At 35.4% G+C, this 70,830-nt stretch overlaps 9 protein-coding genes across 12 annotated transcripts in view; 6 read left to right on the top strand and 3 right to left on the bottom strand.

Annotated features, from left to right (window-relative positions):
- Window positions 1–816: 816 nt before the first annotated feature.
- Window positions 817–2,983, bottom strand: LOC125202686 (UDP-glycosyltransferase 83A1-like). The gene is made up of 2 exons (XM_048101136.1): window positions 2,497–2,983; window positions 817–1,788 (listed from the first exon to the last, which is right to left on the bottom strand). Exons 1-2 carry the CDS (start codon window positions 2,981–2,983, stop codon window positions 911–913), a joined length of 1,365 nt encoding a protein of 454 aa, XP_047957093.1. The 3' UTR covers window positions 817–910.
- A 2,847-nt stretch (window positions 2,984–5,830) lies between these two features.
- On the top strand, window positions 5,831–8,196 carry LOC125193525 (UDP-glycosyltransferase 83A1-like). Its single transcript, XM_048091346.1, has 2 exons — window positions 5,831–6,308; window positions 7,289–8,196. The coding sequence occupies exons 1-2, from the start codon at window positions 5,831–5,833 to the stop codon at window positions 8,194–8,196; spliced, it is 1,386 nt and encodes a 461-aa protein (XP_047947303.1).
- A 23,486-nt stretch (window positions 8,197–31,682) lies between these two features.
- LOC125193510 (expansin-A22-like) lies at window positions 31,683–32,979 on the top strand. Its single transcript, XM_048091323.1, has 2 exons — window positions 31,683–31,700; window positions 32,217–32,979. The coding sequence occupies exons 1-2, from the start codon at window positions 31,683–31,685 to the stop codon at window positions 32,865–32,867; spliced, it is 669 nt and encodes a 222-aa protein (XP_047947280.1). The 3' UTR covers window positions 32,868–32,979.
- A 430-nt stretch (window positions 32,980–33,409) lies between these two features.
- Window positions 33,410–36,597, bottom strand: LOC125207345 (biotin carboxyl carrier protein of acetyl-CoA carboxylase 2, chloroplastic-like). Its single transcript, XM_048106680.1, has 7 exons — window positions 36,283–36,597; window positions 35,274–35,327; window positions 35,045–35,178; window positions 34,653–34,959; window positions 34,209–34,280; window positions 33,886–33,951; window positions 33,410–33,626 (listed from the first exon to the last, which is right to left on the bottom strand). Exons 1-7 carry the CDS (start codon window positions 36,427–36,429, stop codon window positions 33,603–33,605), a joined length of 804 nt encoding a protein of 267 aa, XP_047962637.1. The 5' UTR covers window positions 36,430–36,597; the 3' UTR covers window positions 33,410–33,602.
- Window positions 36,598–37,296: 699 nt separating this feature from the next.
- Window positions 37,297–42,051, bottom strand: LOC125201834 (cell division control protein 6 homolog B-like). 2 transcript variants are annotated; one of them, XM_048100098.1, is made up of 17 exons: window positions 41,809–42,051; window positions 41,558–41,657; window positions 41,217–41,440; window positions 40,812–40,886; window positions 40,640–40,743; window positions 40,359–40,465; window positions 40,214–40,273; window positions 39,528–39,601; window positions 39,101–39,151; window positions 38,916–38,965; window positions 38,630–38,729; window positions 38,390–38,479; window positions 38,135–38,200; window positions 37,959–38,054; window positions 37,766–37,855; window positions 37,595–37,680; window positions 37,297–37,513 (listed from the first exon to the last, which is right to left on the bottom strand). In XM_048100098.1, the coding sequence occupies exons 1-16, from the start codon at window positions 41,989–41,991 to the stop codon at window positions 37,648–37,650; spliced, it is 1,503 nt and encodes a 500-aa protein (XP_047956055.1). In that variant the 5' UTR covers window positions 41,992–42,051; the 3' UTR covers window positions 37,297–37,513; window positions 37,595–37,647. The 2 variants fall into 2 exon arrangements, with proteins under 2 accessions (XP_047956055.1, XP_047956056.1); XM_048100099.1 differs by having other exon boundaries at window positions 41,217–41,437.
- Window positions 42,052–43,380: 1,329 nt separating this feature from the next.
- LOC125202219 (diacylglycerol kinase 1-like) lies at window positions 43,381–49,553 on the top strand. The gene is made up of 8 exons (XM_048100583.1): window positions 43,381–43,601; window positions 44,101–45,548; window positions 46,208–46,574; window positions 46,711–46,787; window positions 47,930–48,049; window positions 48,179–48,343; window positions 48,787–48,924; window positions 49,210–49,553. The coding sequence occupies exons 2-8, from the start codon at window positions 44,385–44,387 to the stop codon at window positions 49,357–49,359; spliced, it is 2,181 nt and encodes a 726-aa protein (XP_047956540.1). The 5' UTR covers window positions 43,381–43,601; window positions 44,101–44,384; the 3' UTR covers window positions 49,360–49,553.
- Window positions 49,554–52,722: 3,169 nt separating this feature from the next.
- On the top strand, window positions 52,723–55,007 carry LOC125203244 (UDP-glucose 6-dehydrogenase 3-like). Its single transcript, XM_048101589.1, has 2 exons — window positions 52,723–52,867; window positions 53,407–55,007. Exon 2 carries the CDS (start codon window positions 53,427–53,429, stop codon window positions 54,867–54,869), a length of 1,443 nt encoding a protein of 480 aa, XP_047957546.1. The 5' UTR covers window positions 52,723–52,867; window positions 53,407–53,426; the 3' UTR covers window positions 54,870–55,007.
- Window positions 55,008–64,929: 9,922 nt separating this feature from the next.
- LOC125201996 (zinc finger protein ZAT1-like) lies at window positions 64,930–65,934 on the top strand. Its single transcript, XM_048100306.1, has one exon. The coding sequence runs from the start codon at window positions 65,105–65,107 to the stop codon at window positions 65,759–65,761; it is 657 nt and encodes a 218-aa protein (XP_047956263.1). The 5' UTR covers window positions 64,930–65,104; the 3' UTR covers window positions 65,762–65,934.
- Window positions 65,935–69,207: 3,273 nt separating this feature from the next.
- The window catches only part of LOC125204960 (myosin-10-like), a 3,608-nt gene continuing 1,985 nt past the window's right edge, over window positions 69,208–70,830 (top strand). The window contains exons 1-5 of one of the 3 annotated variants that reach the window (XM_048103752.1): window positions 69,208–69,374; window positions 69,812–69,892; window positions 70,060–70,169; window positions 70,258–70,317; window positions 70,712–70,817. In XM_048103752.1, coding sequence (XP_047959709.1) covers window positions 70,276–70,317; window positions 70,712–70,817 — 148 coding nt within the window. In that variant the 5' untranslated portion in view covers window positions 69,208–69,374; window positions 69,812–69,892; window positions 70,060–70,169; window positions 70,258–70,275. The remainder of the gene's footprint in view (window positions 69,375–69,811; window positions 69,893–70,059; window positions 70,170–70,257; window positions 70,318–70,711; window positions 70,818–70,830) is intronic. The other 2 variants (XM_048103744.1, XM_048103735.1) reach the window with 2 other exon arrangements.

The following is a 70,830-nucleotide window of genomic DNA, read 5'->3' as shown; positions in this document are numbered from 1 at the left end:
AAGCTCAAATATTGCATCCTGCCCTTCTGAGGTTCCATCAATTATTCGATTGCCAGTATCATTAGAAGCAAGTATTGCTTCTTGGTCTTTTGCATACTGCCCTTTTAAGGTTCGGTTCCATCATTTATGCAAACCACATCGGTCACTATCATTAGTTTAAGTATAGACATTCCTTCAGCAATGCCAATTGAGTAGCTGTGAGTGTTGTAGTTTGTGGTTTTGGACTTTGTATATGATACGATGAGCAGAGTATAATTAATTTTCAGACATCAACGGTAGTAACTTTTGAGAGGGCGGTTTGTGGAATTACGGTAGTAATGTGACTTTCATCCTTTCTTTCTAACTTCTGATAGCAAAAAAGTCCTCCATTTGAACATGTGTGAGGACTCTTATTGAGTTTACCATCTCTCAAAAGTCCTTCCCTGCTCATACATCTTTGAGGGAAAAAGCAATTGCAGTAGCAGGGAGAGTCACTGTAGTGAAGGATAGAGAAAGCTCAAAGGTTTCATGTCCGGCATTTTTGGATGTGATGAAGGCATCAGACAGAGTCGATCTAAGTATGATGCTGGCGTTACACATGAGTCTATGGTGTTGGTGTGGCTGTCGGATTTCGAGCTGTTTCAGCCAAAAACCGGACCCAAAAAGTGCATATTAAAGTAGGAAGGTAATCTTTTGAATGAAGTTTATATAGTGAAGCTTGAAATCAACTTAAATGATTCAGTGCTGAGATTTGGTGTTCTTAGAAATCACTGGAATCATGAAATCAACTGCGGGTGGTTTTTTTAAACTTGGCAGGCACATATACTCAATTATATCTCCTTATAACAAACATACCCCACATTTTATTTATTTGATAGTACATGATTAGAAACCACCCAAATGAAGTTTATTGATAAAACAATATGATAAGTTAATCAATATACTTCATTTGTTTGGCAAGAAAGTCTATGTTATTAGAAGAAGGGTTGCCACTGAGCAGATTCTCCCTCCCCATAACCATAAACCTCTCCGCATTCTCCTTCACAACCCTATCCTCCATCACCTCCTCCACCCTCTGCCGTATCTCCTCCCTCCTCACAATCCCGTCCCCATCCGCCTCCAGCCTCAGCCCCACCTTCCACCCCTCACAAGCACACCTCTGCGTATACATCTGATCCCCGAAATACGGCCAGCACACCACCGGCACACCGTTCATCAAACTCTCCGTGAACGAGTTCCACCCACAGTGCGTCACAAAACATGCCGTCGCGGGATGCCCCAGCACGGCCTCCTGCGGCGCCCACTCCACCATCCTCCCGCGGCCCGCCACCCGCGCCACAAACCGGTCCCCGTACACGGCCTCGCCCCCCTCCGTCAATCCCGGCCACGCCACCCACAGGAAGCGGTGCCTGGTGGCCTCCAGAGCCGCCTCCAGCTCGTCGATCTGGAGGCGGCTGAACCGCGCCGTGCTGCCAAAGGCCACGTAGACGACGGACCGCGGCGGCTGGGCGTCGAGCCAGGTGAGACAGGTGGTGTCCTCGTCGTGGAGGGTGGAGGAGGCGGCGGAGCCGAGGAGAGGGCCGATGGGGAGGACGGTTGGGGTGATAGTGGTGGCGGCGGGGTCGAGGGTGTGGAACCAGTTGCCGAGGATCCAATCGGCTTCTGCCATGTGGTGGAGGATGCCTTTGATGGCGTGGAACATGGACTTCTGCATCTCCTTATCGGAGGGGAAGTACCACAACAGGTCGCTCCCTCCCATCTCCGGCATGTCTGGTAGTAGTTTTATGGTTTCCTCCTTCAATGGAGTTCCTGTGCCGAACTCATTAAAATTACGAATTGGGTCAAAATCTGTGTAAAAGACGGACTCTTTTGGTGATATTCAAAACGACGTAGTTTCAAAAAATAATGTACTGCCTCTGTTTGGGATTAAATGTCCCATTTCTGACTGGTTTAGGGTTTAAGAAGTTAGTGGATTGTGTATGTGAATTCTACTTTTATACTATATTATTATTTTTTTAATAAAATATTAGTAGAATGAATTAGTGGGATGTGAGGGTCATGGCCAAAAATAGTACTACCTCCGTCCCCCAAAATTTGTCTCACTTTGACACGGCACGAGTTTTAAGAGATGTATGGAAAGTGAATTGAAAAAGTTAGTGGAATGTGAGTCCTACTTTTATATAGTTTTATAGTAAAATGTGAGTAGGAATGAGTTAGTGGATTATGGGTCCACTACCAAAAATGGTAAAAAGTGAAAAGAGACAAATTTTGGAGGACGGAGGAAATGCAAAAATGGGACATATTTTTAGGGACTGAGGTAGTATTAAAAAGTAGGAAAACTGATACATTTAATGGCAGAGTGTTGTTTTTGCTTGAGAATCACCAAAAGATGTCCTTTTTGCATGAAGATGATACTATTGGGAATAGTTAAAAATTGTGATTTATGGGACGGACTAAAATTAGACCAAATTTTGTGATTTAAATAACTTGTATCCCTTTTGAATAACTAAAGCTTACCATCTTGATCGATGAATTCGGACTGCAAAAGGTACGGGATCTTAAACCCTAGTGCCAAGCATCCGGCGTTGGAGCACCAAAATACGGCGGTCTTGAGGTTGAGCCCCATCTTCTTAGGTATTCCGAGCATCCACGACCATGCTGAGTCAACAATGAGGCCGCTTATCTCGGTTTTGGTGAGGAGTTCCTTCATGTAAGAGGGTACAACTCTGTGGATTCTCTCCTGCAGCTTCCTCTGATCTTCCCAGCTGTTTCGATTTCCCAGCCCGAGGCCGGTGGGAAGTGAGATAATGCGCAACCCTTGCTTCCATTCGGGTGCTTCTGCGTTCGCCTCTGCCAGACCCATTGTGAGGAAGGTCACCTTCATGCCTAGTTTGGTCATTTTGCGTGACAGTTTTAGGAGGGGTGATGCATGCCCTTGCATAGCGGATGAAACAACAAGAATGTGCCCTACTTCCTTGCCCCTATTTTCCATATTTTGATTCATTTTCTTTGTTTGTCTATGTTGATATTAAAGGAGTGCATGTATATTTATTATGTTTGAGATCACGCATTTGGTTGATCCAGTTTTTAATCCTCTTATGTTTGTCATGCGTTCTAGATTAAGCCTAACAAACTCATTATTTTCAGGGTAGTTTAGTTCCCCTTTCTTTTATGTGGAGTATTTTGTCATGCTTTCTTGTCAATCCTTGAAAATCCATTATTTTGGGGGCAGCATCTTTCCCTTCTTCTGCCAAACATATGTGATATCCAAACTCGTAACTTTGCAATGTAATGTTCATTTCGTGATCACATGGTATGCCTACTTTAGTTTTACATGCAGACAACTTTCGGAATACTGAATAATACTACTACTACCTTTGTGCCTTAAAAATAGAAACTACTTCTAATTTGATCCATCCCTTAAAATTAGAAATTTTCTATTTTATGAATCTTTTTTTCTCTCTAATGTGGGGAGACATATTCTTCCCTAACAATATTTCCATTATTTTTTCTTTCTATCATTTTCATATTTTACCAATTATGCATTAAAATTTGTATTGTTTCAAAAGTTTTTTTTTTTATAAGATGTATGGAGTATGTAGTACAATAATACCCCCCCTACAATGCCTTGTTTGACTTATTATTTAGTTTATTAAGACGAGAATTGAATACGAATTCAATGGAACTGTGGTGTTTTCAACCAATCATAATCGCAGAAATCATTTTTCTCCTTTTTTTTGTTCTCTCTCTCTTTATGCAATTGTATATGGTTGGACACATTATGTGATAATATGTTCAAATTCAGATAGTGTTGAGCAATTTATTCAAAGAACTTTGAGCGAATTTTGGAAAATTTTATAAACTTGGAATGCAGTTTTATTAACATATATGATGAATTCAAGGATATTGTCATTTTCTTTCCGGCAGCTTAACTATACATGTGTGGTTGATGATGCAATCTACACATACGACATTTTACGGATTGTTTAATTAATTGAAATTATATGTGCAAAACGATATTCATATACGTCACGCTTCTGTAGCTTGAATTCACACCTTATATTAGCAAACATGAAAAGTTATTAATTGGGTTTAATATACGATAATACGAAAGTTGAAGTGGCTATATAAATTGGAGCTAATTGAAATTTGATGACTTGATATATAGAGCAAAATGTAATTGTTTGGGGCCAGGGACAGAAATTATATATATCTTTGTTTATAAACTTATACGGTGGGGTAACTCAATTGTGATTAAAGGTTATAATTAATCTTATTTCTTATTTGATTGCATTTCTCTCAAAAGCTCAACATGTGGTCTACTTCCATAATGTCAAGATTAGATTGTAGTACATCTCATTAATAACAAGCTCACATTCACATTCACCCCTTCGACCACTGGGTTCCATTTTCTGAATCCGTCATAGTCTATAACTAATTTAATCTTAGACATATTTTATTGTGATATATCCCATATTATATCTTACTATTATCTTATCGAAGAACCGAACGGAACCTACAACTATTGCAAACTAGAAAAACAATGACTAAACAACAAGTAAAGTAGGCTTTAGGGCAGTTTAGTGAGTGGATATAATTCGAAGGATAAATATTGGATGTTGAGTTAGGGTTTTGCATTAAGTTTGGTCTTAAAGTAGAACGTGGGACTGATTTAAGTAAAATTAGTATGTGACGAAGTAATTAATGAAACATGCAGGCTTGCTTGGATTCCATTTGCACCTTGCATAGTTGCAGATATCTTTGTCTCACACAAACACATAATAAAAATAATGTATGCAGTCCATTCGATGAAATTCATGAATAGAGTAGAGAATAGAAGCAATATATACCTTTGGAATTGATGTGCTGTCCAAACAAAATATGCTAAAACGAGAGATCCCTTTTTATTTTGGGCACACCTTAGGGGAATCTTACGACCAAATCTAATTTCATTTTTCTACCAATTATAATAGAACTATATTTCAAACTAAGCTAGTTAAGTTTCAGGTAAGCAAATCAATCCAAAATCGAATCGAACCAACTTGAAATTTAAAAATTCAATTTGGATTGGTTTACTTTAAAATTCTGGCTAATTTTTGCTTATCGGTTCGATTTAGATGAAAAACCGATAAACCAAAAAAATGAATTTCTTTTTTATATTATATAAATAATAGCATATTATTATTATTATTATTATTATTATTATTATTATTATTATTATTATTATTATTATTATTATTATTATTATTATCATCATCATCAAATACTCACTCCGTCCCACTTTAGGAGTCCCGGCTTATCATTTTTGGGTATCCCACTTTAAGAGTTCGGTTGGAATATTTCATAAATGATAATAGGTGCTACATTCCACTAACTTTTTTCCGCTCACATTTTATTATAAAACTAATATATAAAATTAGGATTCACATTCCACTATCTTTTTTCACCAACTTTCCATTACATTTCTTAAAATCAATGCCAAACTCAAATGGAACTCCTATAGTAGGACGGAGGCACAATTTTAGAAATTTAATTTTAGGATTTTTGGCTTTTTCAGTTTTTTAGATATATTGTGCAATTTTGGTTCTTCGGGTTCGGTTTTTGTATTTGTATTATATTTTTTTGATATATTTATGAATTTTGGTTTTATAGTTCGGATATCAGTTTTTTGGATAACTCGGTTTGGTTTTTGGTTTTCAATTTTTCACAAAATTTTGGTTCTGTTCACAGTTCGATTTAGCAAAAAAAATCAAACTGAAAACCGAATATTCAACCCTACGCTCAAACACCCTGTATATATACTAGTAGTATATAATGTGATGGAAGAAGGGCTTTGAAATTAGGAGGAAAAATGGGGAAGAGAGGCCATGTATTAGCAATCCCATTCCCAGCACAAGGCCACGTCACGCCCCTTCTCAAACTCTCCCGCCTCATCGCCTCTCACGGCCATTTCAAGGTCACATTCGTCAACACACATTTCATTCACAACAAATTAGCAGCATCCACTGATCCACTCGACGACGTCGTTCTCGCTTCCATCTCCGACGGCCTGCCCGACGACAGCGATCGGACCGACGCTTTCGAGCTGTGGGAGAGCCTCAACAGCACCATGTCCGCCCACCTGACCGAGCTGATCGAGAGCATCAATGCCTCAAATTGCGATGAGAAGATTAGCTGCATCATCGCTGACGTCACGCTCGGATGGGTTTTGGAGATTGCTCCTCGTTTTGGAGCGGAGTCCGTTGGTTTTAATCCTACCTCTGCTGCTTCATTTGCTATAATTCTTCAAATCCCCAATCTCATTCACCAAGGGAAGCTTGATTGCGATGGTATGCATGCAACAACATTTTCTCTTTTTTGGCTTTGAAGATTGTTTTTTATAAATAAAGAGAGATTGATTTTTTTAATTATAAATTTTAGAAAAATTTTGGTATTTCTCACTAGTAGTCTTTAAAATTACAAACTTTAATATTTGTCAATTTCCCTCATCATGTCATCTTTCAAATCTAATATACTTCCTTCGTCCCACAAAGATTGTTTCACTTTGACCGGGCACGGGGTTTAAGAAATGTAATGAAAAGTGAGTTGAAAAAGTTAGTGGAATGTGGGTTCTACTTTTATATATTAGTTTTATAATAAAATGCATGTGAGTAGAAATGAGTTAGTAGAATATGAATCCACTACAAAAAAATGATAAAAAGTGAAATTAGACAAATTTTGTGAGACAGACAGAAATAGGAGAATCTTTATGAGACAGAGGAAGTATCTAGAAAGCATATTTTATCCTACTACGCACGTGCTCAGCTCCCTTCATCCCCTAAAATAGTCTCATTTCATAAGTCAGTCAATTTTCTAATTTAGAAAACATTTTGACCATATGTTAACTACAGTAAGGTGAGTGTCACTATTTTACATCCATTACTTCAATATATTTTTTTCTTTTTCTCTCTGTACTTTATTAATTTCAAATTCAAATTCAAATTGTCGTTAAAGCCGCTATTTTTAGGAGACGAAGTGAATAGTATTCAACGTTTAATTAAATAAGAATTAGGGCGTCGAAATGAAATAGTTTTATCACTTTTATGTTTGATTCAGACTAAACCATATTATTGATTTCACGGAAAGCCACATTAGATCAAAAAATTTCGATTTGGATCTAGTTGGAGAAATTGCACAAATTCAAAACTTTGTGATTTTAAACCACTTTCAAAGTCAAAGTAGAGAAAAAACAGAATTTGTCCAAAATTTATGGTAATTCCCTAAAATAATTTTTTTTAAGATATAAGTATTTTCCCATTTTAATCTGTAGGAAATCTGAAAGGGAGCGAGAATTATGTGAGGCTGGCAGATGAAATACCAGCGTGGAGAAAAGATGAATTTGGTTGGAGCTTTCCTCTTGACTTGAAAACACAGAAACTCTTGTTAGAGTGCTGTCTTTCTGGGGAGAAAGCAGCCAGATCTCGTTCTAATTGGCTGCTATGCAATACATTCTACGAGCTCGAGCCCTCGGCTTGCGATTTGAACCCTAAACTATTGCCTATAGGGCCATTGCTCGCCTCGAAAACTAGGGCAAGTTGTAGCAGTTTATGTGTTGAGGATATGTCTTGTATAAGATGGTTAGATGAGAGAGCAATCGCCTCGGTGATCTATGTTTCTTTCGGAAGCTTGGCCGTTTTATCCGGCCGCCAGCTTCAGGAGCTGGCGTTAGGGCTTGAGCTATCCGGCCAGCCCTTTTTGTGGGTCGTGAGGTCGAATTTTACCATTGACGGGTCCAAAGTTGAGTATCCAGAGGGTTTCTTGGAGAGGGTATGTGGTGGCCGCGGGCTAGGGAAAGTAGTCGAATGGGCGCCTCAGGAGAGGGTTTTGTCTCATCCTAGTGTGGGGTGCTTTCTGTCGCACTGTGGGTGGAACTCGACTCTTGAGGGGCTGGCTGAGGCCGTGCCCTTCTTGTGCTGGCCGTATTTTGCGGACCAGTACCACAATCAGAGCTATATTTGTGACAAGTGGAAGGTTGGATTGAGAATTGAACAAGATGGAGATGGGATTAGGAGTAGGGATGAGGTCAAGAAGAAAATTGAGATATTGGTGGGTGATGATGGGATGAGAGTTAATGCATTGAGATTGAAGGAGATTGCTAAAAAGAGTGTTGGTCAAGAGGGATCTTCTTTTGTGAATTTTCATAGATTCATTGATCATCTCATGGTGTATAAGGGATGAATTCAAACTACCTACCAACATATGTATATGTGGATGGTGAAATAATATTTCATTGGATTTTAGTAACATTATGTAAAATAAAAATTGTGTGTTTATACTCATTGCGTTAATATATTCATATTTCTATTTTGGAACGTTGCATGAAAATAGGTCATTTTCACATTTGGAATAAATTAACATATTTTCTTTCTACAACTTTATTCTCTCATCAATTATCTATTTAATCTTCGCGACTAAATAAAATATATCTATTATCTTGGAACTAGGGGCGAGCAATGGTTTTCGGTTTCAATTTTCGCTAAACCGAAATTGAGTGAAAATGAAAATCGAAGCGAATCGAATTATTTAAAAACCGAACCCAAAAAAAAAACGAAATCTAAACTATGAAATCAATTTGAACAAAATAAATAAAAAATTCATAAATATATTAAAAAAAATGAAATCCAAACTACCAAAACCAAACCAAAAAAATAAAATTGCACAATAAATTAATTTAATAATTAACATACAAATTATATCGTTATCAACTAATTAACATATCCAAACAATTACTGCAATCTTTGCAAAATCTAAACATTATTATTAAATATATTTATACTAAAAAGATATTTAGTTTTCAATTTTTTTTATCCAAACCGAAAAATCTAAAAAAATGCAAATCGAAATTTATATTTCAGTTTGATTCGGATCAGATATTCGATTTTCTGTTGTTTTTGCTCACCGCTACTTGGAACGGAGGGAGTATAATTTATCATACTCACAATTAGATACTAATTCGAGGCAAAATGATTCCATCGATTCAAACCATCCCTCCAAAGCCGTAAATTTATGGAATAGTGACTGACAAAAATAAATCTCGAAAATGTGCAAATGTAAACAAAACATTATTTATTGATTTATTCATTGTGTCTACAAGTATATTTTTCTAATTCTGCAGTACATCATTAGCTACCATAGTAGTAGAACCATCCTTATGAAGGCACACACACAGTCTCCCAAGTCCACTTGGTAAATCTTGACAAAATGATCCAGTTAACCTATCTCCGTAGGCTTGTTGGCATATACCTTTACATTCAGCTTCATCGCAATGTATATCGACTGTCACACATTCTCCAAATGCTGAACCATACACAAAAATCACCATCAATATTGCAGCCATTTTCAAAGAAAAACTCTCCATTGAAAACGAGATCGTGAATTTGCAGTGGAGAAATGGACTTTCAGTCTGATGATTTGTGTGTGATGAAGATAGATGTCTTTTGTTTCGAGCAAAACGTTCCCTATTTATATTAAAAAATTTGGAGACCAATGACCAATATTTTTCTCTTTTTTACACTACTAATTTATTACATGTAACATTGTTAATTAATTAGAAAATTATACTAAAGGCAGATGTACATTTTACAATAAGGTAGGGTCAAAAGGTTTTTGTAGATAAAAAGTCATTTTCACAAAAGATGATTTTATTTTAATCTGTCAATCTAACACTCTGTAATTCAAACTAATAAAAATTTTGGAGAATTAAGATTTTTTTCTTGATTGAAATATTGGAATCAAGTAGAACAAGGACTGAAACTGGTCCTAAACATATAACGATTTTACGATTTTGGTCATGAATATTATCTTATGAATTATTACACTATGAACAAATAAATTAGTCTGAATTTGGTCCATTTTGGACAGAGCTGTCAAAATTAATTTTATGTTTTATGTCAACATAATATATAGATTTGGTCCTAAGGACCCGTTTGGTTCAAGAAATGAGATATCACGAGATAGAGTTTTCGGGCCGGAGTAAAGATAACGTAAGATAGTGTAAAAAGTTGGATATTTATTGTAACGCCCCATTTTTTTCAAACCCTAATTTTCGGGTTATAAAATTTTTGCATTAAATGCCTTAAATGCTATGATATGTGGATTAATTGATGAGTGATTAATTACATGATGTCTTTGTGACCTAATTGCGTATGAGAGTTGAGATTGAGTTGAATAGTCAACTTGTTGAAAATATGACGTGGCGTTGAAAAGTCAAAGATGTGGAAAACATGACATGGCCGTGGAATGGTCAAAGTCGTTGGAAAATGTGAAGTGGAAGTGAAATTCGAATATGTGAATATTTGATGCGGAGTAATATAATTGTGGTGAATTATTTTCCTAAGGGATGAGTGAGAATTAAATAGGAGCATTATTTAATCATGTGGAATTATTCGATCCCTCCTATTATTATTTGGAGAAGAAATCCTATTTTTCTTGGATTTAATTATTTGTTTGGGATGATTATCCAAATTAAATCCAAAGTCCGATTATACTTTAATTCCACCTTGGAATTTTTGAAAACTCCACTTTGATTTTCCATGAGATTTTCGAAAATCTCATATATTATGGGAGAAGGGATTATTTATATTATTTGATCTCTTATTTATTCTATTCCATGAATAAATAAAAATATGCTAGAATATCTTACCATATTTTGCCATATCTAAGAAGATATTGCCATATCCTAATTAAATTAGGATTTGAAATTAAATCCCTTGTGAGATAGGCATAAAAATCGCCTACTACTATTATTTGGAGAGGGTTTAATTATTTATTCTACTCCGTGAAATATTTGAATTTAATTATAGGCTAATTAAATAGCCTATAATTTTCAAAATTCCCCTTTCTTCTCAACCAAAATAACGCCAACTACTATCAAATCTTTCCATATCTTCTCAAATCTTTAATTTATTTAATTAAAGATATTATTTTGGCACTCTATAAATACATGGGAGATCCTAAACCCTAGCAACATAAATCACGCCTCCCACTCCCCCATATTTTCGAAAATCTCTCCCCCACACTCTCCAAAAATTTCTTCTACATTCTTCAAGATTTCTTCATCAATTGAGAAGAATCCAAGTTGAAATTCAAGAGTTTATTAAAGAATCAAGGCTATAACTTGTTTCTACCGTTCGTTCTTTTGGAAAAGGTACTTTAATTTTGATCTCCTCTTCTTCTACCGATTAATCGGTGTTCTTGAGTCCACATGCATTTAGATTGAGTGAAGGGGAATTAAATTGATGATTTTGGGATACATGTGTGAGTGTGTGTGTGCGTGACCGTGTGTGTGTGTGTGCACGCCTCGGTCGGCGTGCACATGTGTGGTGTTCGTGTGCGTGTGTTGTGTGTGTAGAGCACTCATGCGTGACACGATTTAATGGTGAATTTGGAGTTGTTTTTCGAATAAAAATGATATGCTAATCATACCTTGATTTTGGATGATGATATTAAAGATTTATCAATGGGAAAAAGGGAAACATGGGAACATGCATGATTTGAAATCAATGATTGAAACTGATTTGTGATACGCCTAAATTAAAGGTGATACTTCGCGCTCTCAGCGTGATAAACGAGGAGAAGAGAATACTATCGAGCTAAGCCGACGAGGTGGGCTTTCTTTTAAAATAAGGACATTGTCCTAAACTGATATTGATGAGAATGAGATATGTGTTATCATGCCTTGATTTGTTTTGTTGTGCCTATCCCTCGTGGCTATGCCACTATTGATTTAATCGAATTCGGATCCTTGTAGAGCCGCAAACTCTACTTGGGTTAGTGTACACCAATGTTAGACCGAGTGCTGGCGTACGGGTCGGCCGGTCTAGTGACCTGGATTGCGGCCGCATTCCTTGTCATGTAGAATGAGGATATGGTAAACGTCGATGTGAAAAATGGTTGCGCGACCGTGATATTTGATAAAGAATATATTGTGGTGCCTCGGGCCTTTCTAAAGATAAAACCCCGATGGACACTTGAAAATGGCATGATAACTATTTTTTTGTGATAAAACTGTTTTCGGCAATGAGTCCACTGAGTATGATTATAGTACTCAGCCCTGTATGTGTTTTCTCTATGTGCAGGTTGAGCAGTGACGAGCGGGCGGCGGTGTTGAGTAGGAAATAATAACATGATCTGTTGGAACTTTAAATGTCGTTGTGTCTCCATACATAGCTTCACTTCTCTCTTGGTCGCTTCCGCTATATTATGAAAACTTGTGATCTTTTGGTTGGGTTGAATACTTTTATTTCGTGGGAATATTTTGGATATGGAACAGTTAAGAATATTTTGGAAACGTTGATAAGCATTTATTGCGATAGCCTTTTGTTGGATTTCATTGCTAGCATTATTCTTCTCCCATTTAATTGTTCATTAAATGCTCTGGTAAATTACCTTTAAATGAGACCCTAGCCTATGATCTTTGTTGCATTTAAGTCTTCCTAGATAGCGATCGCCATTATTATTGTACCCTAGAATGGCGGGTCGTTACAGTTGGTATCAGAGCCTCAGTTCTTTCCGCTCTGGACCCAAGAGTCTTGTTGAATTAAAAATCTGAAATTTGTGTAAATTGATTAATTGATAATCATCGAAGGCTCAACACCGCAACTCGTCTCCGCTCAACCACGATGAATGATGTTGATGTTACATTTGATTCTATTATTATGTTGTTTACTAAAACTTTTTCAGTAATTAAAGTATTTTTGAATTTTGCTATTTGATTTAAAGTACTTTAATCTATTTTTTCAAATTAAATATTGATTTATTCCAATAATTTGTTGTTGGTGCTTATACTTTGATGAGACTGATCGTCTACTGTTTGTTAGAACCCAGAAGAAAAAATTACGTGCTAAAATGTATAGTGGTTTGGCGGAGGCTGTATTGCGAGGTGAGACAGATGGTTCATTGCATAGTAAACAAATCATTCTATCTTCCAGTTCTGTTGGTGGTGCAAGATATATGATCCAGAATTACCAAGATGCGATGACTATTTATAGATCGATTGGTTATCCAAATTTGTTTATTACATTTATGTGTAATCCGAAGTCAACAAAAAGAAACACAAAAATTAAAACTATATACACCAAATCTCTAAACATATATAAAAAAAAAACTACGCCATCCATCCCCGGCAACGGCGCCATTTGAAGCGTGCAGTGTGTTTTGTGATTGCTTTGTCTCTTCCTAGTGCTTGTAAAATTATCAAGCCTCCTAGATCCAGCGAATCGACTAGATCGCAGGGTCTAGGAACTCGCGGAACTGGAGAATCTCGGTCGTTGGATACACAGAACACTCCTTCAAAACCCTCAACCACGAATACTAAAATTTAGCACAGGGAAGTAGGGATCGATCCCACAGAGATGGATGCGTAATGAATATGCATAGAGATCTGGAAACTATTTTTGGTTTGGCTGCTGCCACGCATTTTTTTGGATTGAGGAAATTAAACTAGGTTTGGAAATGAACTCTGCTATGCTAACAGCTAGATCTAGGCAGAAATGAATATTGCATGAAAACTACGACTAGACAATCACTAGATCTAAAGACTCGTAACTAATTTACCTAGACCAGGGAATTTAAAATGCAAGTGGGACCCAAAGCTGAAAAGGTAGATACGGACGAAAAGAAAAGCTGCAGAATAACTAACTAAAGCATCAACTGAAAAATGACTTCATCTTCTCCGACGGACTCGCAAGAACACTCGGTAAACTTAATAGGACGCGATTCAGAAGCAAACAATCAGATTTAAAACAAGTAGGTGACATACGAAAAGATAACAGAAAAATCTACGCTACTAGACGAAGCCAAACAGAAACAGAACATAACACTTGAAATTCATGCACAAATCTATCTCCCCTGCTCAGATCCAAAACTCGGATGCTAAATCCACTCCGGATCCAAGCATCCGACACAAAACTCCAACCAAAAACAGCTCCATAACAACAGATTTGGATTCTCCACAGATCAACAACAATTACAGATCAACAATCAAACTCCCAGATCAAACACCATGTCGACAGAGAAAATAGCTCAACATAAATCAACTCCAAAACAGAGGAAATGAAACCAACAGAAATGCATAGGAAATTAAGCAACATCAACAGCAGATTCGACTCCCGAAAGTGAAGTTCGAAACAAGAAACAACAAACTGGAACTAAAACGATTGTATCTTCGCCCTCACGCGGACGGTGTTACGTCGGAACTACTGAACTCAAAAACGACCCCCTTAACCAACCCGAATTTCCATTTCCAAGTGTGTGTGTGTGAGCTAAGAGCGAGAAAAAAGTTCTTTTTTTTCATGCTGCATACTCCTCCATTTATAGGCGTTGAGGTGGGGCCCAGCGAGGTATAGATAGACCTTGTTGCCCTCAGCTATTAACTCCCTTCCTCTAGCCTTCTTTTCCTTCAGTTTTGATCAATTTCTGCTCTGTTCCTCGCTAGACTGTTTCCTCCAGTATCTCCTGGATCTAGCGCTTTATCACACACCTGGCTTAATCAAACATGTTAGACCCAGCAGAAATGTGATGTTTTTCACTATATACCCAATGCATGAAATTAGCCTTATCAATGACCTTAATTTTTTTTTTTTTTTGTCTATCTATTGTAAAAACCCGGCGTAGGGTGAATATTTTGTACCCATTCCATCACGGCCATCGGGTGGGCCGTAGAAGGTTGCACGAGCGAGACCCCATCCGCTCCCTACTAAGCTGGCTTCGTCACTACTATTGCCATCAACAACACCCAAAGCTACTGCACAAATAACTACTAAACCAATCAACATCACTCCATGAAAACCCATCTTAACTCAAATCTCTATTTATATATCAGCTATAATTAGTACTTCAATCGAACTAGAAAGTTAATTCTATGTTTCTTGTTAAGTTGATGTACTCTATTTATAATCGTCATCAAAGGTTGTTGTGCAGATAATCATGTTGACTACTCACTTAATTGTGTTACCAAAATAAATCTGATACCGAATATATATATTAATTACTTGATCTTATTATTCCACAAATTTTAGATTATAATAAATTATGAGGCATGCTATACCATATTGTATCGCTATTGAAAATGAAATTTTACATACTGTCAGGTTTAAAAGGGCAACTGCATAAGTGCATAGTGAGTCTTTATAAGTTTAAGAAAAGTATCTGTATACTAAGTAAAATGTTGACAAAATAGCTATAGACGCTTCAACTATAATTTCTACTTTAGTTAATATTAGTAATGTAATTAAATATGTAGGAACAATCTTTGCCATTAAACATAAATAACTCAAAGCTAAAGTTAGCTAGCTTCTCTATACATAAATCATAAATTATAATCATATGTGTAGGCTTGATGACTTTCACATTTTACTTAACTGAATTGTTTGGTGGCCCAACACTAAAATTTTTTTATTCACATAAGTCCAATAGTTCAATCGCTTAAGGAGTCGTTTGGTTAATAGGTTTTCTCGAGTTAAAAACAAATTATATTGCTTAAACGGTGTAATACTGATGTTTGGTTGGCAAAATAAGAAAAAGTGAGGCCCTTGTTAATTTTTGTCGGCCCGTCTCGAACCACGATATTTTCACTGTATAGCCTAGTTATTAATCTCTGCCTCCCCCTCCGATAAAGCAAGTTAAGCTGAATTAAAATTTCACTCTCCATTATATCCTCCTCTCTCTCTTCCACTTCTCTCTCATCCTCAATTTGGTGTGCCCTTCTCTCCCTCTCTCAAGTGTTTGCCTTCCATTCTCCTCTCTCCCCTCCCAACTTCACCGGACTTTCCCTCTCTACTTTGTCAACCCTCTCATCTCGCAACATATTTTTCCGATGCTGCCATCGACTGATGACAATAGTCATTTTCTCCGTCGTGCAGCGGCAGTGGATGCCGCTGGTGGTAGTGGCTCCATGGCTGCCATAGGCTAATTCGATTGTTGGATATTCTGATTCGAGTGGGTGTTGGTTGTGGGCCGTGACGATTCCCAATGAATCTGAGCCAAAGTTTTTCCTATGTTCTTGTGTAATTGTTCTTGACTTTTTGGATTGGGGTAATTTTGTGAGGTTTTAATTAGGATCAATGTAGAATAGGCCTTAATTTTGTATAAATTGCAATAATGAAAGATAACTGAATTTTATATGAGCCTCCTTCTTTCATCACCATTCTTCAATTCATATGTTTTTTTGAGAAAAAAAAAATGTTCTTTGTGTTTCAGTGTTCGATTAATTTGTTAGACTTTTGCTCTATCAATTTCTTGTTTAATTTGTTTGAGCTAATATCCGTTGAGTTCTTGAGCTTGCATTTTTTTCAAGACAAATATCATAGTTTTTAATGAATGAACTAAGCTAAATTAACGAAAACATTTAAATCGTGTATTAACGTAGCTAATTAAAATATATAAATAGAATTGTATATTAACCAGTACTGCTAAATTACTAATCTGTCACTAATGATGAATTTTAATAAATCAATCTTAAATTTACAAAAATTAAGTAAAGCATTGGTAATGAAATGAATTAAAACATAAATTAATAATGATAATAATATTAATGTGTAAGGGTAATTTTGTCTTTTCAACTTTTATCTAGACACAAAACCAAAAATGTTTTGTAAACCAAACAACCCTATAAATGTAACGACCCGCCATTCTAGGGTACAATAATAATGGCGATCGCTATCTAGGAAGACTTAAATGCAACAAAGATCATAGGCTAGGGTCTCATTTAAAGGTAATGGGAGAAGAATAATACCTTAGCAATGAAATCCAACAAAAGGCTATCGCAATAAATGCTTATCAACGTTTCCAAAATATTCTTAACTGTTCCATATCCAAAATATTCCCACGAAATAAAAGTATTCAACCCAACCAAAAGATCACAAGTTTTCATAATATAGCGGAAGCGACCAAGAGAGAAGTGAAGCTATGTATGGAGACACAACGACACTTAAAGTTCCAACAGATCATGTTATTATTTCCTACTCAACACCGCCGCCCGCTCGTCACCGCTCAACCTGCACATAGGGAAAACACATGCAGGGCTGAGTACTATAATCATACTCAGTGGACTCATTGCCGAAAACAGTTTTATCACAAAAAAATAGTTATCATGCCATTTTCAAGTGTCCATCGGAGTTTTATCTTTAGAAAGGCCCGAGGCACCACAATATATTCTTTATCAAATATCACGGTCACGCAACCATTTTTCACATCGACGTTTACCATATCCTCATTCTACATGACAAGGAATGCGGCCGCAATCCAGGTCACTAGACCGGCCGACCCGTACGCCAGCACTCGGTCTAACATTGGTGTACACTAACCCAAGTAGAGTTTGCGGCTCTACAAGGATCCGAATTCGATTAAATCAATAGTGGCATAGCCACGAGGGATAGGCACGACAAAACAAATCAAGGCATGATAACACATATCTCATTCTCATCAATATCAGTTTAGGACAATGTCCTTATTTTAAAAGAAAGCCCACCTCGTCGGCTTAGCTCGATAGTATTCTCTTCTCCTCGTTTATCACGCTGAGAGCGCGAAGTATCACCTTTAATTTAGGCGTATCACAAATCAGTTTCAATCATTGATTTCAAATCATGCATGTTCCCATGTTTTCCTTTTTCCCATTGATAAATCTTTAATATCATCATCCAAAATCAAGGTATGATTAACATATCATTTTTATTCGAAAAACAACTCCAAATTCACCATTAAATCGTGTCACGCATGATTGCTCTACACACACAATACACGCACACGAACACCACACATGTGCACGCCGACCGAGGCGTGCACACACACACACACAGTCACGCACACACATACTCACACATGTATCCCAAAATCATCAATTTAATTCTCCTTCACTCAATCTAAATGCATGTGGACTCAAGAACACCGATTAATCGGTAGAAGAAGAGGAGATCAAAATTAAAGTACCTTTTCCAAAAGAACGAACGGTAGAAACAAGTTATAGCCTTGATTCTTCAATAAACTCTTGAATTTCAACTTGGATTCTTCTCAATTGATGAAGAAATCTTGAAGAATGTAGAAGAAATTTTTGGAGAGAGTGGGGGAGAGATTTTCGAAAATATGGGGGAGTGGGAGGCGTGATTGATGTTGCTAGGGTTTAGGATCTCCCATGTATTTATAGAGTGCCAAAATAATATCTTTAATTATTTAATTTATGAAGATATGGAGAGATTTGATAGTAGTTGGCGTTATTTTGGTTGAGAAGAAAGGGGAATTTCGAAAATTATAGGCTATTTAATTAGCCTATAATTAAATTCAAATATTTCACGGAGTAGAATAAATAATTAAATCCTCTCCAAATAATAGTAGTGATGGGGTTTGGAGCCCCTTGCACAGTGGAAGACTTGTACAAAACAAATAAATCAGACATGGATCTATTTGACCGATTATGCGATTAATCAATTCACATGTTAAACAGATAATTGCATGCTAGAACGCAAATAATTCATGCTTAGAAAATATAAATCCTAAACATGATTTCTATGGTTTAGAGTTACCGATTTGATTCTCCAAAGAATCGTCGATTGCTCGCGCCTTCTCCACGATGATCTTCAACACTAGACCACAGATCTTCTTACTGGTTCCCGAACTGTATCTCGATATCAGGGTGGGCTGATCTTATCAAAATACTAGGACTTAAATAAAGAAGACAGAATAAATCCTTTTGGGAAAAGGAGTGGAATTCGAAAATTCCTACAGCTGGGGAAGCTGAAATTTTCGAAAATTACAAATAATGAAATTGTGATCATTCTGTCTCCTTTATTCTCCTATTTATATTTAGTTCCTTTTGGGCCCAGACAGGGATCTATGGAAGGTTTTGGATATGGGCTCGCCCAATTAGCTTTTTACTAATTAAATTGAACCCACAATTTAATACAAGCTTATATTGGAATATTACGAGCAGCCACTACAGAAGTAATTTTGCACTCCCCATCCAAATCCGAAATTACAAGTAATCCGGGTTTCCATTATTTATATTATTTATTTCTCGCGCTTAAGATATAAATGTCCATTAATTAATTAATGTCTGCTATGAACTTAATTAATTAACATCTTATTAATTCCAAGAGTGGACTTAGCAAGAAACACTTATTTATTATTCATAGAGTAATAAAACTCCAACTGGCCAGTTTTCCAAATAATAAAACCTTGTTCAAGCTCCTCTTGAGGACATTATCAAACGAGACTCACCTCGTGCACGATTCAACATAATAGCAATCCTAGCACCGCTAGATATTAATCACCACTACCCAATATATCAGGATTATTGGGTTGCGAAAATCCCGCACCATTTGATAAGTTAAAGTAGTGCATAATCAATACCGTATGCTCAATGCTAACGTATGTAGATTAAGAAATAGTAGTATTTTATCAAGACCTAGTCTTTCAGTAGATAGCATAAAGACACGTCTTGCTGTTAGATCCATTCAAGTGCTATACCACACCAACGTCATCTTATTTCAGAAAGGCTTAGAAATAATCGGACTGACATTGCAACCTTTCACGATAGGTAGTCTAAGCCTATCTGGGTTGTGAAATTCTTCTTTTTCTTTTGCAAAGCATTGCATAGAACCGATTGTGTTACCTTAAAGTGGACGACGCCCACAACCAGTCTACTAAGCAAAAGACTTAGACTTTGTTTGCTTCTTATACATTTAAATCTTTATAAAACATCTTATAAATGCACAAGCAAACACAATGTAATAATATACTGATTCTATTCGTGCGAAACTGCTCGAATAATACTGAATCGGGTTAAAAGTGGATTATAGAGTTTTACGTATACAAGCAAGATTCTATTCGAGCAAAACTTGCTCGAAATATGCTTTTCAGTATACCAAACCTAACAAGTAGTAGGCGATTTTTATGCCTATCTCACAAGGGATTTTATTTCAAATCCTAATTTAATTAGGATATGGCAATATCTTCTTAGATATGGCAAGATATGGTAAGATATTCTAGCATATTTTTATTTATTCATGGAATAGAATAAATAAGAGATCAAATAATATAAATAATCCCTTCTCCCATAATATATGAGATTTTCGAAAATCTCATGGAAAATCAAAGTGGAGTTTTCGAAAATTCCAAGGTGGAATTAAAGTATAATCGGACTTTGGATTTAATTTGGATAATCATCCCAAACAAATAATTAAATCCAAGAAAAATAGGATTTCTTCTCCAAATAATAATAGGAGGGATCGAATAATTCCACATGACTAAATAATGCTTCTATTTAATTCTCACTCATCCCTTAGGAAAATAATTCACCACAATTATATTACTCCGCATCAAATATTCACATATTCGAATTTCACTTCCACTTCACATTTTCCAACGACTTTGACCATTCCACGGCCATGTCATGTTTTCCACATCTTTGACTTTTCAACGCCACGTCATATTTTCAACAAGTTGACTATTCAACTCAATCTCAACTCTCATACGCAATTAGGTCACAAAGACATCATGTAATTAATCACTCATCAATTAATCCACATATCATAGCATTTAAGGCATTTAATGCAAAAACTTTATAACCCGAAAATTAGGGTTTGAAAAAAGTGGGGCGTTACATTCCACCACCCTTAAAAGAAATTTCATCCTGAAATTTGGTACCTCATGGAAAAAGTTCCGGGTACAGTTCCATCATCTTTTCTTCAAGCTCCCACGTGGCTTCTTCATATCCATGGTTCCTCCATAACACTTTCACGCTAGCAATGGATTTATTTCTCAAATTCTGAACCTTTCGGTCCAAGATCATTTGGGGTCTCTCTTCGTAGCTCAAGTCGGAATTCAACGCGACTTCTTCGTAGTGAATCACGTGCTTCGGATCGAACACATATTTTCGCAACTGCGATACGTGAAAGACGTTGTGCACGTTTCCAAGACTTGGCGGTAGTGCCAATCGATAGGCTACGGGTCCTATTTCTTCTAGAATTTCGTAAGGCCCGATAAAACGCGGTTTCAATTTTCCTTTAACACTAAAACGTGTTATCCCTTTTGACGGGGACACTTTCAAAAAAACCTTATCACCGGCTTGAAATTGTAAGTCGATTCGTCGGACGTCAGCATATGACTTTTGTTTGTCCTGGGCTTCCTTTATTCTCACACGAATTTGTCGAACGACTTCAACCATCTCTTCGACCGCATCGGGTCCTAGCACCCGTCGCTCTCCAACTTCATCCCAGTAGAGCGGCGATCTACATTTTCTTACGTATAACGCTTCATATGGCGCCATGTTGATTGTTGCTTGGAAGCTATTGTTGTAAGCAAATTCAATTAGCGGTAGTACGGTCTCCCAACTTCCACCGCGGTCGAGTATCACGGCTCTCAACATATCCTCGAGGGTTTGGATCGTCCTCTCGGATTGCCCATCGGATTGCGGGTGAAACGCCGTGCTAAAATTCAATCGTGTTCCAAGCTCGCGCTGTAGACTAATCCAAAACTTCGATGTGAACTTCGGGTCACGATCGGACGTAATTGTCACTGGGACTCCGTGCAATCGCACGATCTCCTTTATGTAGATCCGAGCCAGCTTGCTCGATCCATGGGTTACCGGAATCGGTATGAAATGCGCACTCTTGGTAAGTCGATCTATAATCACCCAGATTGCGGTGTTCCCGTTTAGGGTCTTCGGCAAGGCCGTCACAAAATCCATGGCCATGTGCTCCCATTTCCACTCGGGTATCTCCAATGGTTGTAATTTTCCATGTGGTCGTTGATGTAATGCCTTCACCTGTTGGCAGGCTAAGCAACGTTCCACAAATGCAGCGATATCCCTCTTCATGCCATTCCACCAAAAGGACTTTTTCAAGTCTTGGTACATCTTCGTGCTTCCAGGGTGGGCAGTGTATGGAGTTTCATGAGCTTCGCCCATGATCTCGTTCTTAAGTTCCTCGTTGTTTGGCACGCACAACCTTCCTTCAAAGGTGAGAGCATTGTCGGACTCCTCACTAAATTTTCCGGATTCACCGGTTCTTACTTCAATTCGGACTTCCTCTAGTGGATAAGATAGATGATTTTTGTTTCGTGAAAAACGTTCCCCTATTTATATTAAAAAATTTGGAGATCAATGACCAAGATTTTCCTCTTTCACTATTTATAACAAGTGACGTTATTAATTAAATTGAAAATTATACTAAAGGCATATATACATTTTACAATTTGGTACTTCCTCCGTCCCATAGTAGTGAAGTCGTTTTATCATTTTGATAACGTTCCACATATTAGTAGTAGAGTCATTTTCCTTTTTATTAAAAGTCCATATATTATTTCTCACTTACTTTACTCCCCCTTACTTTATTCTCTCTTCATTTCTCAACCTTTTTCATTTCCTACTCACTTAACATAATTTTTCTTAAATCGCGTGCCAAAAGAAATGCCTCCCCTACTATGGAACGTAAGGAGAATAGTCTAAGTTTTTATAGACAAAAAGTCATTTTCGCAAAAGATTATTTTAATTTAATATGTCCATCTAACACTCTTTAAAATCGAAAATTCAAACTAATAAAAATATAAGAAAATTAAGATTTTTCTTTCTTGATTGAAATATTGGAATTAAAGTACTGTAATAGTAGTTTAGACTGAAGCGCGAATTATTTTAGAATTTGTTTTTGTTTTTGAATTATTATAGTAGGAATTATTAAAGTTTTTTTTGTTACTTTATAAATCAGAAGTCACGATTTTGAAGTTACTAGTGTTTGGACAAAAGAAATTTAAAAAATAAATACAGAATAAAATGAAAAAATAAAAAAATATGTTTAAATAAAGACCAAAAAGTAAAATCAGATAATTTGAAAATCCTACATACAATATCTGAACGATCATCTGATTTTAGTCCCTTAACCCCAAGAAATCTACTCTCCGTATTCAAAAAATATAAACATTTAAAACGGCACGGATTTTAATGCATAATTGGTAAAGTAAGTGGGAAAAACTGGTAAAGTAAGAGAGAAGAAAAAGAAAATTGAGAAAGTAAAAAAGAGAAAGAGAAAAGTAGTGAAAGTAGAGTTAGTGGATAGTAAGGCTCATGTCCTAAAATAGAAAGATTCTAAAGTTTCATTTTTAAGGAACGACCCAAAATGAAAATAGTTGTTATTTTTAAAAAACGGAGGGAGTAACAATCTCTGGCCACTTCGGATTACACATAAATGTAATAAACAAATTTGGATAACCAATCGATCTATAAATAGTCATCGCATCTTGGTAATTCTGGATCATATATCTTGCACCACCAACAGAACTGGAAGATAGAATGATTCGTTTACTATGCAATAAACCATCTGTCTCACCTCGCAATACAGCCTCCGCCAAACCACTATACATTTTAGCACGTAATTTTTTCTTCTGGGTTCTAACAAACAGTAGACGATCAGTCTCATCAAAGTATAAGCACCAACAACAAATTATTGGAATAAATCAATATTTAATTTGAAAAAATAGATTAAAGTACTTTAAATCAAATAGCAAAATTCAAAAATACTTTAATTACTGAAAAAGTTTTAGTAAACAACATAATAATAGAATCAAATGTAACATCAACATCATCACTATAGAATATACTCCCTCCGTCCCATAGTAAATATCATACTTTTCTTTTTAGTTTGTTCCACAAAAGATGTCACATTTCCTCTTTTAGAAAAAGTTCTATCTCACATTAATTATAAAATTATATTCTCTTTCACCACTTAACACACAAAATAACATCTCCAAAAATCTCACATCTCCCAAATGTGACATCTACTATGGGACGGATGGAGCATAATTTTGTCTCTTGAAAATACAACATACATTTGCCCATGATTAAAAACATGCCTTTTAGAAATAGACCAAGAATACTAAAATAACTAATTTTCACAATTAATATACTTACTTTAGTATAATTTAAGTTAAGTACTCCAGATAATAAATGGTAACTATGGGTATATATTTTGAATAAAATATAATAACTAATTTAATTATTATATTAATTATATCTACAAATATTTAATATAATAATTTAGTTATACCACAATAAATTTAATTTACCAATCAATAAAATACAAACTCTTAAAATTAAATTTGTGCTAAGTATTTATTATAATGACTCAACGACTTTGGCATAACCCGAATGGAAAAAAAAACTGTTGATTAGTTTGGTTTGGTTGGTTTATTAATAAATTATATAAGTATATTAGAAAGATTGATGAAAGCATAATCAAATATAACTTTAAAAACATAAATCATAAATATTTATTATAATAATTTTTTAACAAACTAATTTTCTTCTGTTAATCTAATATTTTATAAATTAATAAATTATATAAGTATATTAGAAAGATTGATGAAAGTATAATCAAATATACCTTTAAAAATATAAATATAAGCATTTATTATAATAATTTTTTAACACACTAATTTTTTTCAGTTAAGATTAACCGGAGTACTATAATTATTTTATAATTAAATATAATTAGTGTCATAGACCTTACTATAAAATAGTTCTCGAATAATTGGAAATTAACTACATATATGCATTGAAATAAATATTCAAAATTTACAATTTACAATAATTCAAAACGTATTACTTTTGAAATTTTAGGTTTGGTATTTGTATATATTTAGAGTTGTAACTTCTCTAACAAAATATAATTAGTAATATAAAACTTACTATAATTAACTTCTAAAATCAAATGGGAACTAACTCCATGTATCACTATCACTATAATTATAAACCGATCACTTTTTAAATTTTAGGTTTGGTATTTTGTTTTTGTCAATATTAATATATTATTCTTTATTTACTTATAATCAGTTAAGTTTTTTTTATATATATAATTACAGTTTTACAAAAATGTATTAGTAATAAATTAGAATAAATTCTTAAATATCAACAACCTTTAAATCTTATTCTAAAAAATTATTATTTTATAGTTATATTTAATTTTTGTTACGATTCATAATTTTTCATAATTAATTTATGTACTTTAGTTTAATATTACATTTTATATCACAAAAATAATATTAATGTGTGATATTAATTGAGAAATTGACTAAGTTTATTACTCCCTCCGTCCCCGAATAAGAGTTACTAATTTCCATTTTGGTCCGTCCCCAATTAAGAATAGCACTTCATTTTTACCATAAATAGTAAGTAGGTCTTATATTCCATAACTCATTTCACACACATTTTATCATAAAACTAATTTAAAAAAGTTGATCTCACCTTCCACTAACTTTTTCAACCAACTTTTCTTTATATTTCTTAAAACTCGTACTCGGTCAAAGTATTACTTCTAATAGAGGACGGAGAGAGTATTATTCAATACTCCGTACAAAACAAATTATATTATTTTATTAACAATTATTTTTGGCAATGGAACTTGACAGATGTACAATAAATTAATAGTCCCAAGTCCCAACATCCAAATTAAATCTCCTTTACTAAAAAAGAGATCATTAATTAGTCCAAATTAACTTCATTTAATTCTGTAATTTATTCTATAAACTTAATAGTATTATTTAATTAATTGGAGACATTAATTTGATTGTGATCTTCATCATCAATATTATGTAAATACATGATAATATATATACATATTCCGATATTTTGAGAGCCTAAAAGAATGAGTAAAAGTCTTAATCAACAATATATTACCTAATAGAATAAATCAAAGTTAATTCAATTCTAACTATGTATATATAAATTTAATTAGTTAATAAGAGATAATTTAATTTTAAAAATATACATTATACAAAACCTAATACCCCAAATAAGAAATTCAAAATTAAAACCTAGCTTAGGATATAATAATAGAGCCCAGCGAATAAAAAAATAAAAAAAAATTACAATTAAGCGGACATGAGCAAACAATAAAAAAATCAATTATAGAATTATGTAGTATTATTAAAAGCCCATATTCCAAAATTTAATACACTAAGCCCAAACTAATACCTATACATACAAATATACAATGCAATTTTCGTCTACACCTAATACACTAACCCTAAAGTAGCGCCTCCACATCTCTACTCACTCACCTCGCCTGCCCAACGCCAACGCCTTCCTCCATTCCTCATTTAATTTCCTTCACTCTCCCCTCCAATCGTGGAACCCGCTTAACACCAGCTTTTCGCCGCCGCCGGGCACCTCCTCTTGTCCGCCGGCCACTGAACACCAATCTCCACGCCGCCGCAAGCCACAGTACCTCCAGCTTGTGCCCCTTCAACACCCACATGCTCGCTGTCGTGCTGAACACACCAGCTTCTTGCCGCCTCACCCGCCAACCCCCTCATATCCCGACTTCGGCTCTTTCCCTCTCCTTTGAATGAATCCGCTGCCGCCCTACTTCTCTCTCTGTCCTCTTCTTTTTCGTCTTCTCAACTTTCCTCCCTATCTCCTTCGCTCCGGATCCCTCATTTTCTCTCAGCCAGCCGCCGCCTTGCCACCACAGCCTCGTCTCCAGCAGCCTTGCCGCCCTCTCATCGGAGCTGTCGCTGGATTTCAAGCACCCTGTATGCTGCAATCAAAAATCAAAGTATCAGAAAATCAGTCCAAAAAATATGCAGATTCAATTAATTGTGTTTCTATATAAGTATCTTAAACTTCTTGGAGAAGCTATTTTTTCTGTATTTGATTGGACTAATTTTTAACCAATGATATTTGCTTTTTATTTGCCCAGTAGATAGTTTTTCTGCCCTGCCAAAAAAATGCCACATGGCACTTCATATACACATCTCATTTTCCCTCCAAAAAGAATATAATAGTAATTTCAACAAACTGTCACTTTTAAGTAGTATAGATGTTAAGACGTGGAACTGTATATTAATTAATTCTATCAGATTATAATAACTTAATAGTATCTGTATATATAGAGAGAGAGAGAGTTTTAGAATTAATTAACTATGAATGAGCAGTTTAAAAAATCAAAGAATTTTTCATGTATATAAATTTTTAATTTTTATACATATAAAAATTTAAATTTAAAATTACCAAATTTACTCCACTTTATTATCTATCTATTTAACACTCTAATTGCTCGTTTGGTAGCTATGTCATGTTTCGACTAGACATGATACCATAATGTGATAGTAATTATAGTTTCGATTAGTTAATTTACATATATTGGGTGTTTGGTAGATTAAGATAATTGTGAGTTATCTTATTGTAGTGTTTGGTATAATAAGTCACAAGCAAGGATTGAAATTATGATTGCCAAAATTATCCTCATTAATTTAAGTTAATTACTAAACTATCCTCATTTTGCCTTAATAATTCCTATAAAATCGTATATTTTTGTTTAAAATTAGCATCTTTTCAAGCCAAACTCCTTACAAAAATTAGCATCTTTTCATAAGCTCCTTACAAAAATTAGCATATTTTCAAGCTAAACTCCTTATCAAAAAATGTATATTTATTTTGGTATTCTATTTTTGTGAGCATTGATAATTTTGGACAAATTTTTTGAATAATCACTAATTATTTTGGACAAATTCTATATGTAAATATTTTATCAAAGTGCCAAATTTTATACGTTCAAATTTTTTGAAGTTTAAAGTGTTTGTGGATTGAACAAAATCGTATATTTTTGTTTAAAAAAAAAGCAATTGCCTTCAAGTATTACGTAATTATAAGTATAATATAATATAATAAAAATAAAGTGAGAACAATAAATTGACATCAACAAAAATCATATTATGATTTAATAGGACAATGGCGTCTTTCAACACAACAACTAAGTAAAATTGATTGGTTAGAAGTTTTGATGGGTAAAATTATATTTTGCTAAATTAACTAGGCTTCCATGATAAATAACATGGGATTTTGGATAGTTACAAATATGGTTAAAACATAAGATTTTCAGTGGGCTTTGTGCGGGCCGGATACAAAACACGGGCTACTATGTTTGGTAACATAACTATCAAACACACAAATAAACCCATATTAATCTCTTATTTAGGCGAAACATAGCTATCAAACGGCCCCTAAACATTCTTTTCTTGGATTCTGTGCGGAATGGTTTTGTCTTAGCAATGAGGGAACTAAAGGAGTATTAAATTATAACTTAAGTTAATTAGATTATAATTAAGTTATTAAATTAGTCAACTACTTTAACTGTTAATTTTAATAGAAAATTTATTTTAGACCAAAACAATATATTTGGGACTAAAAATACCAAAATAATATATTATGGATCATAAGATCAAATTTAATGTATAAGATCAAAAAGAATTTTAGGACCAATGCAGTTGTATAGTATAACGTAACAAATTAAATTTGTGTTTTATGTTTAAATGATACTCAGTGTAGATTGGGCTTATGAAGTAAGTAATTAAAATGCGTAGGTGATTGAACTATTGGTCTTATGTGAATAAACAACTTTTTTTGAGTGTTGGGCCACCAAACAATTCATTTTAAGTAAAATGTGAAAGTCATCAAGCCTACAAATATGATTATAATGTACGGAGTATGATTTATTATACAGAAGCTAACTAACTTTAGTTTTGACTTATTTATACTAGTATTAACCCACGTGCATCACAGAATATTTTTTTGTCATACTTTTTAAAATTGTTAATTGATTAATTAAAATATAAAAATATACTATATAAAATTTAAAAATAGAAAAATATATTATATAATAACAATTCAATAAATATATGCTCCTCAATTCATTTTACACTTAAAAACATAAAAAAAAACATATTTGAAATGGAATCAAGACAAATCCAATTATTTGGACAACGATGAAGAGACTATATCAATTGCTGACACTTTTAAAAAATATGTTTAAAACAATTCTTCATATGTCTCTACTAAAAATATGTAAATCATACTTTTAACAAACTAATAAATCGATAAATCATAATATTCAAAACGTCAAAATTATGACAAAACAAAATTCAAATGATAAACTACACAAAAAACATTTCATTAATTGGTTGAATTAACACTATTATATTAATGAACAATGATAGTTCTTTGAATGTTGGAACGTTTATCTTTATTTATTGCACTTTTAAACATGGCTTGTTGGAACATGAAACATCTATACTATTTTATGCTACTTTACAATTCTCAATACTGCAAATTTTCTTTTTGTAAAATATATCTAATATAATATATTTTACTCAGTATGATCACCTATAGATAAGTTAATTAGATATTCTTTATAAAATCAGTTGTATCGCAGACAATTAAGTGCTAAATCCTAATTTCAACAATAGTATTATTAATAAACCAAAATTTGGTAGCAGACTATTTTATTTTGTTTGAACAACCAGTTGTTTGATCAACTTGATTATACATATTATATAGAGGGAACATCTTTTTTAGTCCACGAACTTTGCCAAAGTATCATTTTAGGTCCGTAAACTTTGAAAATATCATTTCAGGTCCATCAACTTTGGATTAATATCATTTGAAATACTTTTTTACTATGTCTAAGTTTTTCTGGACGAAAATACCATCGATACCTTAAAGGATATATATTTTTAATAAACTTATCATATACTCATATTTTTTATAAATATTTTTACAATATATTTTTGACGAATTTTCTAAATATAATTTGACCTTCAATATTATCACTTAATTATGTGACATGCAAGTAAAATTGCTTCTTCAATTTTTATATTAAAGAATTTTAAAATTGAATAAAGAACTTTTCTTTAATAATAAAAATTTTAATAAGGATCTTTTCTTGCATGTCACTTAATTACAAAATTAAGTGATAATATTGAAGGTCAAATTATATTTTAAAAATTCATCAAAAATATATATTAAAGATATTTATAAAAAATATGAGTATAGGATAAATTTATTAAAAATATATACCCTTTAAGGTATCAAGGGTATTTTTGTCTAAAAAACTTGGAAATAGTTAAAAAGTACTCCAAATGATATTAACCCATAGTTGATGGACCTGAAATGATATTTTCAAAGTTCACGGACCTAAAATGATACTTTGGCAAAGTTCGTGGACCAAAAAAGATGTTCCCTCTATATATAACCACTTATTAATTCATCATAAGTGACAGAATATTATTTTTTGTGTCACCACTTAATATAATTATAGCGCAAGTGACAATATAAATATAAAAAAATAATAAATTGTGTAAGATGAAGATAAATATATATTATACATGTTTCGAGTTAAAGATGTTACAGTTCTTCTATCTCTAAGAATTGTAAAAAAGGTTTAGGATAAAATTCTCGAACCATATACACGCGGTATTCTAACTATTGTAATCAAAGAAAAAAATAACAATAAATGAAATGGAAATTATAATGAAAATTATAAAATAAACCGAACGATAAGTCTAGTTGAAAAAAACTCTCTTTCCGCAAGACAAATTACATCACGATTAGTGCTCTCAAATTGACGTATTATCCTCAAAGATGAAATGACTTCCTCCGAACGTATATAACATCTCAAACTCGCTAGGGACCGATGAACTTGATGGAGTTCCAAAAATTGAGCAATATAATGTTCCTAAAATATCAATAAAATGTTGGGAGCTTGAGAGAGAATGGAGAATGCTTTTGTTGGTGTGTAATTCATTTACAACTCTGCCTTTCATAGGTACAAAATTAGGATATGAGAGATCATGGAATTAAAACATCAGTATATTATAAAATTAAGAGAATATAGGTTGCAAAATTTTTTAAATGCTCCCAAAGTGCTCATTAAATATTTAAATAAATATTCATAAGAAAATTAAGAGAATATAGGTTACGAATTTTTTAAATGCTTCCAAAGTGCGCATTAATATTTAAATAAATATTCACGAGAGTTATATTTTATGGAGTAATCTAATGCACATTCTCACAACATAACACAATTGTAACATACAATTTTAAACTTTATTAGTTGTCACAATTGTAACATCCACATTAAGATAATTTATAAACATAAAGGGACAAAATTATAACTATAACGGCCACATACAAATTCCACATTATAACTATAATTACATATTTTATAAATATTCAAATTTAACCTATCACTTTTTAATATATCAAAACACGACCACACCTCGCCTTTTATATATCTATAAATTTAGAAATTTAGGTATTAATGGCAAAGATTTTTTCCTACATATTTAATTCCATTAATAGTATTAACTAAGTAGAAAGTTATAGTTGAAGCATATATGGATATTTTGTCAACATACATATTACTTAGCATACAGATGCTTTTCTTAAACTTATAAAGACTCACTATGCAGTTGCCCTTTTAAACATGACAGCATATAAAATTTCATTTTCAATAGCGATACACTATGGTATAGCATGCCTCAAATTTATTAAAATCTAAAATTTGTGGAATAATAAGATCAAGTAATTAATATATATATTCGTTACCAGATTTATTTTGGTAACACAATTAAGTGAGTAGTCAACATGATAATCTGCACAACAAACCTTTGATGATGATTATAAATAGAGTACATCAACTTGTCAAGAAACATAGAATTAACCTTTATAGCTGAAATATATATTGAGATTTGAGTTGAGATGGGTTTTCATGGAGTTATGTTGATTGGTTTAGTAGGTATTTGTGCAGTAGCTTTGGGTGTTGTTGATGGCAACAGTAGTGACGAAGCCAGTTTAGTAGGGCACGGATGGAGTCTAGCCCGTGCAACCTTCTACGGCCCTCGGGATGGCCGTGATGGAATGGGTATGCATATTCACCCTAGGCCGGGTTTTTACAATAAATAGACAAAAAAATTTAAAGGTTATGGAATAGTAGATTAGAACCTAAGACCTTTGGCCTCAAGCACAATAGCGAATCTAGCATAGGAGTAGTTTGATGGGTCAAGTGCCACTCCTCCAATTTCCCCACATATATTTTAACTTTTGATAAATTGACCCTTCTAATATTTTCAAATTTTGCTTATATATATTTGCTCCCCTGTATAGATAAATTTGGCTCCGTCCCTGCTAGACATTCATCCATTTATCACTAGGCCAAAGCACAGTCTCCATCCTTTTTTTCTTTATAGTATAATGTACTGAAATTTAAAGATTGCATCTCGGTGGACTTCAACCCAAGACATGTGGCCACTTCATATGCATATTATAAATTTTGTCATAGTATTTGAAATATAACAAGTGGTTGCTATTGAAATGTTCACATAAAAAAAAATGTGAAGATTTCCTTCTCTTCACGTATCAGATACACTTTAGCGAATAGTATTTGATAAGTACTAACAATTTCATAGGAGCGGCATGTGGATACACAAACGTATACAACCAGGGTTACGGGCAGGCGACGACGGCCCTAAGCACCGCCCTCTTCAACCACGGTGCGGCCTGCGGCACGTGCTACGAGATCATATGCGTCAACGCCCCACAAGCGTGCAAGCCCGGCAAAATCCGCGTGACGGCCACCAACTTCTGCCCGCCCAACTACACCAAAACCACGGACATATGGTGCAATCCCCCTCAAAAGCATTTCGACCTGGCCATGCCCATGTATCTCAAGATCGCCGAGTACAAGGCCGGAGTCGTCCCGATCGTCTACCGGCGCGTCAAGTGCGGGAAGACCGACGGAGTCAAGTTCCTGATGGGCGGGAACAAGTACTGGACGCTCGTCCTCGTCTACAACGTCGGAGGGGCCGGGGATGTCAAATCCGTTCGGATCAGAAGCTCGGGCGCCTCCAGGTGGACTCAGATGACTCGTAACTGGGGCCAGAATTGGCTGCTCGTTGGCCGAATCCTGCTCGGGAAGGCACTCTCTTTTGAGGTAACAACTAGTGATGGCTCTGTTGTCCAGGCGATTAATGTCGTTCCTAGCAACTGGAATTTTGGCATGACTTTTGAGGCCAAAAAAATTTTTCATTAGTATCATTTTCCACTCCTTTTTTCCCAATAAAAATTAGGTTTTTATTCTTGTTACACTTTATAATTCTTGCATTTTCGAGAAATGAATTTTTGTTATTGTTTCTTGGTGATTACTACATACTAGTACTGAGAGATGTTAAAGCCATATTTGGATATAAATGACTTGATTCTTGTAGAATAGTACTTACATGCACATTACTACTACTACAAGATTTAAATAGAATTACACAGAGTACTGTAAATGAAAGGTGGAACCAATTTCATTTAATTTACTGTATTTACTTTTTATTGTTATTCGAATGCCACATCATCTCTTATTTTACCAAAAAATACATGAGTGAGATAATTGCAAAATACACATCCTAGTGTCCTCTTAACTTATTTCCTAACCCTATTTCCAAACTTATCGAAAGCACAAAATTATTAATTTGACATAACCCAAAATTAAAATTAATTTTAAGATTAAGAAGATTCAAAGAAAATTTTGAAAGTCCAAAGTAAATTTAAAACTACTGCAGCAAAAAGATGATACTCACACTTTAGTTGACCATAAAAAAATGTGATGGATGCAAAAATACGTAATTATTGTGAAGTTTATAAATTAGCACCAGAATTTCTAAACAGCGTTACAGTAAAACAACATTGTCCTAATTTCACTGTAGTTTTCAAGAAGGCAAATAAATCTCACACTTCAGAGCTTTAATGGTTGTTCTTCATTAGAGATGAACCTGGTTCCTCATGGCTCAATTATAAATAAAGGCTGCAAAGGAAAAAAAATAATGAGAAAGAGATAGAGCAGATCCTTGGAATATGATGTTTGAGGATCACATATCTGACTTTTATCAGTAACTACTAAGTTGTGCATCATTCTATCATACGCAGCAGAAATATGATCAGGTTCGAGATCAAAGCTTCTTTAGCTTTGAACAAATAGCTTCCCACACAACCACATGCTAGAACTCTGATACGAATTTCAAAAATGGAGTTTTGAGTAAGAGTGGAGAAAGAAAATGATTTACCGTATCCAAGCTGACGGGTTTCCCATCATCTACAAGAATGTCAACCACAGTGCCAGACTGATCAGCCTGAAAAATAAACGAATAAATAGATAAAGGTACCCGAATGGCGTATAGAAAACGGAGATGAGCATATTTTCAGTGTTAAGTACTTAAATAGGCAACATGGAATCAACAATCTCAAGGAGTTTAACCGTGAGCTTTCAGAAAATCCCTCACGCTGAATCACCCAATTCAAATTTCAAATTACTTATCTAGACATGTATCCACCAATAAACAAGAATATAGAAACATGAATAAATGTTTTTCAAGAGATTGAAGCTCACCTCAATATCATTCATCAGTTTCATAGCCTCAATAATGCATAATACCTGTCCCTTTTGCACCTTATCCCCAACCTAAAATTCAGGACAAAGAAAATCAAATATACAATCATGTTGTAGTAGTTAACAACCAAGTTTCATGCATTAGATAAAAATAAAATGGCATGTGCTGTTGTTTCCTTTGCAAACCTAGATTAAAATATAGTTATATAGTTTTAAGCATAAAACTATTGGGTGTATATTGTGTGTAGCACCTCTGCAAGAGGAGATAGCTTTAGTTAGATATAAAAAATGAGAAAGTCCTCCCAGACACATACATTGAGCTCACACCAAAGTCTCTGCCTATATATATAGATGAAGAATAGACATTATTAAATGTGTACACATCTACTGTATGTAATCATATATAGATATCTTCATGTATAGATTCGTGTGTTTTATGCAAACCTTCACAAAAGGTGGTTCACCAGGAGCTGGAGAGCGATAGAAGTTTCCAGCCATAGGGCATTTAAATGGGGGATGCGATGACTTTGGTTTTGTTGGTGCAGGTGCTGAAGTGGGAGATGAAGGTGTAGAGGCCGCAGATGCTGGAGCAGGAGTGCTTGGTGGTAGTGCAGACTGGTATGTAGGAGGTGGTGTATAATAAACAGGAGCTGGAATTGATGGCTGTGGCAGTGCTTCCTTTTTCCGAATAAGGATTTCACAATCCAATTGTTTAAGTTGCAACTCCACAATATCTTTGGAATCGACAAGCCTGGCCATGTGATAAAATGGAGAAGTTATAATATAAAGAGTGAATGAGAAAATAACCAGATTCTAATGCAATTTGGTTTACATACTTGACGAGATCCGACACTTGGTTCATAAAAGTTGAAACAGAGGATGCATCTGGAGCTTCCTCTTGCTTTTCAGATTCTAGGATAGGCAGCGTCTCTAGAGCTGGAGTACCATTTGAAGCTTTTTCGACCACAGCCTAGTTGAAATGGGAAATAATCTAAGTATTGAAGAATTGGAAAGTAACGAATGACAACAGAAACTGTTTATACAAACATCATTTTTTCGTCTTACCTGACTAAGCTGAGCACAGACCTTAAAGGCATCTGATTGGGTGCGGCTACATCCCTGCAGAAAAGGAATAACTTAGAGCTTGTCGGTTATCTACAAATTAAACATCACTGTTTCTATCTTAAGTAAACCGCATTATACAATATTCCCACCAGATCTAAACTTGTTAAAAGACATGAAATACTCGGAGCAGCCCAAGTTTTTCCATCTCCAGCATAGATTTATCAATGAAATTGAACATCTAATCACTGGGGCATTAATGCATCCTATATTCAACCGCTAACTGTTTCAGTTCCAAAGCAACGGTCAGTTATTAAACTCATGTACAATATCCACGATACTCATCACCACTAAACCAAGAATTGAACTTTTCATACAAAATGTGTTCTCTGAACGAATGCTCTCAGATTTCCAACATCTTTTGAGTTTGCATACAGTCTCGAATCTTGATACATAACTTCATAAAAAGGTGTGTAAATATAGTCACCATGTAAATTTTTTCACCGGAACTAGTGGAATATCGGGAATATGCTAATCGTGGGGTGTAATAATCACTCAACGGAGCCTACTACATGAATTTACTTTGAGAATGTCTATCAATCCTGCTTCAAGAGGAACATATTGACTTGAATGCTGATGGAGACTTGTTTTCGTGTTCTCCTATTCACACGAGATCGATACATACTATTTTCATATCACATATTCAGTTCTTATAAACTTAACTGTATGCTAAAATACATCTTCTCTCAACGCAATTACACAGCAACGCTTTCTAATGTCGAAATTTCTTCGCAGATAACTATTATACACACGATAAAGCAATAACAGCGCATGATTTAAATTTCCATATGTATAACTTGCAATCAACCGCAGCGGAATCAAAAAGTTCAAATTGATAGTAATAGTTTAGCATCTCAACCAAACTAGAGCATTATTCAATCCAATCTAGAAAACTGCGTTCATGCATGATACTTGCATAAATTCACTAAACAGCTAGAGACAGCCAATTTACCTGAAACTGAGCTGTTGTGGTCAATGCAGGAGTTGATCTGGAATCAGATCGAGGAAACGAAGCAATGCAGTTCGGTCTCTGAGCCGGCTGAGATGAAGCGGCCAGCAGAGGCGAAACCTTCGGGCACGGGACGCTGAAAGACGCCATTGATGATTGTTGCTTCACCACAAAAGCAAAGGACAAATCAGAGAATTGCAATTGTAGACGTGAATGCAATGGGAAATATCGAAGAAGTAGCAAGGAGAAGAGGGCGATGAGAATGAAGTGAGACTAAATAAGAAACTACGGAGTTAATGAGAGAAGAAATGGAGGCGTTGCGCTCGAGGGTATCGGTAGAGTGAACGGCGTCGTTTTGCTTTGGCTCATTGTGGTGGTTTAACCAACGTTTTACCATCAATATTTTCGGCCCAATTAATAATCGGTGGGGACATTTATAACTTCAACAAGTTTTCTGCCTATTTCAAATTTTATATGTCACGGCTTTATTTTTTAATTTTGAATATAGTAGTCAAAATATTTAGCGTGTAAGTATTTATGACATTTTGCTCTTTTATTTTATATATTTATGATATGACAAAGATGTTATGAATATATTACAAAAAGAATACACATTCCACTAACTTCTTTTATTCATATTCATTCACATTTTCTAAAATCTTACCAACTCAAAATAGCTTTTTGCTATAATTTTATTTATATACTATTAAGTTTGATTATTATACATTAAAAACTGTAATTAAAATTATTAATTTTATGAATCATTTAAACATCAAAGTTCGAAATCAATATAGTTAAAATGAATGAATAAAATAATAAAATAAACTTTTACTTTTAGATAATTTATTAAATGATTTTATTAATATTTTTAAATGTATTAAAATCAAACTGGTATATAAAACGAAAAAAGTACCTATAGATTGGTACTCACGTAAGATATCATTTCTCAGTAAAATGTGTGTATTTCTTATAAAATCTCATAAGTACATTCTACATTTGTTTAACATTTAACACTCATTTAAATAAATAAATAAAATAAAAGTCCCGTGCGTCGCACAAGGTAATATATTGTCGAAATAATTTACAGTTTTAGACAACATTACAGTGTATGGCTTCCTTGCTTCTAGCTATTTTATCTTCTTAGCTGTGTTCATGGCCTCATTTGCTTCTCTTCAATCGTAGCAGCTGAGTATTACCAATTTAGAGCATGGAGGTGCTGCATGTGTTGTTTTGCCTATACATGATCAGAGAGGGAGAGATAAGTTATGTTAATAAAATTATGATAAATGCAACCGAAAAGTGTATTAAACTTTACCTCCTTAATTTGGTTTCATGCAGAAAATTGGCCTCATAACAACCATCAAAGGATCACTGCAGACAGTTCCGGAAGAATCGAACTCCCTGTTCCCAACATTATTGTGATCAAATATAGAGCTTGAGGAGATATAACTCACACAAACGCATGAATATAGGCATAATCGAGTACCTGCAGTGCAAAAACAATATCTGCTCCGTCAACCTTTAATGTCACTCTTCTTAGCTTATCATCTCGTGATTGTCCAAGTTTCAGAATTCCCTGCAATTTCAAATGTTTTTTTCCCATGGAATAAGAACGTGTGTAATATTCCGACAGTCATGTAGAATGTTGTGTTTGCGTGGTCGTGAATAGTATGCCTTACCTGGTCGTCCAGTACCCCGCACATACTTGAAAGCTCCAAAATGCCAACTGGAGGAATCGAAGTCGATTTACAAACATCCACATAATATTTGTTCAACTGCAGCAATATAATGAATGGAACTTAATCTCCACATTTTGAAGGCTAATATTGGTACTGAGAACTAGCGGAAAGCATACCTCTCCGAGAGTTGTGTCTTTCTTCTTCCCACCTCGAAAAAGCTTCACAGCTGAGCAGAGTATGATCTGGAGATATAGCTTCCATTAAAAAAGCAAATGGAGATTTAAAGAAAAGTGTAAATTGTTCATTACTCATAAAACTGATGATTAGTTTGAATCAAAAGCTTGGAAGAGAATTGAATTTGGTATCAAATTATTTAACTACATGATGTATGCCCTCATAAAAAACCCCACAATGTTGCAAATTTATCCTACCTGCTGATGTTGGGGCAGTGAAATAATTGTGTCTACTACTGGCGATTTATACACCTTTGACAATGCAGCAGCAACATGATCTATTCTTACCTGAAAAAGTTCCCAATCTTTAAAAAGACATAGTTGAAATCTTCAAAGTGCATATTGGAATGAAGAGAGTTTTTTCGCTACAGATTTCAAAGAACATTTTGGGCAGAATGATAAAACTAAGTAGATAATAATGTTTCTTGTGTTACTTACTTGATTGGACATCGAAACATTTTCTGCAGGTTTGTGTTGATCTTCAGTCCCATCTAATGATGATAGCATAGAGTCACCTATTAGAATTTCAATCGCACTCCTGAAAAAACACATCAAAAAGTTCTTGTTATTCAGGTTCAATGTGGACTTAAGCAACACATCGTCTTAAAAGTCAATAGTAACTTGATCCATTTTCCTAAGAACCTAATTGTGGCATCTCAGGAAACTGCTCTGGTTTGGAGTCAGTTGGACCTAACATAAAAGATGCGTATGAAAAAACATTAACCTGCACACTGCAAGAGCCTTTCTCATATCTCCAGATGCTGCGGCAACTTTCTGCAGAAATAGAAGAACACCATTCAGAATATTTTTAAGATATGTCAAACTGGCCCTTATTTACCAGTAAAGGTGCAAGAAATATGAGGAGAGAAAGAAAACCAAGTGGTCCAGAGGAAAAGAAATTGAGCTCACCCTGGCACAGAGTTCCAGTGCTTGTGGCTGGAAAACAGTGTAGGGAACTGCCTGTCAAAATTGCAGTTATGTTAGGCTGACATGATATTTATCCAAGCAAAACATAATACTATAAACTATGTGATCTCAGAGAATACTTCTATAGATGCATTGCTGATGAGATAAAGCTAAAACGTTCTTTATGTTTTTCGTATTCTTTAACCTTTCATTTCTTTCTATGTTATCCTAATTTATTTTTAGATATACTTTAAAGTTAGTAATGCAAAAAACTGATTAGTGGAATAAGGTAAACAAGAGCTTTCAATCAATTTGATCCAAGTAAGTCAACTAATGTTATAGATTTTCCTTCAGCATTCAATAGTATGTTACTCCTGTATTTATGACATCCAGTGAGGTCTTGGTAAAAGCTGGGAAATTAAAGGCTTACCCTTAGTCTTTCTTGAAGAATATTGATGATCTGATCCTTGGAGTAGGCACAAAAGGTTATGACCATAGGTTTACCTAAATTGAAAATATAATAAATCAACCAAAAGCTAGGATATTTATGACAACTTTATAGAAAGTACATATAAAAGACAGGTGAAACTGTGCTAAGAAGCATGACATAGAATACTAATGAAGAGCTCATCCAAGGATGCACATGTAAACTAAATCTGAGATGAAGTATATCCTAGGAGAATGAGGTTCTAAGAACTGAGTATGTGAGAGACCAGTTAACTGGATACACTAAATATTGCGAAAAACCCTTTACATTGCATTGACATGAAAATCCATTCGAGTACTGGGTGGATTTCGAGTAAATAACAAATTCATTTCAAATCCTTGAATTTCAAACTCCTCAAGCTTGATACAACTTTAGGATGAAAGCAAGCAACTATGAGTGTTTCAAGAATAGTTCTACAGATCAGAAAAAGGTACTCAAGCACAAGGAGAACACTTTCATCTTGTAATCTGATCAAAAAAAACATCAGTAGATCCTCATAATTACATGATGTAGGACCAGTACCTCAAAATGAGGAGTAAATTATTCCTCAGGAAAAAAAAAAAGAGATGCAGTGAAAAAGATGTAATAAGCAGATACTAGAAATGAGCTGATTCAAAACAAGTACTCACAATTTAAAGAACGTAGCTTTGGGATAAACCTGTCGGCCAAGTCAATAGCATTAGCAACCCCTGCGTACACAAGTTAAAGAGATTAAAACCAACTCTCAGGGTGAATGACCTTGAATCTTCAACCTTGTAAGGTCTTTTAACATACCTAGCAAAATACACTTGGAGAAAGGCAGTGTTGTTAGCATGAAAAGATCATGAAGCACAGCTCGATCTCTGGTAATCAAATAATCCAGCTCATCAGCTATAACCAATCTGTAACCATAATTGAAGTATTCAGTGAGTTGAGAAACAATAGAATTCATAGAACTTGAATGCATCTCCTACATAATGGCAACTAAAGATTTACTTAACCAAGAAATAAGCTGTATAAAATGGGAACTATCATGTCTTAAGCTTAAGGAACAGAAAAAGGCACATGACACTCACATCATCTTCATGCCAGGGGTCTGTTGAGAATACAAGTTCTGAAGCTGCTGCAAAGATGATGTATAACGACTACGTTTCTTCCCAGAATGGTTTTGCTCAAAAATCTATAACAGCAAGGTATCAGTACTCTGAGGTCTTGGTTTGAAATCACTCATACATAGCATCAACATACCTTGCTGAAAATATCATTCATGTTTGCAAGAGAAGTGCAATTGATGGGCAAGACATCTGGATACTGTATACATTCCTGTTCCCCACAGCAAAGAAAATGCATATAGATGATATCACTGGATTGTAGGAAAAGCATGTTGTTTATCACAAACGGAACATTTCATCTACTTAAGCTAAAATTCGGTCCTTAATCAAGATCAAAGGAAAATTTTGATTGGGGCTCCTAATTCATGAAAAAAACAATTTTAATTGGAAAGTCACATTCCATTTCAGTACTAAACATTTTACTACTTGGGAACCCAAAATTTCACATAGACATAGACATAATAGCATTAGTGAATATCATGCTATTCAAATTTTCTGTACCTGAGCAAAAAATAATTTTAGATGCAGCAGGAATGAGTACCTCATTTGCCCAATCGGCAAGCATGACTTTTACTTTTTCCATCGACAGTGTCTTCCCAGTTCCAGGGCACCCACATACATACAGACTTCCAGCCTTCTCTTCCTTGATGCATTTCTTGCAGAAATCCAGGATCCGGTTCTGCTCATTTTCGCGGCAGACAACGTTCGTCTGGGCAGTTGATACATGTAATGCCTCATTAACAGCTCTTCGTTGCGTCTCATCTACTAGCGAATAATTAACCGTGTAAGAACTAACCCATCCGAAACAAATCAGGCATAATCCCACCTGAGTCACCTCGATATATACTTATAACACATCATCTCCTAATAATTAACACTAACCTCTTGGATTCCAGTTCTGTCTCTCAACAAAATCCTCAGATAATTGCTTCTTCTGAGGTGATCCACTCAAATTCAAGGATGTTTTCAGGCATTTTCGTATCTGTCGTAATTGATGAGAATCCAAAGCAAAATTTAAGACTAACTAAACATATTAAACCTCGACAACAAGATATCACACCTCACATCGCATCAAATTACGGAATCCGGATAACTGATAAATAAATAGAGGTTTACAGGGCGAGAGAGCTCACACTAGCTGTCGGGGAGCTATGAGGGGTGCCTTCTTTGCCCAGTCGAGGAGATTTTCGCAGCGGCGATCCGATTGCAGCATCCGAATCGGATCTAAGGCGAGTTTTCCGAGGTGTAACGGCAACGATGGTCTCTGAGGTCGGATCCGATGATGGAAATTGACGGAGAGCTGCGAAGGCCGGCATATCTGTATCAGGATTGGTAGCGGAAGCTGTGTGGATGGAAAAGGGTTGAAGAAATTGAGAGAGCAGCTGTTGGGATTGAGAGTGAGGGCCAATAGTTTATATGGTGGTGTACAAATGCTTCATACGGCGGGAAGTGGGTGCAGTGGCGGGAAATAGTTGCGGGGCGGGTCTCGGGATCCGACCCGGGTTGGCTTGCTGGTATATTAGTAATTAGTTTAGTTAGATGTTATTAAATTTTGACTCATTAAGTCATTAAGATCAACCAATTTTTTTGAAACGCTAAAATTTAAGTATGTTGAATATTACCTCGAAAATTAAATAAATTCATAGTTCCTATCAAATTTATTTGCTCACTTAAATGCTTCTTCGAGAATTTAATTAATTTCCTACTTTCTAAGTATTCATTTGATCACTAAAAATGTAGTCCCTTTTCTTTCAGGGGAAATAGACTATTGGTAATGAGTTTGGGGGGATGTAACACCGCTCAGAGCCTAGCAGCACGATGCGACTCCGTTGCAAGGGTGCAGGGGAAGGGGTGTCAGGATAGCTGGTGGTGCGAGACAAAGCACGTCGATCAACATTGAAGGTAGGGATGGAGAGATAGATTGGTTGTTTTAGTTGCATGTGGTGCTTTTTTTCCCTTATTAATTACTCCTAGTTTGCATTATTAAGTTGTATTTTTTGCAATGCAATCGGTTAGCTTATGAAGCAATTTCGTACTACTATTAAATAGATGCTGGAAGTCTGCATATATTCAGTGGCAGAATATTGTTTGAGATACCCAAACAATCACAAATTAAAATATAAGTAAATGCAATGTTTAAATCTAAGCCACCTACAACCATTGTCTCGGCTTGAATAATTTGTCGACATCATAGACATCATGTATGGCGAAAATAGAAAGAAAAAAAGAAAGAAAAAGAAGAAGATGAGAACTAAGCACAAACTGCATACATACTTTTGAAAGTAGAAAAAATAGAAAATATAAATATAAAAATAAATAAAAAGAAACATCAATCAAACTATTTATTGAAAAGATTAATTTATTTAACATTTCATATCGGATAGTAGTTTGTAGTAACGAGAATGAACAAAAATTGTTCTTATAAATTTGGGAGTATTTTAGTTCTAAATTCTATTTAAAAAGTGCAAAAATTTAGAAACCTTAATTTTTTAATTGCAAAGAATTAAATATTGAGTTTAAAATAAAATATGTAACGCGACCACTAGCACTAGGCTACAAAAGGCAGTCAAAGGCAGGGCGCCCATGACATGACCGACCATCCCAGCCCCCACGCAGCTCATACTTAACGCATTTATTTCACGCCCCGTGTCTTCTCTCTCCCTCTCGATTCTACAGTATCTCCAAAAAAGAAGAATGATTTGAATTTCAACCAAAAAAAAAAAATTCATACGCAAAAACATTTGATGATATAGATTTCATGTAATTTTGCAGAAACAACAATTTTCGCACGTTCATTCCGCACAGAATCACGAGCTAAGGAACAATAAATATCGCATTTATTCATTTTCTCTGTCGCGTGATTGATTCCATTGTTTGCGGGATAAACATTGCCTCGCTCTACGCTTTCGCCGGTGTTGATCTCTTCGTCAGTTTCCCTTTCTAGATTCACATTTATCATTTTCCTGAGATTTTGACATTTTTGTTGATTTTGTCTTTGTTGGTTGCTTAACGTTGAAGAAAAGTACGTGGAATTTTTTACTTTATTTTGTCGTTAGAGATTGAGTATTGAAACTATGCGCAAATTTACCCTGGTGTTTGGGATAGAATGAGGTTGATTTGGTTTTCATAAGTTTGCCAGGTATGACTGTTTGTTTCGGATAATGAGTTGATAAGGTGATTTATTCATTAGAATTAGCAGAACGATATTTTTCTAAGAATTAGTGGTAAACTACATTATATTATGGCCTAAATGAACATTTTAATATTTAAGAATATAAAGGTGTTTTCCACCACCTGATCTTGCTTTCCTGTACATTCCATGTATTTTGTATTACACGGGTGTGTTCAATTATGTGTTTAGGTGTAGTGTAGCATTTCATCTTGTATGGTTTTAACTTTTGAAGTTATTTATTTCATTATCACAGCTAAGGAGCTTCGCAAGAAGAGGTTGATGATTGACCGATGCAGTAACATAGTTGAGGCATTTTCAGGAAAATGAGGTTCAGATAAGCTGAAACTTTCTGAAAGGGTGCAGTTTAATCATTACATAGTTTCACAAAGCTGATAGTATCAATTGAATATACAATCAATTTGGGATGTAAAATCTGGTGTCTGTAACCTCAATGGGTGCTGAAGCTGACAACCTGGATACAGATGAGCTAGTTTTCTCGATTATGTGTAAGCAGACAGTTGGAGACTTATTCTAGACATGGATGACTTCATGGACTTTAATGCTCTTCTTCCCAGCTGGAAAAATCCAGCTGAAATGGCAGAATCTCATCTGTTTATTGTATCTTGCTTCATTGCTGGTTTGGTGGGCGTATTAACTATTTTTTACACAGCTTTCCAGTGGAGAAGAAACATTAATTTAACTTGGATGAGAGCCATAGCCAGGTCAAAGAAAAACCCCAAAACAAGGCACATGGTTGCCATGGCTCCTCATACTTGGGTTTTGGAATCTGTAGCTCGAGGGAAAAGCTTTAAGTGCTGTGTTTGTTTAAAGTCTGTGCAACCTTCCCAAACCCGCAGTCAAATGGTACCTTCTGATGGTTTTACTCACTGTTGTAGCATATGTGGTGCAGCGTCCCACTTGGGTTGCTCCTCTAATGCTCACAGAGACTGTAAGTGTGTGTCGATGTTTGGCTATGAACACATGATGCATCAATGGGCAGTGCGGTGGACCAAGGTAACAGATCAACCCGGTGAATCCTCATTCTGTTGCTACTGTGAAGAGTCATGCAGTGGTACTTTTCTTAGGGAATCCCCAATATGGTGTTGCTTATGGTGTCAGCGCTTGGTGCATGTTGACTGCCATGGTAATTTGTTTAATGACACAGGGGATGCTTGTGATTTGGGACCTTATAGAAGGCTTATACTATCACCTCTATATGTGAAACAATTTGTTAGGACTTCTTCTGGTGGATTTCTGTGTTCCATCACCCAAGGAGCCAATGGGATTGCATCTTCTGTGCGTGCTAGCATAAGATGTCAGAGTATGAATTATAAGCATGGAATTCAGATCTCAAATGATATTGGTGATAGTAGTGATATGAGTGGCACCTCCATGGAGATTACGAAGGAGACCAGTCAGATGGTGAATGGTTCTCATAGAACTGAAGAAAACCAAAACGGTCAAACAAATACTGAGGAGGTGGACCAACAAGGAGAAGCAAAAACGGGTCCTAGTTTGAAAAGAAGCTTAACTATTAATCAAAAGGAGGGGACGCAGTTAGAAGGCCTGAGACAAAAGTATGATATAAATGATCTGCCACCTGAGGCAAGGCCCTTACTCGTGTTCATCAACAAAAAGAGTGGAGCTCAACGAGGAAATTCACTCAAACAGAGACTGAATATTCTACTGAATCCTGTACAGGTCAGAGTTGTTTAGGCAGTATCATTTAATCTTGGCATTAATTTGTACCAAATATTCATTAGAACAGGTTTGAAGTGTCTGAACATTAACTTGTATCTGTATATCTTGAAAAACACTAATGTAATGATGATAGTTGCATCCCACCAGTTAGGATAGTTAGAGCTTAAGAATTAAAGATAAGTCATATTTGTCCATGGCAAATACCAACTTTTCCTGGGTTAAAAGTTTTTTATATTGATTTTTCGTCCCCTCCAAATAGTTTAATGAAACTTCTATGGAAGAAGAGATTGGAAATCTAAGAGCTGCATAGAAAGTAGTAGCTGCATCATCTATGCTTATGAATATGCTATTCATTCATCAATTAATGGTTTTCATTGCTCACCAGTTTTCTGGTGGCTAGTATGAGGTTGAATTGAAGGAATCATATGTACGTAGAAACAATTATCAAGACCAGATATATGAAGTTGTGCATCTATGTAGATACCTGTCTCGATTGTTGTTTTGACTCCATGTATTATATCTTGTTGTGTGTGTGTGTGGGGTTGCTCCTGCTTGTCCTCGCGGATTAATCTTACTATCCTTACTTTATTGAATGTATTTCAATAATCCTAAAGGAATTGTTATGCTGTTTGGTACATTAATTAGTTCGTTCACTATAGGTTTTTGAATTAAGCTCAACACAAGGACCGGAAGCTGGACTCTACTTATTTAGAAAGATTCCTCATTTCCGAATTCTTGTTTGTGGAGGAGATGGTACTGTTGGCTGGGTTCTGAATGAAATAGACAAACAAAACTTTGTTTCACCTCCACCAGTGGCCATTCTTCCTGCTGGGACTGGAAATGATATGTCTCGAGTACTTTCTTGGGGGGCTGGCCTAGGTTCAGTTGAGAGGCAAGGAGGTCTGTATACATTATTAGATCACATAGAACATGCTGCAGTTACCATGCTTGATAGATGGCAGGTATCATTCTCGAGCCAGCACAGGAAACCACTCCATTCTCCTAAATTCATGAACAACTATCTTGGTACATTTCGTATTGAACTTCCTGCCATATTTAGTTTATTTATCTGTAACTTCTCTTGACAACCTTGCACCAATTTTTACACTGATAATTTTGTATACAAAATGCGTGTCCTCATTAACAATTTCTGCTTTTGTAGGGGTTGGATGTGATGCAAAAGTTGCTTTGGAAATCCATAATATGAGAGAAGAGAACCCTGATAAGTTCTACAACCAGGTAGATGCTGTTAGTTTGTATCATAGAGAATGGTCACAGCTTCTGGAAATAAAGGCATTGCACTCGTTAATTATTTGTAAATACATTGGATGATGGTATTTTCTAAGCGAATAGAACGCTTGAAGTTTTCATTTTTTCTAAAACATTGTAATGTGTCAATGGAAGTAAAATTTCAATTTTTCCGGAAATTACTGACGAATGACTGAGTGGGTGTCTTATTATTCATATTACATTCTTGCTTGATGGTGCATGGGAAATTCTATGTTACTTGTTCTTGGGTAATTTCGTTGAAGGGAAGCTGTAGGTTTCTTAATTTTCAAGACTCGCATTTACAAATTCAGTCACAAAATGACATGGATATGCCCCTAAGTTTCTGTTCAGTCTCTAGGATTTTTTGATCATTCGCTTTGGTCTGTTCACCTACAACGAAATAGGGCTTAGAGCACTTTGTAGACATTTGAATGTGGGGGCGGTTCTTATTTTACCTGGAGGTTGGAATTAGATCCTTCCGATCACATTTCTCCCGAAATGAAAGAAAAGATATTTGTCTTTTCAAAGCTACCGCCCTAATAAAAATTGTATTCTTGTAATATAATGAAATCACCTCTTCTATTTTTCCCCGACCCCACTAGAAAGAAAGAGCTTCTCTATAGTAAGAAAGAGCTTCTCTATATTCTAAGGTGCAGCTAATAACAAATAGTTGAAGTTATTTCTTCCATTGTTGTTTTACATATTCTATGATTTGCTTATGTTCATGCTGTGGATTCTTTTCTTCTTTGGTATGTTTTGTTTTATTTAAAGACATTAGTTGTCTTTGACTTGAAATTTCTTTATGCTAAGTCATGTTTGGATTTGAAATCAGATTATGTACTAGATTTGTTTGTCGAACTCACGTCAATGCTTGAGTAGTATTTGGCTGTATTTTAAAAAGTTCATAATATTTAACAATTGATAATACCTTTTATTCTCAAGGTGCTAATGCAATTAGCAAACATCACTCTGAATGAGAGTCGTTAAGTGTTTTTTGTGTGCTGCACTTGTGTTTTTTTTATAACTGGTCAAGGCCCTATTATTAGCTAAAGTCCTTTATTCACGAAATAGGTTACTTTAGTCATCTCGCTCAAATAAAGTGTTTCTTGCAGTTCATGAATAAGGTTCTTTATGCAAGAGAAGGTGCTAGGAGCATAATGGATAAGACTTTTGCCCACTTCCCCTGGCAAGTTCGGGTGGATGTGGATGGTGTCGAGGTTGAGGTTCCTGAGGTCAGTGCATCGTTTTTAAAATCTAAATTTTACTATTTCTTTCTGCTAAATCTATGTAAAAAAATTTGTATAGCAAACAATCTAGTGCAGCGTTCTTATTGGAAGTGTTATGTTGCTTCATCATTTTAGGATGCAGAGGGTATCCTTGTAGCTAATATTGGGAGTTATATGGGTGGTGTTGACCTATGGCAGAATGAAGAGGAGAACTATGATAATTTTGATCCTCAATCTATGCATGACAAAGTGCTTGAGGTAGTAAGCATTTCAGGGACATGGCATCTTGGAAAGCTGCAGGCATGTCAAACTCCTTTTTTCCTACGAGATAATTATTACACTGTGAAGCTCTTTTGTTGCAGGAGTTTTTCGTTCTAACTCAGCCATTTATTTGGTGATTAGATTGAACTAGATGGTTAAATCTCTTTCTGAATAGATCTGAAACAACATTTAAAGAATTTATGGTGTCAATATCACTGTTTTCATCCCAGAGCAAAGAATTTCTTGCACTAAATTTGATAATTAGTACTTTATAAGCTTTGTAATAAACTATAGCTACATAAATCGTTCCCCAAATAGAAAATGTTTTCAGTCCAAAATGCCACGTTAAGGTTTAATCTATAAAAATTAGTGTTATGCAGGAAAGCATATCCTCTTTCTTGAGAGAAGGTGAAGTATTTGCAACTTCAATTGTGACTGACCACTAATCTGTTGTAATGTATTATCATTGGTATCTTGGACAGGTTGGGCTATCTCGGGCTCGCAGGCTTGCACAGGGGCAGTCTATTAAGATTCAGATTTTTGCTGGCTTGCCGGTACAAATAGATGGAGAGCCATGGTTCCAACCGCCTTGTTCATTAACCATCACACATCACGGACAGGTCTGGCTTCGCCTCCTCCTTCCTCCACCAGAATCACTTCTATTCATAGGATGAAAGTTAAGCCATGCTTAAACTAGTGGTTTGTTGTTAAGCTAGTCATAAAAACCAAGTGTTGTCTTTTACCTCAATTATCTCTATTAAAAGAAAAATCGGGGCAAGTCTCTTACGAATTATTCAGAATGATCATTATGGTGTTTGTCCCTTTTACAAATCAAGAGATGTTAGCTTTTAGTCTTTTTATCATAGGGTTCTAATGTTTAATCTGTGGCAATTTCTAACTGACAGGCCTTTATGTTGAAGAGAGCCGCAGAAGAACCTCTTGACCATGCAGCTGCAATTATTGCTGATGTCCTTGAGAATGCTGAAACAAATCATGTCATCGATGCATCACAAAAAAGGGCATTGCTTCAAGAAATGGCTCTGAGGCTCTCTTAGGTTATCTTTTACGTTTAGCTATGACCACGTCTGTTCGTATACAAAAATGATCAGTTTGTCTCACTTCCTTTTTACGGGTGATCTATATTTTGTATGTAGTATTTACTAGAAAGAGAAGAATGCTGTTAGTGACCTTATTGTATACAAACATTCTTCCTCAATGTGCAGCAATGTTTTTAGCAGCAATGCTTATACAGGATATTGCATTTTCCTCTTTGTTTCAAACATGAACTAGGTATGATGGTTTATTTGAAGTGTTCTTAGATCTAAACCGGCAACAGCTTCAAGTTGAGAGCGTGGCCAGAGATCGGATCGAACTGGAAGATTTATACCAGTGGATAGACTGAGAGAAAAGCTAGAGCTTATCGTCAACTTGAAAGGTAATTTTGCTTTCATGAGTCGGTTGCATTACAATGTATATGATCTGAAACAAGGACATTCTTGCATAGTGATTCTAGTTGTTTTTAAGAAAAGCATATGCATCTGAAATTTACACCTTTAGCTTTGGGGCCTATGCTCTCTCACTAAGCTGCACTTGACCTTGTTCCAGAGCCTCAGAACGAATCCCCGTGTTCCTTTTGCTTCAGTTCTACATCGACTCGTCCTGCCACTTTTATCTGTGCTAGATAGCTTCTTTGATGTCTTGGAATTCTCCTTGTATATCTGGTCTAAGCGATGCAGGTAGAAAGGGGATTTGAGGTGAAACGAACGGGGTGTTGAGCTGCCGTTTGAGGCACGGATAGCACGGTTGAGCTGTCTGGTGATCGCTTGGAGTTCGTAGGAGTCGAGAAGGTTGCTGCCGGGTTGCTTTGGGCTGAGCTTCCAGACAGGACTCGGGCGACGTCGTGGATGGTTTGGTGAGTTTAATCCCATCTGGAGCCAGTGTTGTGTGCAACTGTTTCTTCTGCTTTCCTATTTGCTGTGTTCTTGTATTTCTTCTTAATATGATTAAAATTTAAGACATGCTTTGTAGATATCGTGTCTTTATTTTAAAAATTCCTGTTGGTGTTATTAACTAGGATCACATTGTTCCTGACGAGTTTCATTAGGTAATTTAGATGAATGCAGTTACGAAAATCTGTATACAAAAAAGTTTAATTATTTTGAGAAACAAATTAATAATGATCTTATATACTCCATCCGTCCCATAAAAGATGTCACACTTTCCTTTTTAGTTTGTCCCATAAAATATGTCACATTTCCTTTTTTGGAAAAAGTTCTTTCTCACATCAATTATAAAATTATATTTTCTCTGATCACTTAAAACATAAAATAACATCTCCTAAAATCTTGTGTTATTTCTCAAGTGTGACATCTTATTTGGGACGGAAGGAGTAATTGATTGTGGTGATTCAAACCTATTACTACTCTACTACTATAATTTAATGGATAGGGAAACGTCATCTCTACTCAGTTGCTTTCATCGTCGGACAAATACATATTTACTTAGTGGGCCTGGTCAAGCGGGCCTACCGGGTCAAAATTGAAACTTTAGGCTGGGCTGGGCCACTCTGAAAAATGTCATGTTACTCGATCAGATATTTTGGTATATTTATTAAATGGCATGAAAACTAAAATTTGTGCGAAGTGTAGTACAAGTACCTCAATGTGCAATAAAAAGAAATAAAATAGTCGTGTGTATATCAGTATATTACATAAAAATTCACATACTGTTACAGTGGAGTACAATTCACCTTGAATATTTGCTGATTTGAGGCCATTATTTTAGGCACCAACACGTTCTCTCTCTTCACATCAAGTTTCATAGCATGATATATATACGTGATTTTTGTATGTGTGTATGAGGATAGATATACTAAGTATAAGTAGGGTATGATCAATTGCTAATTTTCTTAAGTTGATAACTTACTAACTCGTCAATGCAGTGTATTAAAAATGTCAACACATAATATTAATACATTATATTGAAGTTCAACAAAATTAGTCATCATATTATATTGACATTTTTAATACATTGTATTAATGAGTTAGCAACTTAAGAAAGTTAGCAATTGATCCTAAATACGATATGTTTACCTTCGTACCAATTTTTATAATAAGAATATAAAAGTACATTTAAATACTGGTACTAGTATTTTTTTTTGGGTTGTAATAATTTGCCTTTGAGCTCACTCAACTGCCTGTCCGAGCCAACCAATCACGTTTTGTTTCTCAATTCTCAAGCTTCAAGGCTTTAAACAACTCTGGAAATCGTGATTTGCAAATCATCAACAATTTTTAATTAATTCTTTATTGGCGCCACGCTATTTTCACATGAAAATGCAACGACTTTCCCAATGATTACTTCTTTTATCTGCCTAAAATGAGTGCTTCTGGATCATATTTATAACCGTGACACACTATCACGAGGGTAGTTATTTCATGTAACTTCCCTAAAAAGATTAGATAAATATAACAAATTCCCATTAATTTTTCCTCTTTTACCATATAGAATCACAAGAGTACTTTTAAAAATAATTGTATTAAATGAAATAAATAAAAAATTAAATAAAGAGAGAATAAAGCAGAAGAGATAAGTAAGAATAAAGTGCAAATAAAGTAGATAAAATGATTAAAAAAAAAGTAAAAGATAAGATAAGAGAGAATAAAGTGTAAATGAATAAAGTAAAAGAAACTCCCTTCATTTTATAAAAATGTGTACAATTTCTATTTTCGTTCATTCATAAAAATATAATCATTTCTATTTATGAAAAGTTGTCATCAATTAATTACTCATATACATCAATTTATTTACAACTTATATCATTATGATCTATCATAACAATTCATACAACACTAATAATAATATGAGTTTCACTATCTACTAAAACTATTTCAACTGTCATTCTATTTATCTCTCTTATTTTACCAATTTACGCCTTCCGTCCCAACCCAAGATAGCTGGGGCATTTCTTTCAGGCACAAGATTTAGGATATTGATTTATTAAAGGTTAAAATGGAGAGAGGGAACAAAGTAAGAAAGAGTAAAATAAGAGAGATTAAAATTTTATTAATAAAAGAAAATGACTCAACTACTCTGAGATAAATTAAAAAAGGAATACAACTCAACTATCTTGAAGGCATCTAGAAAGAATATGACTGAACTAAGATAAAACTTAAAAACACATAACCATCTTGTATATAAGGTAGTACTTGGCTATTAATCATGTGATTTTTATTTATTTAAGAAAGTATCTCATTAATCTTTTCTGACTGTTGAGATTGGAAATAGGTATTTAACACTATTAAATGTGCAATAAAAGTAAACTTAGGCAAGAAAAGCTGTTTAAAACTGCCTTATTTGTTACTGAAAGGAACAACTCCGTAAACGTGTCGAACTCTCGTTAATATACATTTTATTCTACAAATTGCAATAAATCTTGCTCATGTCACTTTGCTTAGTTTGACAGTGTTGTTTGCAGATCTTCTCCTACTCCCATCACTATATATGCTTCTTTCATTTCACAATCTTCAAAGCCTCACCTCTGCTTTCTCTCTCCCATTCGAGGTCAGTTCTCTGCTTTCAATCCCTTAATCTTCTTTGCTAAATAAATGAATGCTTTATTGCTCTTTTTTCTAGCAAGATTTTTAAGCTTTGTAGAATTAGTTTAATTATCTCGTGATCTTCTTATTTGTTGTGACATTTTTTCATTTTCTCTGAATTCCTTGGTTGATTTCTTTGATTTGCCCTTGAAAATAGGTGCTTAAGTTCAATTTTTAATCATCCTTTATTTAGATAATTTACTTGGGTTAACATTCTTTGCAAATTAAAGCAATTAAATTTTGAAAAAATCAGGATTTGTAAGGATTCTTCAGTTCTCTACTCTGCTCTCTGTTAGGTAAATAGTGATAAAAGAAAAAGTGAAAGTAGATTGTTTTGATTGAAAATTTGGATGTTACAATCATCAATCATGTACTACATTGAATGTGATTTTATTTTCTCTTAATGATGCTTGAAGCTATAGAGTCTATAGAGATATTAGATGTTGTGTTGATGGAATATGAAAATTAATGATTGATAATGAAGCAAAAATGTGTATGTTTCAGTTTGTACATTGTTGTGAAAGATGGTGAAGATCTGCTGCATCGGTGCCGGCTACGTCGGCGGGCCAACGATGGCGGTGATCGCGGTGAAGTGCCCGTCGATTGAGGTTGCGGTGGTGGACATCTCGGTTAGCCGGATCCAAGCTTGGAACAGTGACGTGCTGCCCATCTACGAGCCAGGGCTGGATGAGGTGGTGAAGCAGTGCAGGGGAAAGAACCTTTTCTTCAGCACCGACGTCGAGAGGCACGTGGCCGAGGCCGACATTGTGTTTGTCTCCGTCAACACCCCCACCAAGACGCGCGGCCTTGGGGCCGGCAAGGCGGCCGATCTCACCTACTGGGAGAGCGCGGCCCGGATGATCGCCGACGTCTCGAAATCGGACAAGATTGTGGTTGAGAAGTCCACTGTCCCTGTTAAGACTGCTGAGGCTATTGAGAGGATTCTCACTCACAATAGTAAGGGGATTAAGTATCAGATTCTGTCTAACCCGGAGTTTTTGGCCGAGGGCACGGCCATTCAGGATCTTTTTAATCCCGACCGCGTCCTCATCGGAGGTCGGGAGACCTCCGATGGGCGAAAGGCGGTCGAGACGTTGAAGTCCGTGTACGCACATTGGGTCCCGGAGGATAAGATCCTCTGCACCAACCTGTGGTCGGCTGAGCTGTCGAAGCTGGCCGCCAACGCGTTCCTGGCGCAGAGGATCTCCTCAGTGAATGCCATGTCGGCTCTCTGTGAGGCCACAGGAGCCGACGTGGCGCAGGTGGCCCATGCCATTGGGACGGACTCGAGGATTGGGCCCAAGTTCCTGAAGGCGAGCGTGGGGTTCGGCGGGTCCTGCTTCCAGAAGGACATCCTCAACCTCGTCTACATCTGCGAGTGCAACGGCCTGGCCGAGGTGGCTGGATACTGGAGGCAAGTGATCAAGGTGAACGACTACCAAAAGAGCCGGTTCGTGAACCGGGTGGTGTCGTCCATGTTCAACACGGTCACGGGGAAGAAGGTCGCGATCCTAGGGTTCGCGTTCAAGAAGGACACGGGTGACACAAGGGAGACCGCGGCAATTGACGTGTGCAAGGGGCTTATAGGGGATAAGGCTCACCTGAGGATCTACGATCCTCAGGTGAGCGAGGACCAGATCCAGAGGGATCTGGCCCTGAACAAGTTTGAGTGGGACCACCCGGCCCACCTGCAGCCGGCCGCGGGGGAGGCTGCCAAGCAGGTGAGCGTGATGGGGGACGCATATGAGGCGAGCAAGGGGGCGCACGCGGTGTGTGTGATGACGGAGTGGGAGGAGTTCAAAGGGCTCGACTACGGGCGGATCTACGAGGGGATGCAGAAGCCGGCGTTCGTGTTTGACGGGAGGAATGTGGTGGATGTGGAGAAGCTGAGGGAGATAGGGTTCATAGTGTATTCCATTGGGAAGCCACTGGATCCATGGCTCAAGGATATGCCTGCTGTGGCTTAGTGCAACACTCAAATTCCTTCACATTGTTGCAATTTTTGGTTTAAGTTGTTATGTTTCTTATTTTGTTTCATTTCTAAATGTTGCATTTTCAGCTTCATGAATAAGAATTAATAAAACTTTGCACTCTTATTTTATAAATTATGGTTTAACATTTGTCCTAGATATTGTTTGCTGTTATATTTAATAATTAAGTAAAAAAATTTCAATGAATCTATTTTTTATGATGCTCAAACGACACCGTATAATAACTAAATAAGACTAATGACAGTAGACTAAGGTAGTACTGTATATTTTTTATTTTGCTTCATTTTTTTTCCTTTCCTATTATAATGAAACGTATTTATTTTGAGCTATAACTAAAGATATTGTCTTATACATACATATAACAATTGGGAAAATTTAAAAATTTAATATATTCACTAGCAAATCCTATTAATTAACCATAATTTGACTACATTTCATACTTCATAGTGTAAATGACTATCATCCCAAGTTCAAATAATTAATGTGACAAAGTATTTTTCGTTTCGATAATTTAAAGTAGTATTCTATCTGCAATAATATTTTTTTAATCTCTCTCAACAATTTTCATTTAAATTTCATAATATTTTCAATCTCATCTCTATCTGCAATAATATTCTGCTTTATCTCGCACACACTTTTCAAATAGACTTTTCAAACACTTTTCAAATAGTCAACTCACACACACCTCCCAAACACTTTAACTATACTTTTTCATGTCATTAATCAAAAATAGAAAGAGGAAATTACAATTAATGCATAAAAAAGAATTGATTAGGGGTCATCTACTTCTAAACAAGCCATATATCTAACTTTTTATAAATACTATCTCCACTATTTTAGCACTCATTTTAAGAAAATGATAATAATTAATTATAGTGAAAAGAGAACTAAATAAGTGGAGAATAATGTAGATAAGACTTACTTTTTTAAAATAAATGAAAATTAACTTCATAGTTGTCGATGATGATTGTCTTAATTGAGGTTGAAGCTAAAAATCGATCGAGAATGTTATTAAATCAACATTTGTTTTGTCAACTATACAACAATATATATGGATGTAATTAAATGCAAATTCTAAATATTGTACAAATTCCAAATTATGATCTGGATTGTTAAAAAATGTCAATAGACGATAAAATTTTAGCAACAAAAAATGTCAACACAGTGTCAACGATTGATACTGTGCTGACATTTCTGTTACTATAATTTTGTCATTTGTTGACATTTTCTGACAGTCCAGATCATAATTTGGAGTTTATACAATATTTGAAGTTTGCATTTTATCACTAACCTCAGCATATATAACATGTACTATATCTTAAATCCAACACACAAATCAAACCTATTTCCTAAAAAGAAAATCCAAAATAAAAATCATCTTTGTTTTATTTATGATGATGATGATTGTCTTAATTAAGGGTTCACTTAATATAGGGGTGAAACTCTAGATGAATGTTGTGCTCGGTGCAATACAGATTGCAATGGATCTATAGGATGCTTCCAGGAATAATGTATATTATCCCGTGAATGTTTCGGCGATGATGCCGTCGGAAAATCTTGGCCGCCGCCGATCAGCATGTTCCCAATCCACTACAATAGACGCAAGGATCACATATGTATATGTATTCAACATACTTCTTCTCAATGAATGTTTGACGAAATTGTTATTTGTTTGAGAAATAATTGTTTTCTTCTTTTAGAGATGAAATGTTGGATCTTTGAATAATTATTTTCATACTACATAAAAAAAAGTCCATTTACCAATTAATTAATATTCGAGTTTAATAAGAAAATCAGGATAATGAATCAAGAGTAATGGCCAAAATTGGTCATTAGCATATGCTCATTTTATGATATTGGTCCTAAACTTTATCATTTGAATTTTTCGGTCATGTACATTTCAAATCGGATCACAATTGGTCATCCGTTAATATTTAACGGTCAACGATTTTAATCACAATTTTGACCAATCAAAGCTGTTAATTATGATTACTTACACCCTAATTATATCCTTAATTATTTTAATAAATTTTCATTTAAAATATACAACAAATATTAGTAAAAAACAAAAAATGAAATATACGGCCCAATTTAATAAATCAATCATCTCCTAATTAATCCTGGTAATGCTCACCAACATTGATCCCTCCGCCGCACCGGAGCCCCCTTTCTCCTACTTCCACACCGCCGCCGCCACCAAACGCAAGCACCGCCCCACCGGAACCCGGATCGGTACGTGTGCGAGAGATCTGCAACCAAGGGTTCCGACCAGAAAACAGGCGTCGCATTCGCCGGCGTCGCCGCCGCGGGCTTAGTATCTTCTTTCTTATCCTCGCCGACGCTCACGAGCTCCGCGTGGCCCACGCCCTTCCTTAGTTGCCGCGTGACCTCAACTGCGTCGATGCTCTCTCCTACCACCACCACTTGATCCTTCTCCGCCCCCGACAACGCCGCCGATTCCACTCCCCATATCCCCACACAGATTTTTAGGGCTTTTGAGCGGGATTTCTCGTCGCTTGCGTTTGGTGGCGGCGGCGATGTGGCAGTAGGAGAAAGGGGGCTCCGACGTGCGGAGGGATCAATGTTGGTGAGCATTACCAGGATTAATTAAGGAGATGATTGATTAATTGAGTTGGGCTGTATATTTCATTTTTGTTTTTTTATGATATTTGTTATATATTTTAAATGAAAATTTATTAAAATAATTAAGGATATAATTAGGATGTAAAATCATAATTAACAGCTTTGATTGGTCAAAATTGTGATTAAAATCGTTGACCGTTAAATATTAACGGAATTATTAATGGATGACCAATTGTGATCCGATTTGAAATGTACAGGACCAAAAAATTCGAAAGATAAAGTGTATGACCAAAATCATAAAATGAGTATATGTTCAGGACCAATTTTGGCCTTTAGATTCATTTTGAAAGTTATTCACATCTTTTTTATTATGATATAAATTTAGTTAAATCAATAACAAAATTTTCAATTTATAGTATATAATTCGTGTATTTATATGGCACAATATATTATAGTATTCGTCAAAAGGGAATGAATGTTCAAATTAATGAGACACGCGCGTATTCAATTTTTGTTTGGTATGTGTTGACATTTGAAATTAAAATTAAACTTACATCAATTAGACGTCACAGCTGTTCTAATGCGTCCTTAATTTAAGACGTTTTTCTTTTGCATTATTAATTTTGATGATTTTTAAAAATTCTCCACACATGTAATTGCGTCTTTAAATTTGTGTCTTTATAGATGAGACTTGTTACAGTGACGTGTGAATGCAGGCAAGCAAGTATTGAGTTGGTTTAGTGAAAATAAAGAGCACATTATCATTAAAACAAACAAAAGTTAGAAATTATAGTTTTGCAAACTAATTGCATGTATTTTTTATAAGAAAAAAGAAATATTTTTTTTTATTTGAACATTGGCAATTTTGAGTGTTCATTTAGCATATAATGCTGAGTAGAGGAATCCATTAACTCTATTTAGTCTATCATCATAATATGATGAATTATGTGTATACATGTTTGCTGTGTTCTCTTTTATACAAGAGGCTTCTTGGTAACGATGGAATGAAAGGTGGAACGGAATGTGATTCCTAATTTCATTCTATTTATTTGCTTGATGTGATAAAATGAACGAGTGAATGGATAAAAATGCAAAGGAAATCCAAGGAAATTGACATCTCATTCCTATCTTTATTTCATTTCAAACTCCATTCCATTCCACCCTCATTCCATTCCATCATGCAATTTAATTGATAAAACATTTTATTTACTTGATAAGTCTGAAGATTCAAATCACTATGGCTGTAAAGATCTACGTGAAAACTGGAAAATGTACTTCATAAATATAAGAGAAAAAAGACATGACTTACTATTCTTTAATGTAAATAGTAATTGAGTACATCATATAATTAAAAATCAATATGCACCATTATTTATTTATGATTTCTTATTAGGATCGTCTTCAAATGACAATCCCTCTTAAAGTGACACCGTGACACCACTTATACAACAATATTATAAACATTATACAACAATATTATAAACGCTACACAACAATCTATAGATTGTTGTATAGCATGTTGGATATTGCTGGCCAAGAAAAATTGTTGTATAGTATATACAACATATTGCTGGCCGTCTTTTTCAGTTTTTTTTTTTTTTTGCCACGTGACAGTTTATTATTCGTCCACGTCTACAAATGATTGCTTATGAATGATGGTATAGTGTTATTTTAAAAGGTTGTGGCACCCTAACACTCCCTTTTTTATTATCTTAAAAATATTATTCTAAGCAGTACGCACTCTACAAAATTAGAGTGGCGTGTCTTTTTATATTACAAACACATTTATTTAGTTTTGTTTACATAATATATTTAACGCCATCATACTACTTAATAGAGACGTACGTACATAACTAAAGTATTAATTACAACTTAATTTCTAATTAATGGTGTGGATTAGATGAAGAAATACGACTCATTTGATAATACTTTTCCTCTCCAATCAGTAGATTAAAAATTGGGAAGATTGTCAATAGGGATTAACGTAATTGGTTTTGGAGGGGCAAATTTGTATGAATGGTCAAGGATCAAATCTCACTACTGTTGTGTTAGACCCTCCTCCTTAGCGGGTCACTGTGAACCCTGATTTAACACCTCTCACAATATTGTGGGACAGAGATGTGGGGCCTTTATTGCTGGGGTTTCAATTTTATTTTATGAAAAATTGGGAAGATTGTAGGAGCGGTTTATATTATTTTTAAATGAATGCAGTATATAGTTGTGGACCATAATTAAGTTCATAAAATGATAAAGGTTACTGGGCTTTTACACATGTACGTTAATTCAAGACGAGAACACACAAATCTTATTTACAAATTAAAAATTCAGGAGAAAAAAGGTTTAATAATTGGATCATCTAACAAAAATCTAACCATTACATTAGTAGTAACATAGTAATCCAACTTTAGTAGTGATGTTAGGATTAAGTCTTAATTGTTTTCAAATGGGGGGAGATCGTTTAAGCAACAAAGCACGTACGGAGTATCTTACTAATAAATTTATGGTTCACAATATTTGTTTTAAACTAAGTTTTGTAGCCTAATATTCCCACTATATACATTTCAATTTTCTACACAAAATAATTAACCAATACAGATGTATAAACAAAAAAAATCACATGATCAAAATTGTTTATAGCTTATTTACGATGCTCTATCATTACTCTATCTTTATTACTTACAATTATTTTAGGGGTAATTTAGGAAAATCTCATAGGATGCATTATATATTAAAGTGTTGGGTCAAAAATGCCAATAAATGTATGTTTATAGGTCAATAATATTGAGATGGTGCTGTTAGTTATTGTATGAAAAGACAATTTGCCCCTACGTGGTAACATTTTCCTTTTTCTCACTGTCACAAGACATTTTGCGGTTACATTGATAACCTATAATGTTGTGGTCCACAAAGTTGGGTGAATGTTGCAACTGAATTTGGTGACTTGATAGTAAATAAATTACACTATTGTCACACTATATATGCTGCTACTATTTCTAGCCCACTCCTCTAAAATAGTGTCTCCATTAATTTAATTCAATATCTCGAAAGATTAAGAAGAAGAAATGTAGAAAACACTGGGCTATTTCATCCTAAAATGGATTACTCATCTACTTTCTTGAACACCAACAAATATGTATGATTCGAGTATTTTGTACTTCTTTCTTCTGCGATTAGAAGTCGGAATATATGTTGGAAAACATTGGGCTATTTCATCGTAAAATGGCTTACTCATCTACTACCTTCTTGAGCACCAAATATATATGGTTTATATTTTGTACTTCTTTGGTTTGTGATTAGAACTTCCGGTTCGCTATTACTATAAATAATAAGTAGATCTTATATTTTTTTAACTAATTTGACTCATATTTTACTATTCCATAAAACCAGTATGTAAAAATGGAATATACTTCATCCGTCTCATGTTACTTGAGTCATTTTTTTTTTGCACTCGTTTTGAAAAAATGAGGAGTAATAAATAGTTAAAGTGGAAAGAGAAAAAAATAAGAGAGAGAATAATGCAGAGGAGAGTCTTCTTGTTCATATTCTCTCTCTCCACTTTAACTATTTATTGGAGTATAATTTTTTAAAAACGAGTGCAAAAAAAGAAGTGACTCAAATAATGTGGGACAGAGGTAATATCTTTTTGCCATCCATTTTCCTTTATACGGAGTATTTCTTAAAAGCCGTTTTGAACTCAATAGTGATTATTAAGTATAAGAGCATCTCCAATGGTACTTCGGCCAGAAATCGGCCAGCAGTTTCTCCCCCTGCCACGTCAGCAGCACTAACAATCCACCTGCCACATCGAGATTTAGGCCAGCCGCAATAAAAATAATTCAAAACATACTACATTTACGGAATTAAAATTACGATTAAATTACGGAATTAAATTTACGAGACATATACGAGAAAATTCATTAATTGCATTTAAAAAAGGTACATAGATAAAAAAAATTACATTTAAAAAGGTACATAATAAAGAAAAAAAACTATCGGCGTGCAGTCCTCCGTGCCCACAACTCTTCAATTATATCCTTTTGGAGTTGAATATGAGCATCCACTTGGCGCATGTCGGCAAATTCCTTGAGGCGGCCGGCTTCATCGAGAGGTACCCCACGTCGTACACTAGGGGTGGCCGTTTCGTGGCTTGGACCGGCTTCATCATCATTGGCCCAACTAGTCGGTTGTACGCCTTCGTCTTCGACGATCATGTTATGCGGGATAATGCAGGCATACATTATCTCGGGAAACGCATCCGACATCCCACAAACGCGTTGGACCCTTAATTGCCGCCCATCGGGACTTGGAGCACACCAAATGCGCGCTCCACGTCCTTGCGCGCCGACTCCTGTCGTTCGCAAAGTAGGCCTTCTTTTCATCACTTGTTTGCCTGATCGTCTTCACAAAGACCGGCCACCGAGGGTATATCCCATCCGCCAAGTAGTAGCCCATATCATGCCGGTTGTCGTTGGCCACAAATGAGACGGCTGGACCGACGCCCTGGCACTTCTCGTTGAAGAGGGGAGACGAGTTCAGGACGTTGAGGTCGTTGTTCGACCCGGCTACCCCAAAATACGCATGCCGATCCACAGCCGTAATCAGCTGCGGCCTCGAGGATTATCGTGGGATTCTTTGACTTGTAGCCGGTCGTGTAGGCCCCCCTTCCAGCCAGTCGGACAGTTCTTCCACTCCCAATGCATACACTCTATGCTTGCCTAACATCCCGGGGAACCCATGCTTCTCCCCGTGCATCTGCATCAAATTCGACAATCTTCGGGAGTAGGGTTTCGAAGGTGCTGCTCACCGAAAACGCTTATCACGCCCCCACAGAAATCCTTCGGACATTCCAGGGCCGTCGACTCACCGATGTGGAGGTACTTATCCCACATGTCTGCCGCGCCTCCGTAGGCCAACTGCCCGATTGCCGCCGTGCACTTTTGAATAGGGGTGTGGCCGGGTCTGCCAGCCGCATCGTGCCTAAAGCGGAAACACAGATATCGACGCTCTAATGCGCCAACGATGCGCATAAACAACTCCTGCGCATTCTAAAACGCTGCCGGAACAAGTTGGCGGAAAACCGCGGGTTCTACGAAAAGTAGTCGTCGTACAAATGCCCGCTGATGTGCGGCGGCGTGATCCCGATCAATCACTGCTCGGCGGTGGATAACCCGTGGAGGGCGAGGTATCGCCTGCTGTTCCACCATACGCATGTACCGCTCCATCTCGCGGTTCATGTAGGCATTCATAGCCTCGTTCATCCTCCGTTCGTACTCCTCAGCATCCTCACCACTACCACCACTACCACCACCGCTACCACCCGCGTTACTCATCGCTCGATGATGCTCTTGTACAGAAAGTTAGAGAGAGAAAACTCGTTAAAACAAGTGGTGCAAATGAAAATGAAACGAAAATCGCGTTTGTATATAGGGTTTTTTTTAAAAAAAAAAACAAAAATCGGTGCTGGCCGATCGGGCCGCCACAATGGCGGCTAGCCGATCGGCCAGCGCATCGGCCAGCCCACGCCGGTTCGCTCGCCGATTTCGCGCTAGCCGCCTCCAATGGTTCGGCTAGCCGATCGGCCAGCGCGAAAAATCGGCTAGCCGGTCGCTAGCCGACCATTGAAGATGCTCTAATAGTACTTAAGTTTATATTTCAGGAAGTTGAATAATAAAAGATCAAACTAAAAAAGGAAAGCTTCAGACTCAAAATTATACTGCTCCCTCCATTTTACGCTATTCGCACTTTTTCTTTACGGATCATCTAAAGCTACTTGCACTATTTCTATTTTAAGTAAAAATTAAGCTATTTAAATAAGATATAGAGTTAATTAAGTATTTTTTTATTACACTTAAAAATACTAATAAAATTACTTATTGTTTAAATAATATGTACTAAAGAAAAGTGCGAATAGTATGAACCATAAAGCAATTGACGGGAAAATAAGATTCCATAAACCAATCACAAGAAAGCAATTGTTGGGAAAAGAAGCTGTAATGCATGAACACTCACCACATACAATGTGCTTGCACATGGTTCTTGCTCAAACAAATCAACCAAAAATGTTTGGGAAAATAATCAATTATTTAGGGGTGTTTCCTAGCTAGTAATCACACTCAATAATTCCATCTTCAGACCTCCTTAATTCAGTATACATATAAAGAAACAAAAGATTGGCAGCATATAGACAAAGTACAGCTTAATCTTGGAATAAAATGTTGGCTAAAGATGAGGATATCATAAATTTTAATTAAATGATTTTTGCAATAAGATAATAGTAGTAAACTATAGCATGCCGTAAAAGGCCGGCATTAATGCAGCAACGGAAGACCAATCACATTAGTAGCAAATTTCCAACTATTATTTGTTTTTTACTTCTATTATTAATTATTCTTACTAAACTTGAAATTGATCCTACTAAGTAAAAAATTCGATATCGATATTACATCGTCTTGTCTCATGCTTTTTTAGAATTTGAGCACTTGACTCATTTATATATATTAAATTATTTATTTTTGATGAGAGAAGAAAAAAGCAATGTCCTTATTTCCTAAAATTAGAAACTTCTTCATTTTTGTTTCATTTCCTAAATACTATAAAAAATTTCTATTTTAGAAAATAGACCGCACAATCCACTAACATTAATTTTACTATTTTTTTCTCTTTCTCTCTCCTATTTTAGCCATTTTATTTCTTTATTTATTTCACTTTACTAATTTTGCATTAAAATTTATGTCGTTTCCAAAGTTTCTATTTTTAGGAAATAGAGAGAATATTCTTTAGTTTATTTTAGAATATTTTTAATTTTTATTTCATTTCATTGTCCAAATAAGAATGAAAATACGAGGAACCGCATTATTATTTATAATGGTTCATCATCTGCCCAATAATGACTTAAACTTTCGACCTATTAGATAGAACAAAAATCGTTTTACCAGCTAACTTCCATAAATTAGATGAAAAATGGCATTAATTAGAAATGAACACAAACTCTCAATTGACTCAATTTCTCATTATTATTACACAAAAGCATTACCCTTCACCAAAGTAAGGCAATGTGAGTCAATCAACATTCAACACACAACTACATGGTTAAGCTTTAAATCCAAACCAAAATGATTTGTCAAACAAAAGTAAGTGAAGTGGCAAGCTTTGTTGGCAACTAAAATCTGGGCCCACCCCTACATTGTGCAAACTGCAACAAAGCACATATAGTAAAAGTCCAACAGAATAACTTCCAAAGACAAACACTTGAATTTCCCATCTCTCATTTCCCTTTTCCTTATAACCAAGACAAAGAAAAGAATACTTTTTAAAATTATCATCTATCAATTTTTTATAACATTAATGTCGAAAAGAATTAGTAATAATTAATCCCATTTGAAAAAAGTTGTCTTGTTTAATTGTAGTAGTGGCTTGCTGATCGCCATCATTAGCAACAAAGGTAACCGACCCTTCACTTCATATTTTGATATTTTTCTTCACCTCTCAACTACCCTATTTCTACTTCTACTTCTAGTTAGAGCAACCAAGCAAAGAAAGAGAGAGAGTAGCTCACTTTCTTCAACACTTTTCTTGCTCTGCCTCATCTTTTCATGGCAACTTAGTCATAATTCATTCATTCAATAGCTATGGAAGAAGTTGATCATAAATCAAAGCACAAGTGCAAATTCTGCAGGAAAATGTTCCCCTGCGGCCGGTCCCTGGGAGGCCACATGAGGTCTCACTTGATCAACATCTCATCAACGCCCAAGAAGCCCCGGAAAAGATTCTCTGACGATGATGATGATGACGATGACAGGGAGGAGGTGGCCTTGAGCCTTATACTCCTCTCCATGGATTGCATCACTTTCGAGGAGAGCGAATCTAGGAAGAAGAAGAAATCCAAGGCCAATCAGAATCTTGATCTTGATCCATCGTCCGAGCTGGTTAACTCTCTCAGCCAATCAGATTGCTCCAAGTTTAGGTGCATGATCTGTAATAAGGGATTCCCGTCTTACCAAGCATTGGGTGGCCACAGAGCCAGTCACAAGAAGTTCAAAGGCTGTTGCGCTCCAACAATTCCAACAGAAATACCAAAGCCAGATCACGAGTGTCCGATTTGCCTGAAGGTGTTCCCATCAGGCCAGGCTTTGGGTGGTCACAAGAGATCACATTTGATCACTGATCATCAGCCCAAGAGCACCCGCCGCGATTTTCTTGACCTCAACCTGCCAGCCCCGGTTGAGGAGGAGTTGAAGCCGTGGTGGATTCGCGCCACACGCGAGCCACTTCTATCAACCTCATGATCATTGCCAATGTTGCTTGCACTTTCTTCTATGAAGTGTATAGATTTATTCATTTTTGTTTTTCAAGATTCAATCATCACCAAAGCATTGTTATTAGTACTAAAGTGTTGGTTTTGCTTTTTGCATAAGCAAACTTGCTTTTACTTACTATACCACATTGTTGTTCGATCTAACTTTTTGTGTCGTGTTAGAGTCATGTACTGATGAAATGAAATACGAAGAGATGGGAAAGAAATCGGGTTGGGATTGTGTAATGGGGGAAAAGGGAAAGAGGAAAGGGAAGGGAGAGTTTACAAGTGAAGTAAAGGTAGTTGTTAAGTCACCTAACGTGTAACATGACTGCCCATCTCATCTCACTTTCAGCTCTTAATTAATCTCAATTATGGATTAGTGGTGCAGTTTTATGTGCACTTCATTGACCATACACATACATTTAAATCTCATTAATAGTATAACACCACTTGTCTAAATTTCTAATGTGTAATGTCGTCATTTTCTTCACTATAGTATAGTTGGATCAAGTCGGTATATATGTTAATAAAAAAACCATTTAAATATACAATTTGGCAAGATATGAAAAAAGGTTTATTATAATTAACCGTTCTGCCTATGCTTATATTATATGACTATTGTCGAGATCTGTAATTAGTTGAAAAATGAGACTTTAGTTTTTCAGTTTTTTTGTTAACAGCTGAATAAGACCTTTCTGTTTGATTTATATAATCTATCCACACTACATGGAATTTAATATTTTTGCGCTGTGTGCAAGGATCTGAATTTGTCTAAGTTGGAAATTCACAGTCGGAAATTTTACACGATGACACATGTGAATTTATTTGAAAGTCCATGAACAATTTTGTAGATGTTATATTTATCCATTGATTAAAATACTACTACTACTATAGTGCTAGTACTAGATTATAGAGTCACTGGCCTTGTAATTTGATGTTTGATTTCTTTGATGGGGTTTAGGCCCAGAATTCATTGAACTATAAACCCATAAAAATACTATTGATTCTATAAAAGCCCACAAGCGGTATCATTAAATTTACATATAATTGAATCCAATTTCTTCTGGTGAAGTCATTTTGTCATTTTGGTATATTTTATGGTAGTGAAGTCAATATATTTTTTCTCACTTATTTTACTCTCTCTTACTTTATTCTCTATTCATATCTTCACCTTTTTCATTTTCTACTTTATTTTACCTTTACTTAACTCACAACACACTTTTTCTTAATCTTCATGTCGGAAAGAAATATCTCTGCTACTATGGAATAGAGGGAGTAATGTTTAAACACTTTGTTTAGGCATTTACTTAACTCTATTCGTCTTTCCTATATTACTTGAAATTTTTATAAATAAAGTGTAAAAGACATAACAAATTCCATTAAAATTTTATTTATATGGACAATTGAGAAATAAACAAAAATTGTAATTTAATTAATTACTGTATTTTTTTAATAGGTTATGGGATCCAGAAATAAATAATTCAAATAGTAATATTTCCATAATAACACCATCTCATCATCAATATTATCCAACATTAGTGATTAAACTGTAATATAGCTTGTAAAATTTCTCCATTAACCAAGAAATTATAAGTTCAAGTGGCCATGACTACAAACTTATCTGTCCACCAAATTTAGGTACTCAAATTATAAGATTAGCAAACGACAAGTAAGAATGGCTGAAGCATAGTCCTATTAAAAGCCAAAATCACAGGAATAAACACACGATTTCCACCACAAATTAGGTTATACTAAATGTGACCAACGTATGCGTCACAAAACTAAATTCGAATAAAAGAAAGCATGATCTCGAGATTTTGGCAGCATCGCTATAGGAGGCGATTTTCCTTCAATTCCTTGAAAAAGGGAAAGATAAATCCAAAATTCCCCTTACCGCAGTCGACACCGAAAAAGCCTGAGTAGCACAAGTAGTAGTTGAACATCAACGACAACACCACAACAGCAAAAGCCAAGCAACAACTGCAGTAGCAGCATCCGCGGCCTAGCCCTCCCCCACTCCGCCGCCTCCGACGACGCATCTCTGGCCCCGCCATCACCACCGCAGATCTAAAATTGAGAGAGACGACTGAATTGAGACTTTAGATTGAGATGAGTTGTTGAATCGCCTTTAAAGATGTTGACATGTGTCCATAAAAATAGGTGAAAATTAACTCTCCATTTTTCTTGCATTCCCCCCTATTTAATGGGGTTTTAATTACTACCTCGTTCTAATTTGTTTCGAGTAAAGTTCAAAAGTGATTCATACATGTGGTTATTTTACGTTTTTTTTCCTAAATATTATCTTTTAAATTTTTTGTTCCGGTTAATCATTTTGTTCTTGGACTAACCATTCCGTTAAAAATTTAACGGTCAATAGATTTAATCTCGATTTTTACCAAATTAGACCGCTAATTATGATTTTTACTCCCTAATTATTTCCTTAATTTTTTTTAAATAATTATGACCAAATCGAAACTCTTGTCATCTCATTACACTAATTAATCATAACAAAACCATGAATCAAGATCCATTGGCTAATTAATCAAATTTAGCGATGGCAAGCCGAATTCGAGAAACCATTGTGGAGTGCATGAGAGAAGCTCAATCCTCCGGCGCCGCCGACGAGGACCGGTGCCAGGCGCTGCAAACCCTGGCCACCATCACCAACATCGATCAGCCCTCAAAATCGGAATCTAGTGGCTCAGATCGACGACGCAGTCGCTTCACTTATCGGCCTCTCGAAATCCGCCACTTTTTTTTTCTCTCATCTTTTCGCGCTGAATGATATTCTGCCTCTGTCTCTCGTGATTTATGTTCAAATTAGAGACGCATGTCCCTTATGCGTCTTAAGGAAAGACGCATGAGGGTCATGTGTCTTTTAATAAAAATATTTAAAAATTCAAAAACGCATAATCCTTATGCGTTTTTTAGTAAAACGCATGATACTCATGTGTTTCATTAACGGAAGACGCATCATCCTCATGCGCCCAAACTGGGAAGCTAAAAAAAGTGCAATATTAAGATGGAATGAATATGTATGCTAGAACCAAAAAAGAATTAACCCGATTTTGTGGCCGATGATAACTATTTTAGTTTGTAATTTTATATGTCTGAGTTCAAAGTTTGTAGAAGAATGAAATATTTTTAAAAATTTTGTGATATTAGTCATCAATATTGTTTAATCTTTTGTTGTAAAATTGAAATTAAATATTCCCTTCATTTTTCCCTCTTTTAGTTTTCGTCATTTCATTAATTTTTTGAAGTATCGGTAAGTGATATGAGCCCAAAACAAAATGGGTTTGGGAAAATGAGAGTGGCCCAAGACGCTTATTTAATTAGAAATAGAATTAAAATAAATGCGAATTAATTTCTTGCAAATTTATTCTCTTTTGGCTGTAATTATAAATTCAATAAATTTCATATACAAATTTCAATTTTTCAAATTATAGCTCGACAATCATCGCATCCGGCAAGTCCTCACTGTCAAGCCAACATCAGCAAATTCTTCGAAGAAAAAAGTCAAAAACGACGGAAAACAAAACAACCAATTCACAATTTCATCTGTCGAAGCTCGTAAATTGATATCTGAATCCCTAGTGCAAGTAATTCATTTGAAGAACAATTCCTTTTTTTTTTTCTGAGCTTTTTTTGTTTCTGGAATTTTGTTGTGTTCGGGTTACTATTTTTTTACCCCTGTTTTATGCAATGTTTTCGTTTTTGTTATTTCCATCTTTCATTTGTCCCTTTTGGAGGGTTGATAGCATGAGTGCTTTTGTCGTGTATCTGTTTGATGAAAGACTGTTTTTTCTGTCAATTTTATATATTACCCTTAATTAGCTGCATTTGAAACAATAGTTTGTAATAATTTGAATTATTGATTCCAAGAACTGATAATTATGAGGGTTTGTGGTTGTTTTTTATGCATTTCATTTTGCTATTTCCTGATGATCATGGTATTACTTGATGGGTTTTCCCCTAACTGCAAATGAATGCATTGGAAAAGTGAAGATGATGCTTATAGCGTATTAGCCATTTGCAGATGTCTGGTGGCTTAAGTGGGGGTAGTGATGGCTCTTTTGATGCTGATGACTTGTCGGAGATCCGTGAACGATTTAAGGAGGTAAATCTCGGGTCACAGCTCAACTTGATATCTTTATGTGATATATGCATTTTTTGCCTTGCTTAATTATGCTGCTACAGCTTCTTATCTATGAGTAGCTTTCGCCGAAGTCTTGAAATTTGTTTCCTTGTGTCTTGTATTTCTAAAACGAGAATTGGCATTAATAGGCGAAACAAAGTGAAATTGGTTCTTTGAGTCCCACGCTTATGAGGAGTGTAAGGCAAGGGAAACCTATTTACTCCCTATTAATTGGATCAGTTTCTGATTACAATTCTTGGTAAAAGTCTAATTTGATTGAGGCTACATTTAGCATGCTAACCTACGATGATAGTCATACTTATACGTTGTTTTTTGTCTGGTAACAGCTTACGAAGGAAAAGGAGATGCTGAGAGATTCCAAGTCCGAGGGGTTTGATCTACTCAGGGTTATTATTCTAACTCTTAGTTATATTCTAATTTATAAATTATTTCAAATCCTCTAATAACTTTTTTTTCCTCAATCATTTTGTTAGACCATGTCCTTTCTTGTTATAGAAACAATATGTCTTGCTGACATGGTCTTCTCACAAATGAGTTAACGATGCAACCAAAAATGGTTCTAATAATGTGCTCATGGAATTTTACTTAATATTGGATTGGACCAAAACTTGCGCATATATGGTAGATGGATAAACTTTTTAAATATTGGATTCCTTGCTTTAGGTAATTTCAAAATACATGTTACTATGCTGACATAACTGTGTTTACTATTCATGTTTAAGGGATAAAGGATTTCAGTCTTTTCATGCCTACTATAATTTAAAGCTTTTTTCAATGCAGAGATTGGAATTCCATGTTAAAACATTGTCTGAATCCCGCGAAGGTGACAAGAAGCGCATAGCAGATTTAGAAAGAGAACTCAGCAACTGCATCCAAGAAATAGGTGGTCGCATCCACTT

This window comes from Salvia hispanica, chromosome 1 (assembly GCF_023119035.1).
Source record: "Salvia hispanica cultivar TCC Black 2014 chromosome 1, UniMelb_Shisp_WGS_1.0, whole genome shotgun sequence".
NCBI classification, from domain to species: Eukaryota; Viridiplantae; Streptophyta; class Magnoliopsida; order Lamiales; family Lamiaceae; genus Salvia; species Salvia hispanica.
Note: the sequence above shows the minus strand (reverse complement) of the source record. Positions and strands in the feature narration are given on the sequence as shown.

Excerpts from the sequence above, each read along its gene's own strand:
- LOC125202219 (XM_048100583.1), top strand. The coding sequence starts at position 44,385 with ATGGATGACTTCATGGACTTTAATGCTCTTCTTCCCAGCTGGAAAAAT. Across the intron at positions 46,575-46,710 it reads ATTCATGAACAACTATCTTG|GGGTTGGATGTGATGCAAAA; the intron begins GTACATTTCGTA and ends CTGCTTTTGTAG. Across the intron at positions 48,925-49,209 it reads CCATCACACATCACGGACAG|GCCTTTATGTTGAAGAGAGC; the intron begins GTCTGGCTTCGC and ends TCTAACTGACAG.
- LOC125203244 (XM_048101589.1), top strand. The coding sequence starts at position 53,427 with ATGGTGAAGATCTGCTGCATCGGTGCCGGCTACGTCGGCGGGCCAACG.
- LOC125193525 (XM_048091346.1), top strand. The coding sequence starts at position 5,831 with ATGGGGAAGAGAGGCCATGTATTAGCAATCCCATTCCCAGCACAAGGC. Across the intron at positions 6,309-7,288 it reads AGGGAAGCTTGATTGCGATG|GAAATCTGAAAGGGAGCGAG; the intron begins GTATGCATGCAA and ends TTTAATCTGTAG.
- LOC125201996 (XM_048100306.1), top strand. The coding sequence starts at position 65,105 with ATGGAAGAAGTTGATCATAAATCAAAGCACAAGTGCAAATTCTGCAGG.
- LOC125202686 (XM_048101136.1), bottom strand. The coding sequence starts at position 2,983 with ATGAATCAAAATATGGAAAATAGGGGCAAGGAAGTAGGGCACATTCTT. Across the intron at positions 1,789-2,496 it reads CGAATTCATCGATCAAGATG|GAACTCCATTGAAGGAGGAA; the intron begins GTAAGCTTTAGT and ends AGTTCGGCACAG.
- LOC125207345 (XM_048106680.1), bottom strand. The coding sequence starts at position 36,429 with ATGGCGTCTTTCAGCGTCCCGTGCCCGAAGGTTTCGCCTCTGCTGGCC. Across the intron at positions 35,328-36,282 it reads CCACAACAGCTCAGTTTCAG|GGATGTAGCCGCACCCAATC; the intron begins GTAAATTGGCTG and ends CCTTTTCTGCAG. Across the intron at positions 35,179-35,273 it reads TCTGTGCTCAGCTTAGTCAG|GCTGTGGTCGAAAAAGCTTC; the intron begins GTAAGACGAAAA and ends CATTTCAACTAG.
- LOC125201834 (XM_048100098.1), bottom strand. The coding sequence starts at position 41,991 with ATGCCGGCCTTCGCAGCTCTCCGTCAATTTCCATCATCGGATCCGACC. Across the intron at positions 40,887-41,216 it reads TTGCCGATTGGGCAAATGAG|GAATGTATACAGTATCCAGA; the intron begins GTACTCATTCCT and ends TGTGGGGAACAG. Across the intron at positions 40,466-40,639 it reads ACCCCTGGCATGAAGATGAT|ATTGGTTATAGCTGATGAGC; the intron begins GTGAGTGTCATG and ends TTATGGTTACAG.